The sequence below is a fragment of the Myxocyprinus asiaticus genome, chromosome 34, assembly GCF_019703515.2.
Source record: "Myxocyprinus asiaticus isolate MX2 ecotype Aquarium Trade chromosome 34, UBuf_Myxa_2, whole genome shotgun sequence".
Classification (NCBI taxonomy): domain Eukaryota; kingdom Metazoa; phylum Chordata; class Actinopteri; order Cypriniformes; family Catostomidae; genus Myxocyprinus; species Myxocyprinus asiaticus.
Genome location: NC_059377.1, coordinates 42,712,511 through 42,777,500, shown reverse-complemented (window position 1 = coordinate 42,777,500; position 64,990 = coordinate 42,712,511). Strand labels below are relative to the sequence as shown.

At 38.8% G+C, this 64,990-nt stretch overlaps 3 protein-coding genes and 1 non-coding gene across 4 annotated transcripts; 3 read left to right on the top strand and 1 right to left on the bottom strand.

The window, feature by feature from the left end:
* Positions 1 to 10,551: 10,551 nt before the first annotated feature.
* On the top strand, positions 10,552 to 18,224 carry LOC127424959 (nurim-like). Its single transcript, XM_051670539.1, has 4 exons — positions 10,552 to 10,739; positions 11,273 to 11,466; positions 14,282 to 14,458; positions 14,612 to 18,224. The coding sequence occupies exons 1-4, from the start codon at positions 10,589 to 10,591 to the stop codon at positions 14,915 to 14,917; spliced, it is 828 nt and encodes a 275-aa protein (XP_051526499.1). The 5' UTR covers positions 10,552 to 10,588; the 3' UTR covers positions 14,918 to 18,224.
* Positions 11,157 to 11,229, top strand: trnak-cuu (transfer RNA lysine (anticodon CUU)). Its single transcript has one exon. It is a non-coding gene; the product is annotated as a tRNA-Lys (tRNA).
* A 1,556-nt stretch (positions 18,225 to 19,780) lies between the features above and the next one.
* Positions 19,781 to 31,280, top strand: LOC127424958 (trichohyalin-like). The gene is made up of 3 exons (XM_051670537.1): positions 19,781 to 23,602; positions 29,575 to 29,818; positions 30,563 to 31,280. Exons 1-3 carry the CDS (start codon positions 19,859 to 19,861, stop codon positions 30,580 to 30,582), a joined length of 4,008 nt encoding a protein of 1,335 aa, XP_051526497.1. The 5' UTR covers positions 19,781 to 19,858; the 3' UTR covers positions 30,583 to 31,280.
* A 25,961-nt stretch (positions 31,281 to 57,241) lies between these two features.
* On the bottom strand, positions 57,242 to 62,457 carry LOC127425070 (eomesodermin-like). The gene is made up of 6 exons (XM_051670697.1): positions 61,576 to 62,457; positions 61,167 to 61,321; positions 60,181 to 60,302; positions 59,523 to 59,681; positions 59,375 to 59,436; positions 57,242 to 58,385 (listed from the first exon to the last, which is right to left on the bottom strand). Exons 1-6 carry the CDS (start codon positions 62,295 to 62,297, stop codon positions 57,608 to 57,610), a joined length of 1,998 nt encoding a protein of 665 aa, XP_051526657.1. The 5' UTR covers positions 62,298 to 62,457; the 3' UTR covers positions 57,242 to 57,607.
* Positions 62,458 to 64,990: the final 2,533 nt, after the last annotated feature.

Sequence of the window (64,990 nt, the reverse complement as noted above, 5' to 3'; positions counted from 1 at the left end):
TTTCTGTGATTTCTTGGGACAAAATGGGTCATTTAAAATATAACTTTTAGTCATAATTCAAGTCTTTTTTTTTTTATTACATTTGTGAGCCTAAACAGAAAATGATTAGACTTCTGTTTTGTTTACCCCTAGATGTCATTAATGTTCCTTTTATTAGGCTACTATGAAAATTGTAAAAATTTTATAATGACTCTAATTAATATACTAACACACACATAATACGCAATAAACTGTTAAGCACTGTATAGCTGATATGAGTGTAGTAATATTCACGTTAACACGTTATCTTGTATTACCATACATTTAAGAATGAATGGTTATTTGATTTATTTGTGTATACTGAAATTTTTTCCTATTTAGAAATATAAATTGAAATGATTTGATATCACGAGAAAAAGGCACCACCGACAGCAGTAAAAGTAAAACATAAATAAAAAAAAGAACATCAAAAACTGTCAGGGGTGCAATAACATGCAGTATTTTTACAAAGTTTAATTGCATAAGTTAAATTTAAATCTATATACATATTTACGTTTTGCAGGGAAATAAATATACAGTGCAAATTATGGTTACTCCAGGGATGCTTGTGCATTAGACGTTGGAAATGTCCCGCCCCCTTACTGAAATGGAAAATATTGATTAGCAGATATCCAATCGTTTCTGAAATGAATGTTCTGATTGGTGGATCTCACAGCTCCGTGCACGTTTAGAGAGAATCTCTGTACACTTTAAAATATATATACACACTATTCACTCAAGGGTGCTGCGGCATCACGTTATTAGATTGTAAAATTCCGGGTCAAAAGACTGCTCATTGTTCTGGCGGCCACACGTGTCATCACTTATTTCTGGTGAGCATACGACTACACTACTGTCCTGAAGCTCTTTCTCTGATTTTCTATCATTACCTCTACAAGGCACTGATCCTTCTTGTTTGAATGAGTCTTGTGACGGCGCAAGCGCTTGTCTGCTTGTGTCTTTCGGCATTTATGAATGTTAAGATGAGCGGAAGAAGAAATAGTTCCCATCCTGCACAAGTATGTGCTAATATAGCCTAATCCATTTTATTTCACTTTGAAGCTTATGATTATTGTTAGTGTCCAAATAATAATGTCCCTAGTTTAAATTTGTATTTTTTTAGAATCGATATTTTTGTGTGAGGATCGATATTTTTGATACAACATCAGTATCGGAAGTATCGATACTTTAGGATCGATCCACCAATCACTTGGGAAGCTGTAGGGGGTGGGTGCCATTTATTTTGTATATATCCATTTTCTCTTGTGTCTTGTTATTTGCGGAGTTGGATTTTCTTTTGTTAGGTAAATTAGTTTTTGTTTCTGCTCACCCCTGAAGTTGTTCTTCCATTTGTGGTGTTGTAAATTAAACTGGTAAAAAGATCATTTTCTGTGTCTCGAGTTTATGTTATGGCCTCACCCTAGATGGGGTTGTAACATAATTGGGGGCTCGTCCGGGATTCCAAAATAACAGTTTTTTAAATTTTATTTCTGAAGGACTTAGTCCTGTTTTTTTCACCAGTTTTGGGTGCTACTGCAGAGATTGAGGGTGAATCTCTGGAGACTCCCGCCATGGATTGTGGTGGTCTGCACCCTACACAGGGTGACCTATTGGTCGCTGTATGCCTCAAGGAATTGGAGTTAGAAGCAGGCAGGAGACTGAGAATGAAAACTTAAAAGCTTCAAGCATACAAACTGGAGTAAGACAGAATGCTCAAGCTGAAAGAGCTGGAGCTGCGTGATTTTGAAAAGGTGAGCTCTGTCCCTGTTCAAATGCCCTGGAAGTCGATGGTCGGATCTCCTGCTCCTCCTTTGCCTGTAAGTAGCTGTTCTCCTATACCTTTTCCCCGCATTGCACCCCGTAATCCTCAAAAGGAGGAGTTTGTTGTTGGTCAGCATATTAATATGGTGAGGGAGAGCAGGACATGACATCACTATTCCTAAACACCAAAGGGGACCACTCTGGACTACTTTGAATTATTTTTGTATATATTCATGCACTAGATTAAGAAGATTCAAAGTCATATTCCGGTAATTAATAATGACTTTAAAGCCTTTTCTAGTTTGACAATTGACAAAATTCGAACACCCCCTTTTCTCCCAATTTGGAATGCCCAATTTCCACTACTTAGTAGGTCCTCGTGGTGGCGCGGTTACTCACCTGAATCCGGGTAGCGGAGGACAAGTCTCAGTTGCCTCCGCTTCTAAGACCGTCAATCCGCGCATCTTATCACGTGACTCGTTGTGCATGACACCGCGGAGACTCACAGCATGTGGAGGCTCATGCTACTCTCCACGATCCACGCACAACTTACCACGCGCCCCATTGAGAGCGAGAACCACTAATCGTGACCACGAGGAGGTTACCCCATGTGACTCTACCCTCCCTAGCAACCGGCCTATTTGTTTGCTTAGGAGACCTGGCTGGAGTCACTCAGCACACCCTGGATTCAAACTCACGACTTCAGGGGTGATAGTCAGCGTCAGTACTCGCTGAGATACCCAGGCCCCAAATTCGAACAGTTCTTCATTCTGTGAAGAAACCTCCAGGCCTCGATGGATTATCCGTTGAGTTTCATGTTCATTAGTTAATTCAAAATCCTTTACTTTGTACTGTATGTATAATGAATTTATTAATCTGAAGGAAATGACAACATCAATGAAATTATCAATGGTATTATTTCCCTTATTCCCAAACCGGATAAAGATATTCTATTAATAGATAACTGGCGTCCAGCTATGCTCCTGACCATATTATAAAATATAGATTTTAGATGGAATAAGTATATTTAACTAGAAGTGTAATAATAAGCACATTCGCCAAATTTTCCAAAGTAAAAACCGTTCCTAGAGGTAAATTCCATTGGGCATCTTTAACTGAATGTATAGACTGTTAGAAAGCATGGTTGTTGCCTCATAAGGAATGTATTAAGACCAAAGAAATCCACTTTAAGATTTTGCATAAGATATAGCCTGTGAATCTTACTCTGTGTCTAAATATGCATATGTTGACAGCACCTGCTCATTTTGTGGATGTGAGGATGAAACGATGAAACACTCAGAAGCTTTGGTCTAATTTATATTCTCACATAGTTAAGCCCCCTGAAATGGCCCAATCCTTTAACTTAAAAGATATTATTTGCTACTATAAGAAGACTTCCAACGATTCAATGGAATATTTTGTTAATTTGTTTATTTTGTATGAATAAACAAGCGAAGGTTTCTGTGATGCCGTTTTGTGTGATGGATGAGAACTGATGCTGAGGTTTGACAAGGTCCTGATATGGCCACCGTACAGCAGATGTTGGTAAAATGTATTCTTGTTCAATAAAAATAAAAAAATACAAAATGTGAGAAATATCATTGGATTTTGTCCTAAACTTTATTCTAAGCACATGCTACTATATTTTGGACTATTATGAATGTAGAAGTCAGAAATTATTGTTTAAGTTGCAAACAGATCGCACACACACACACACACACACACACACACACACACAATTACAGTGAATGTGTGATTAAATGTGTACATGTGTCATTTATTTCTGCAAAAGTTCAACCTACATATTTAAGCTTCATACTCTGTTCAGTAGAGAGTAACAAAAATGGTCTTTTGGGTCAAAAATGACCTGGAACATGAAGACACTTCTTCTTTTTTTTTTCTCCAGAAATGTTATATCACTTTCTTCAATAAAATACAAATATTATATTTATGCATTTCTTTGGGGTATTTTGTGGTATTTTATTTTTATTTTATTTACCTCTAAATTACTCATTTTTAATATAAATATAAGCACATATATAAGCACGTTCTTTTCAATGGAGATCTTTTCAATCACACAACTTCACTTCAATAAAAATCCCTTTTTAGTAAACGCAAAGATCTGTAAAAACGTCTAAATATGTCATGCATTGAGTGGAAATAAATGACATTTATTGACTATGGCCAGTAGATGCTTCAGTGCTCCATGCATTGGCTGATCTCCAATGTTGAAACAAATTTCTAGATATTATCACAATTTATGCATTCAGTATATGTTTAGATATTAAAAAATCAAGTATTTGTACAATTGTAAAAAAAATTTTAATTTGAGTATTTATGTTAGTGTCAGATTTTGCAATAATTGAAGTTAGTAAGGTGGACAGCAATAATGAACAACAATGCGATAGTGAATAATGAACAACAATGATTTATTCAGAAAATGAGTAAGAAACTGCAGGAAAAACAAACAGGAAAAACAGTGAAAAATAAGAATAAACCTTGTGCCTTATGCATTCTTACACATTTGGCAGTGGACAGTAGCAGCATGTGCTTTGCAAATGAATTTCTTGCATTTGTCACAGACCATGCTGGTTTTGTTGTCGTTTGGGCCACAGAACTGATATCTTCTCCTCTTGGTGAGGGTAGCTGATGTGGAGGGGCCAGGTTCGTCTCCTGAAGAGAGATTTTGTGTTTGCATCAAAAAATATTTGAACAAAAATTCTCTGTTATAGTTTCACCCATTCATTTAGTTGTGAATGTGTGCGTGTTTGTGTGTTTGTGTGTGTGTGTGTATATGTCTGTTTGTGTGTACTGCATTGGGGATAGTCTCATCCCTTCATTTGTGTGTGTGTGTGTGTGTGTGTGTGTGTGTATGTCTGTTTGTGTGTACTGCATTGGGGATAGTCTCATCCCTTCATTTGTGTGTGTGTGTGTGTGTGTGTGTGTATGTCTGTTTGTGTGTACTGCATTGGGGATAGACTCATCCCTTCATCTGTGTGTGTGTGTGTGTGTATGTCTGTTTGTGTGTACTGCATTGGGGATAGTCTCATCCCTTCATTTGTGTGTGTGTGTGTGTGTGTGTGTGTATGTCTGTTTGTGTGTACTGCATTGGGGATAGTCTCATCCCTTCATTTGTGTGTGTGTGTGTGTGTATGTCTGTTTGTGTGTACTGCATTGGGGATAGTCTCATCCCTTCATTTGTGTGTGTGTGTGTGTGTGTGTGTGTATATGTCTGTTTGTGTGTACTGCATTGGGGATAGTCTCATCCCTTCATTTGTGTGTGTGTGTGTGTGTGTGTATATGTCTGTTTGTGTGTACTGCATTGGGGATAGTCTCATCCCTTCATTTGTGTGTGTGTGTGTGTGTGTATGTCTGTTTGTGTGTACTGCATTGGGGATAGTCTCATCCCGTCATTTGTGTGTGTGTGTGTGTATGTCTGTTTGTGTGTACTGCATTGGGGATAGTCTCATCCCTTCATTTGTGTGTGTGTGTGTTCTGGATTGTGACAGATTAATTTATTTTATTTTATTTGACAAATAAAAAAAAAAAAAAAAATGCTCTGTTTTATAGTCTCTCCCATTCATCGGGTCAAATTTGACCAGAACAGCTTTTTTGGTCAACCTTTTGATAAAACCACCAAGACTCATCGAATCTAGTACAAACATTTTTTATGTGTTCAGATGGCAAATGTAGGAAAATTCACCAAGTCTTGTACCACTCAGATGTAGGGAGCTATTTTTTATTTAAAAAACAATATCATTTCGGGTGAAAAATTAACAGAGGATTTAGGTTAAAAATCACATCTATGAATTTCTGCTTCCTATTCTGCTGAATTATGGTTGTTGCTGCTCTTAATAAAAAACACTTACCTACACTTACCCCCGTCAAAAGACTCGGCAACAGGTTTCAACATGTACTTTTTTTTGTTTTTGAATATACGTACATGATTGTGTGAGTAGTTACACTGACATATCCACATCTAAGCAGTTCTTTCCATGGAGCTTGACAATGAATTGCTGAACAGAATTGAAGATATTTTGTACAATTGAATATCTTTCTAAAATAAAACATTGTTTAAATAAAACATGACATTTGGTTTTCAGTTGTCATTTTCCATTGGCCTGGCTGCTCTTTGACCTCGCACAGTGAGCCTATCTACATCTGTACAATATTAAAGACATCCTCTTTAAAATCCTCTAAAATATCTACTTCTATCTACTCATGACATGAGGAATCAAATATTCTTTTGACATATAAGAGGTCACTGTACTATAAAAACATACCAAAAACGTCCTCTTTAATTCACCTTATGCACCAGAGAAATTAGCGCTCAGCCATCATAAAGATTTTGTCTTTGAACTTCCGGTGTAGCATTTTCTATATAAATATCTATGGTGTTGATGTCAAAGAGTAATTAGCAAGTGAAGTGGATTTACAGGTTATAGAGTTGTTAAAAGCTATCATGAGTATTTTAAAGTGTTCAGGGGATGATAAAACAACTGGAAGAAGAGGCGGGAGATTTTAAAACAAGAGTACTTCATTCATAAATACACAAGATCCTACCTTCACGCTGTGGATGTACTGATGTGCCCCCGATGTGCTCATGAAACTCCAAGAGACAACACAAAGTCATTAAAAATATCTCTGTACGACACCTCTGACCATCTTCTCATGTCATTCACCCATCACCCATCATATAATTAATGTGAGTAGATTTTTTAAATCTTAAAACGGGACGGGGGAGGAGTGCTACTGTATTCATACACACACATACATATGTGAAAGTGTACATTTTATTTTATATTCCATTCATAACTATTTTAATCACATTTAAGCCTTTTAAAAACATAGGGTGATAAGTACATTTTAAAAAGTACAAATGTAACTTTCTTTAATGTCATGAACTTGCATGTGTAGTAATACGAGCTGTCACTATTTGAAATTTCATGTCAACTACACATTTTAACAAGTTAAAACCTAAAAAAATAAGCAGAATTACATGTATTACAATTAAACGCTTGTATCATTAAAAAGTGCACACAAAAATGTGATCTGCCAGGTCCAATTTATATCTGAAGATGAACATTTACAGTGACAGAAAAAACACCTCATGTAGTAAAGGGGTGCAGTAGACTCACACCATCAACTCTTGGGGAAAAATACTTTCTATGCTCCCACAATCCATTTTGATCAACTCTACTCAGTAGCTTGAATACAATCCGGAAGTTAAAGGGGTCATGAAATGGAGAATTAAAATTTCCTTGATATTTGGACATATAAGAGGTAACTGTACTATAAAAACATACTGTACATTTCAGAACTCAAAACATGTTCCCCAGTCTAAAAAGAGCAATTATAGTGGCCACCCTGTTGAAACGTCTCATTTTGAAATCTGTCTGTTTGTGATGTCACGAAACATTGCTTATTTGTATTTACACATCCCACAACATGCATCATCGCACCCTTGGCCCCGCCCACTGGCGCACAGTTCAAGTCAAGAGAGCAGGCCTTGTGAGGCTAACTATTCCCAACATAACACCAAAGAGGGACCCATCGTGTCTATTTTTAATTATTTTGTATATGAACATGAACTACACTTTGACCACAAAAGACGCGATGTCAAGTTACAACTCTGCAATTCTCTCATTCAGCTGCTGCTGTCATGGATGCGTTCTTTCGCCCATCAGCGCCATTTTTAATTATTGGTGTATGTAAACATAGGACGTCTTTGACGATGGACGTCATGTACGATGGACGTTTTTGACCGTTTTGGTGTGTTTCCGGCGATGTGCACGTGCAGTGTGTGTGTGTGCGTCATTTCACAGTTCTCTGGACTATGATGTGTTTGTTTTTTGTTTTTTTCGCTCACATCAGCGTTGATTGTTTGTGAACCAATCATAATACGATTCAAGATTTGCGAAGGAACTGTTATTGAAGAATGGGGCAGTTAAAAACACTATTGGACCCGATCGCAAAACCGTAAGTAAAGTGTTTCATTCATGAATATTTCAAATGTCATGACTGTTTGATAGTTTACGGTGCCCTTTGTTAACAGTTGTGCTCGAGATGAACAGTTCAATATATTCAGATGCAATCTGTTGGATGTGCGTTATGTTTAAACCCTGAAATTTTGTTTTATAATGTTGAGGTTCATTCTCTTCCGATTGAGTTCACTGAATTTGAGGGGCTGCATGATGTTAGCCAATCAGAACAGAGGGCGTTTACTTTGAAGTTTTAAGGAGGCGCTTAGGCCAAAACCGAGCGTTTCAGACAGAGGGCCAAAAACAGGGTGGAAAATGATCATATATTACTAAATTGTGACTAGCGGTACAAGCACAACTTTTAAAAACACGTCTCATTCTGCTGCTGCTGCCAGTGACTGGGAGAAACACATGTTGTTCTGTGTGTAAACGAACATGGAAGATGTGAGATGTGAAGACCAGCGTCTCTGCTTTGGCCTGTTGAAGCCAGCTGAAGCACCCAACATCACCGTGGATTGTATTATGTTAACGTACTCAGAACATTTAATCGTGGATTGTATGTGTTTTCCGCTCATATCAGCGTAGACTGCTTGTGAAACAGTCACAATATGATTCAAGGTTTGCAAAGGAACAGTGAGTGTGACACTGATCTTATCGGCCAATAATGAAGCTACTTGGATGAGTGGTGAAAAGTCTAATCCAGGGGTGTCATGCACATATTTTGTTTTTTGAGGGGGCACTAAGGTCAGCCACCGCAACCCCCATAACATCCGCGGCAACAGAGGAACCATGTAAAACCAATTAATTCGTTTTTATTTGCTTAACACTGCACTTTCCCTTGGTGCTCGGACTTATGAATTGTATTCATAAAAGTATTCATAGACTTCTGCCACAGACGTTCCTTTTTACATGCAATAATCATTAAAAATCCACTTAAAAGCATCATGTCACACTTACTCTCTCTATTTTCTTCAGATGAGATTTCTGTGATGAAAGGCGATGAACTAATCCTGGACGTTCTCTAAACAGGTTTTCTGATCTGTATAAAGAGAGTGAGAGGCAAATATAATAGACATTTCATAAATTGCTTAAAGGAAAAAAAAAAAAAGTCAAACGAAACCGAAACTTACATTTTCTTTGGCTTCATTTTTGCCAAGACAGACTTCAAGGGTGAAGAAATACCCTTGGGAGTGAGGAATAAATGAGTAAAAGATGTTTGGTGCATTAGGCAGTTCTTGAGATCTATATACAGTTGTATATTGTTTTTATATTGTTTACAGAAAATTTTACCCAGAAAAGCTACAGAAACCTACATTTTACTTTGATAAGCTTTTGAGAAGTAATTTTCGACTTCATCTTCCCCAGGAAAAAGGATGTTCTTTGGTCTAATGAAGCACTTTATTAAATGATGGTTGGATATCATACATTTTCTCACACAGAAAAAAACAAAGATAAATTACATTCTCCTTCATTTGACTTCTATTGGAGAGTCCTCTGTCCCAGAGTCTGTGTGTCTTGCTTCATTGTAGTTATCTACAAAAAGAGGCCTGTCCCCATACAGTCCATTGTTTTGCACCGGTAACATGTCAGATTAATCAGTTTGACAGAACTCTGACATTACATGTGACATTATACAGTATGGCTATATGATATGCCAAGGTAAGATATTATTCTACATGTGTGGGACATGACATGTTTACTAATGAATACACAGATATATCGCTCGATTTGCCGACACAAACAGGTAAGATTGCACTAACCTGATGTGAATATTACAGCATGATGTCCATCCTTCTCCAGATTCTTCCTCATCTTTTATTGTCTTGACGAAATCTATTTTGTTTGGTGGACACATACAGTAAATTCATTTGTACATTATATTAAACTTTGTTTAATGCTTGTCATCTCATGTTGCTCCTGTTATTAGAAGTCCAATTACTCTCCATACCCAACTCAGATTTCCTGTTAGTCAATTTGCAATTACTTTCACTTCAGAGGAATTCAGATGTTTTGTGGCAACTGTTGCCTTTGTGTGCAGTGAAGCTCAAACAATCATATCCATTTGTGGTTTTGGTTATTATTCAGTTCAGCCGCAATCGTGCAATCTGTAAATGTCACCTATGTCATCTCTCTTTTTTTGTAACATAAACTTTATTAAATAAAAGGTGAATGTGTTACTAAGGGTTCTGCAGAAATAATGATTAACCCCCCCCCCCCCCCCCCCCACACACACACACACACACACACACACACACAAAAGAGGTCAGACCTGTTCTCACGTTTTCATAAATCGACAGGATGTAACCACATTTTTCATGCAATGAACAATCATGATTTCCTGACTGACTGCATTCCACTGCAACTAAAACCACAAAATGCAAAATAGAGTTAAAAATAACAAACCGACTAACACTATAACACTAAAAGATTTATCCTTCCAGACCCTTCTGATGCTAAGTCACAGTTAACAAGTTGATACGTTATTATCATTATCAAAACAAGACATAATAAAACATGAATGAGAGTTAAAATCGTATTTTGTTTAATAGAAAATGGGCTATTTTTTGCAATGTGCATTTTAAAACAAAAAAATTGATTTGTAAATCCCATTTATTATTGCACAGAGATACTTGTAGTATTTACTTCATGTCGGGATAGGCGGTATTTGTCGCCACCTGGTGGTCATGTCAGGTTAAGCGGTATTTGTCGCCACCTGGTGGTCATGTCAGGTTAAGCGGTATTTGTCTCCACCTGGTGGTCATGTCGGGTTACTGCAGCCACGCCTATCGGAAGCTTCCGCCCATCAGTTTGAAGTTACAAACATTATCATGGCGTCGGTGACTTTTCGCGACTGTTTTCTCTGTGTTTCAGCTTTGATAAACTTCATATTTGTCTTCGTGACCGGTGCAGACTTTGTTCGCTTCGTATCGTTTCGTGCCATCTATCACAACCTGAGCGGGGACGCGCATCTGTGTCGAGGTGAGCGAGCATAATTGAATCAAACAAAATAAACAGTGTTGATACAATAAGCTATTATTTTTTTTAAAACCGACCTACTAATTTTTTAAACAGTGTGCACATAGTCAGCGGTATGTAAATGAATTTAAATAAGCAGATTTTAGTTAGCTTTATATGAAATCGTAGTTAATTCAACTTTTGTGTTCAACTTGCTGCATGTACAAGCTTCTGGTTTTATTTAACATCACTCGATTATGGAATTTAATGCAATATCGAGCAACAGGCAGTGTTGTTTTTGCATGTGCATGACAATTAATAGTTATACTGAATTGTAAAGGTATTAAAGTTTTTGACAGCCTAAATGTAGAAACAGCATTTACTTTTGTATAGACAACTTCGTCTGACGTCATCACGGAACGTGTGAGTGAAGCGCGTGTTGCCCGGCTAGCTCAGTCGGTAGAGCATGAGACTCTTAATCTCAGGGTCGTGGGTTCGAGCCCCACGTTGGGCGGTTGATTTTTTAATTATTTTTATTTCTCTCTGTCTGTTCTCAGAGTCAAGTTCTTGGTCTGTGGCTCTGCGGGATGGTGTAGTGTTAAAGTCTGTCGCTGTGGATATTTTGCTCCTGGTTCTCTTCAGCGTTCAGCACAGTCTGTTGGCATGGGCTCCTGTTAAGAGAGCTTGTCAGAATGTTTTGGGTGTTTTATCCAGGACTGTGTACTGCTTCACCACTGCCACAGTACTGCAGGTAACTCTATTGTCTCTATATGTTCGAAATGGAATATACTATGTACTGTGTTCACTGTTTTAAGCATGTGAAACTGGATGCAGTATGCAACAATATACATTTTGCAATAATGTTTTTATTCTACTTTGCACATATTTTATTTTACTATATGGCTTATGTCACTGTACTGTTGATGTATGGTAAAGATCATGTTATAAATGTGTGTGGTATTTCGACTCTTGTTTTTAATTCATGTTTTAGTTCAGTATATATATATATATATATATATATATATATATACATAAAATTAATAAATATTATATAATTATTAATTTCACTAAACTAAGATGATATATATAAATTAAGAGACCTCTGCAAAATGATCAGTTTCTCTGGATTTACTATATATAGGTGTGTGTTTGATTAAAATGTACATTTTAGTTTTATTCTATAAACTACTGATTAGGGGATCACCTGAACCAAATCTTATTTAACGTGGAAAAGTATAAAAACCATTGCTGTGGTCATCACTATCCTCTTGCAATAGGACCAGCTGGTTGGCAAAAACAGTGCTAGTTAAAAAGGCTCCTGGGGCAGCGCTGAAGTCGTGCAAAACTAGAAAAAAGCCCTTCATCAATGAGAAGCAAAGAAGAGCCAGAATGAGGTTTGCAAAAGACCATAAGGATTGGACCGTAGAGGACTGGAGTAAGGTCATCTCTGATGAGTCCAATTTTCAGCTTTGCCCAACACATTGTCAACTAGTGATTAGACGGAGTCCTGGACAGGCCTACAAGCCACAGTCTCTCGCATCCACTGTGAAATTTGGTGGAGGATCGGTGATGATCTGGGGGTGCTTCAGCAAGGCTGGAATCGGGCAGATTCATCTTTGTGAAGGATGCATGAATCAAGCCATGTACAAGGTTATCCTGTAAGAAAACTTGCTTCCTTCTGCTCTGACAATGTTCCCCAACTCTGAGGATTGGTTTTTCCAGCAGGACAATGCTCCATGCCACACAGACAGGTCAATCAAGGTGTGGATGGAGGAGCGCCGGATCAAGACCCTGTCATGGCCAGCCCAATCTCCAGACCTAAACCCCATTGAAAACCTCTGGAATGTGATCAAGAGGAAGATGGATGGCCACAAGCCATCAAACAAAGCCGAGATGCTTGAATTTTTGCGCCAGGAGTGGCATAAAGTCACCCAACAGCAATGTGAAAGACTGGTAGAGAGCATGCCAAGACACATGAAAGCTGTGACTGAAAATCAGGATTATTCCAGCAAATATTGATTTCTGAACTCTAAGTCAAAACATTAGTATTGTGATGTTTATAAATGAATATGAACTTGTTTTCTTTGCATTATTCGAGGTCTGAAAACACTGCATCTTTTTTGTTATTTTGACCAGTTGTCATTTTCTGCAAATAAATAATCTAAATAACAATATTTTTATTTGGAATTTGGGAGAAATATTGTCAGTACTTTATAGAACAAAACAAAAATGTTCATTTTACTCAAACACATAACTATAAATAGTAAATCCAGAGAAACTGATCATTTTGAAGTAGTCTCTTAATTTTTTCCAGAGCTCGCTCGCTCTCTCTCTCTCTCTCTCTCTCTCTCTCTCTCTCTCTCTCTCTCTCTATATATATACACACACCGATCAGCCACAACATTAAAACCACCTGCCTAATAATGTGTAGGTCCCCCTCGTGCTGCCAAAACAGCACCAACCCGCATCTCAGAACAGCATTCAGAGATGATATTCTTCTCAGCACAATTGTACAGAGCGGTTATCTGAGTTACCGTAGACTTTATCAGTTCAAACCAGTCTGGCCATTCTCTGTTGACCTCTCTCATCAACAAGGTGTTTCCGTCTGCAGAACTGCCGCTCACTGGATGTTTTTTGTTTTTAGCACCATTCTGAGTAAATTCTAGAGACTGTTGTGTGTGTGAAAATCTCAGAAATACTCAAACCCGCCCATCTGGCACCAACAATCATGCTACGCTCCAAATCACTGAGATCACATTTTTCCCCATTCTGATGGTTGATGTGAACATTAGCTGAAGCTCCTGACCCGTATCTGCATGATTTTATGCACTGCAGCCACACGATTGGCTGATTAGATAATCGCATGGGTGATTGTTGGTGCCAGACGGGCTGGTTTGAGTGTTATTTGGCAGGCGGTTTTAATGTTGTGGCTGATCAGTGTGTGTGTGTGTGTGTGTGTGTGTGTGTGTGATATATATATATATATATATATATATATATATATATATATATATATATATATATATATAATTTTATTTTAGAGAAATATTCTAGTAAGTTAAAATATAAGAGGCATAATTAACCATAAATAATAATGTAATTATTTATGTCTTGTTGTGTTGGACTAATGACATTTTCTTGTGTGACTTTGTTGAGTTTCTTTGTATTGCATTTCAGTAAATTGCACTTCCTATAATAACAATTAAATCTCCTTCAAATTCTAATTCCAACTCATAAATTGAAAAGGAGCCAATTCTAAATTTTGACCAACCCTGCTGTACAGTATGAAAATCTTAAGAAGTTATCTAGTTATCCAAAGATGACTTTTTAAGATTACTTAAATATTATATCTGTGATTCTCTTTTCTGGAGCTGGAAGATAATGCATTTCATTGCCTGTAAATACTGCTGCATGTTTGTGCATTTGATAAACTTCGGCTCGACTTACTCTGTAAATGGTAGTTTGACATTCTGACCATAACCTCCTACAATTCAATTATAACTCATAATTGTGATATAAATTAAGTAAAATATCTTCCCCTAACTGTAATTTTGTTCTTTGTTTAGATATTGATGCGCTGTTGGCAGCCAGTAACCAGTGCCCCTTGTCTGTGGTCAGTGCAAAGTGCACCGTGGGACATCTGGTTCCCCCTCATTTGTTTTATCTTACACTTCCTGTGCTGGGCCATAATCTGCAGTATCCTGCTCATATTCGACTATCCTGAATTATTAGGCATCAAACAGGTACTGCAAATCTACATTTGTCATCTCAAGCACTGTTATTTGCTGCATCTGACGTAGAACTTTATAATTCACATTCCTCAACTTTTAATATTTATTTCTGTCCTTTTACACTTTTAAAAATGCAATCTTTTTTCTCCATTTGTTCTGTCTCAGGTGTATTATGATATTTTGGGTCTAGGTGACCCGCTGTCTCTTAAGTCTCCTCGCGCCCAGCGGCTTTTCTCTCACCTGAGGCATCCGGTCTGCGTGGAGCTGCTCATGGTTCTTTGGGTTCTTCCCACCTTTCCGTTGGACCGGCTCTTGCTGGCTGTTTACCTGTCCGTTTACCTGGTGCTCGCGCACTCTCTGGACACTCAAGATTGCACGTATCTCAACCGACAGCTCCAGACCAAGCTGCAACTCTTCTCTTCACCACTAGTGGGCAGTCAAACCAATAATAACATCCAGAAGCAAGACTGAGTAAACAAGAGAAGTTTATTAGAAATAATGTTATTAGATTACTGGAAGAGATTTTCATGTTTTGTTTTACAACATAAATTACACAAAAGGCGAATTCCAATAGAAAGTGAACATCCCTATGCCCTACTCACTCTGAAGGACAGAGCTCTGGATGTGGGCACTTTGAAGGGAGCATGGCATTACTATATGAATGTACCCTTCACTAACCACAAGGATGTTCGTTTTCATGCTAGACAAATCGGTAAGCCATTGTAGTCCTTGTGTAGCAACTTGTTAGCAACTTACGTTTAAAAGGGTCATGAAGTATTTTAGTAATATATGATAATTTTCCACCCCGTTTTTGGCCCTCTGTCTGAAACGCTCGGTTTTGGCCTAAGCACCTCCTTAAAACTTCAATGTAAACGCCCACTGTTCTGATTGGCTAACATCATGCAGCCCCATAAATTTAGCAAACTCAATCGGAAGAAAATGAACCTCAACATTATAAAACAAAATTTCAGGGTTTACACATAACGCACATCCAACAGATTGCATCTGAATATATTGAACTGTTCATCTCAAGCACAACTGTTAACAAAGGGCACCATAAACTATCAAACAGTCATGACATTTGAAATATTCATGAAAGAAACACTTTACTTGTTTTTAACTGCGCTGTCCTTCAATAACAATTCCTTTGCAAAGCTTGAATCGTATTATGTCTGTTCACAAGCAATCCAAACGAACACATCATTGTCCAAAGAACAGTGAAATGACGCACAAACGCACTGAGGTGCACATTGGCGGAAAGACACCGAAACGGTCAAAGACGTCCATCGTACATGACGTCCATCGTCAAAGACGTCCTATGTTTACATACACCAACTATTAAAAATGGTGCTGATGGGTGAAAGAACGTGTCCATGACAGCAGCAGCTGAATGACAGAATTGCTTCTCCCTTTCAGAGTTGTAACTTGACATCGCATCTTTTAAAACCGGCGAGGTGCATGGCAGCGGTCAAAGTGTAGTTCATGTTCATATACAAAATTATTAAAAATAGACCAGATGGGTCCCTCTTTGGTGTTATGTTAGGAATAGTTAGCCACACAAGGCCTGCTCTCTTGACTTGAACTGTGCACCTGTGGGCGGGGCCAAGGGTGCGATGACGCATGTTGTGGGATGTGTAAATACAAATAAGCAATGTTTCGTGACGTCACGAACAGACAGATTTCAAAATGAGACGTTTCAGCAGGGTGGCCACTATAATTGCTCTTTTTAGACTGGGGAACATGTTTTGAGTTCTGAAATTTACAGTATGTTTTTATAGTACAGTTACCTCTTATATGTCAAGGAAAATTTAATTCTCCATTTCATGACCCCTTTAAGGTATGACGGTGTAATTTATGTTTAGGAACAAAAAAATGAAAGTTTCTTTTAAGTAATTTTAATTACAAACCTTTTACTCAGAAATTGAAAACCACTTTTCTAAAAATCCATTCGAGGTTCTCGAGCAACCCTTTGTAAATTAAGCCTAAAGAAGATCAAAACTAATGAAAGAAGGAGACCATTTCTTGCTAAAATAATTGCATACTTTAAGGGCTGCACATGCAAAAAAAAAATGCTTCATTTTTTCCTATTTGTACAAGTTTAACTCAGGGACTAATTATTACGTTGGCATGCTCTGGGCACGGATACCTCGCACCATGCCTATGTAACTGGTCCTGCTTGACCCGCTCCGAGTGGGATTCGAACCGGCGTCAGCTGGCATGGGAGACGGGTGCACTAACGAGGTGGCTAAAGGCTATGGCCTGTAGCGTCAGTCACTAGTGTGCCTCTTGAAGCCAGGGGAGTGAAGTTTACATACCGAACAGCTATCACGAACCAGCTGGCTCCTGTTACACATACACATTGGGACACGTCCTCATTTCAAGTGTATATTAAATGTCACAAAACCAACCAGCATATTTTCTAAAAGCACTCTTAATTACACAAATATTTGAATTATAATTTGCCAAGTAATACAACAACTGCCAAAGCAATCATGTGACAAAGTGTTCGACATTGTCTGAAAGAATAACTAGTTGTAAAATTAAAAACATAAAACACTGTTCTAGTAAATATGAAAAGCGTCTGCAGCTCATCAGTGCCCCCTGCTGGTTTGGGGCCTTGTGCATATGTCTGGCAGGTGCCATTCTGTTAAAGCAAAATAGTTAGGTTTTATCTTTTTAATTGTTTATTTTCATAAGATCTATCATGTATTGTTAGTGTGCTGAAGAAGAGCTGATGCATTTTGGCCACAGGTGAGGAGCACAGGTAAAAGGTCATGAGATTAATCGCTCTAGCAACTGTTTAGCCCTGACCTTACTCATTAAGAAAGGGCAAAACACACGCATACATGCTACATGCACACGCATGCCACAAACAAACCAATGAGCTGTCAGTTTAATACAAATAAAAAAATGAAAGATTGGAGGGTTTTTATTTTATTGGCAGCATAATGCTTTATGATTTTATTATAAGGATAGTTTAATTTTCCTTTAAGTAGAAATATATGAATAAATAAAATGCATTTCTTTCGTGGAACACAAAAAGAGATGAATGTTAGTCACTGTTCACTTTCATTGTATAGTGAACATTCTGCCTAAACATCTAATTTTGTGTTCCACTGAAGAAAAAAAGGCATGCAGCTTTGGAACAACATAAGGGTGAGTAAATGATGACATATTTTTTTTTTTTTTATCTATGAAGCGGGTTTACTTGCTTGGGGTACTAAACCAAAATCCAGTAAGTGCCAATAACATAAATGCCAGTGCTTTTAGCATCACATGAGAGGTCAGCAACTATATGCAGCACATTTCTGTAAATGGGGTATATGCGTGTTACATATTTAGGTAAGTCTGGGTGACAAACATCCTGTGCACTTCATTATGTGTCATAACACTGGAAAACATGCATTTCATTTTGTATTTGAACTTGTATATCGACATTGGTCAGTAAAATTGAATTTTTTTTTTAAAGAGTTGTAAAGAAACAGTTAAATAATTGCACTGTTATTAGAGCGATTACATTTTTTTTCTGTATCATGTTGTGTATTTTAAGAGTTTGTCACGCCATCTCTGCCTTTTAAAAAGCCACTAGTATCACATTGTAAATGTTAATTAAATAAAATACTGAGACATTTTAAATGTATGTATTGTTGTTTTAAATTTTTTTTAAATGTATTTTCCAGCAAGTAGTTGATAAATAACGTCTATGAATGTTTTATTTTATTAAAATAAAAAATGTTACATTTTATGTATAAGGAAAAAAAATATATGTTTAAGCATCTTTTAGATTTTTGCAGTTCTCTTTAATGGCCTTGCAGTGTGACAAATAAATCATTTAAAGAACAAAATTCCATTTAATTATTAAATTGATTTCGTAAGTGGAGTCTTTTTATTATTTATTATATTATATTATATACTGATAATGATAACCTGTGATGATTTGATGGGATTTCTGTTAAAAGTGATTGATCAGTCAGAAGTGTTTGAACTGTAATGTTGTGCTGGTACTTGTTAATTCCTGCGAGTCCGTCACCTCGCGTAACTCTGCCGTTAACGTCTCTGGTTTTCGGGGATGGATGTAGAGGAGGAGGAGGAGGAGGAGGTGGGTGGCAGACGGCAGTCTTAGTTAAACATCTTTTCTTGGCCAATATGGTGCGTGTGCCTGTGATTCTCCTGCTAGAGTTTAATGTTATTATGGGATTACAGTCCTGCACCACTAAAGCTGGTAACATTTACTTTAGCCACGCTCCGATTCACTGGACCGAAATATGAATAAACAAAAGATTGTTGCTGTAAATGAAGTGTTAGGAAGGTTGCTGCTTCTCTCTTGCAGGGATTGATGGAATTGCCGGGACTTTTATTGCCTCTTATTGGAGTTTCACAGATGGAAAAGATGAACATAGATCGAGTGGAAACAAGGAAAACTTTATTCCAGTGAATCGGGAATCAAGACTTCTAGCTTAATCTTATCAGAAGCTGTAATATATCTGGGGGGGTTGGTAAGAAAAATTATTTATTATTATTTCTTAATTATTGTCTGTTTAGAACCACCATATCAAAGTAAATTAATAGACATCATACTGCAGAGAGGAGTTCATAACAGTGGATCTTGGCCCCAAAAGCTTGTCTCAGTTTATGGGGCAGGAATGAATTTATTTTAGTAAACTCCTCTTTGTAATTAATTCAAGAAATATTTTGTATTTGACAGGAACTCTTAAAAATGTCTAAATGTCATTACATTAGATAATACAAAAGATCAAAGCAAGTGTTATCTATGCTCAAATGCTGCTCTATGTATCTTTTCTCAGAACTAACTTCACTTTTCTGAGCCATTTTTGCTCATCCAGTGACTTCTTATCAACTGTCTTGGTGATTTTTATTGGATGTATAAAGTCAGTTACCCTCAAGTTCAAACAGGTGTCCTAGCAGAGTAACCACAAATTAATTAATACAATAAACTGATATTAATCTCTGTAAAGCTGCTTTGAAGATATTTGTACTATATGTATATGTATACTGACTTAGTTCAGCATGTTAACTATGGATTTGACAATCACAAAGTGTCCACATTTTTTTGCCTATATTTTAAATGCTTTATCAAACTTGCTTGAAATGTGTGTTTTTGCTATCTTTAAAATAAATGGTGTTTGCTTTGATATTTTGTTATCTAATGCAATTAAATTTACAATATACATTTTGTTTCTTAAGTATCCAAATATTTCTTGGGGCCTGTTTTATCTGTTTATGAGTTTGAGACAGCATGTGTATCTCAAAGAAAAGAAAATGGGGCTCCTTTTTGTTTAAGTAATCCAAGCAAATGTACTGTTTTTTGAACAGGCCTCCCAGATGTCCCTGAAGGAAAACACAACTTTTTGATCAACAAAACAGCACTGTTTCATCGAGTACAGCATAGTGATGTCCCTATCCGCCCTACCGGAATGGAAGCTGCTTCTGCTGGAGCGAAAGCGAAGAGAGGAAGGCGAGAAAGAGAGAAGAGAGAGAGAGGAGGAGGAGAGGTTGGCAAGCATGCCTGCCTGGAAGCGAGAGATCATCCAAAGAAGGAGGGTGAAGCAGGATGAAGGTAGAGAGAGAGACAGAGACAGAGAGGGAGGAAAATATACACCAGATGTCCTGGGCATCACTGAGGACATAGTGACCGAGCAGATCTACAATAAGCTTACATCTCATCTCCAGACTGACTCTGGGTCTAAAGCACAAAATCAGGTATCAAAAGAAACCATCAGCCCCATCCGACACAACCCCTTCATCCGCTCTGAGAACAGTTGGAGGAGAGACAACAGGAGAGAAGTAATCAGAGATGCAGAAACTGATTATAAAAAGGCAGATAATAACATGGGGAGAGAAAGAAATAGAGAAATAGAGAAAGAAGGAGGTAGATGTCAGGAGAAGGAGTTTTGGAGAGGACAAGAAAGAGAGATGTGGGTAGAAAATAGAGGAAATAAAAGTGAAGGAAGAGAAAGAGACAGAAATATTGTGAGAGAACGGGTAAAAGAATGCAGAGAGGTAAATGGTAGCACGTCTCTCTTTCCTGCAGTCACAGGTCTTTGTACAATCAATGCAGACAACATTATTATCATTGAGAAAGACCAAAATGGTAAGGAAAGACTGGATAAAAGGGAGAACGCTAGAGAAAAGGAGGCACAGGAGGAAGAGAAAAGGATGAGGATGGATTTGAGGGAGTTTCTGGCTGGTGGAGGAAGCGTGACAGAGATTAGGGCATCAGAAGTTCTAATTATTAAACCCCCCATTACAGAGGGGAAACCAGGAGAAGAGATTGCTGTGGTGCAAGAGAGAGGGATCAGCAAAGAATGTTTAGTAGGGAGCAAAAGAGACAGAGTGAGACAGAGCATGTGGAGAAAAGAGATAGATCAAGTTCCAGCTTGTGAGACCTTGACGTCAAAGACAGTCATGCAAAGAGTAGAGAGAATCCCGAACTACAAGAATAGAGGAGCTGCAGAGTGTAGTGGTCGGGTCAGTCAGCTTCTTAGTAAATTCGGCGAACACCCCAAACCCCCAATGAGGTCCAAGAGCACGGACTGCTTTAACCGGCCTGGCAAGAACCGGGCCAGATACAGCACAGGAGACCTGTTTGTACAAGTGGAGCAGAGTAAAGAGGAAGAGGGCACAAGGCCTACGTTCAGAGGTGTTCCCAAACGTTCCTTTAGCTTCTCTGACCGTGTAGTGTGCCACCAGGGGAACGGAGAATGTGAGGAGGACATAGAGTATAAGGTGGTGGAGAGGATGTACTCTGACCGCAAGGTTAAACCACACGTGATGGTTTCGGGCACCAACCAGTCAGGGAGTGAACCAAAGGTCACAAGGCGATGGGGGCGGCCCAAATATGGTGAACAGGAGGTGTTGCATGATAAAACACAGAAAGAGAGGAATGACTCTGTTTGTGGAGAGATGGAGGTACGGATGTCAAGTGTAGACAGACAAGAGGATTTCAAAGTGGCCTCCATCAAAATCCCTGAAGGCATCACATTCGCTCGTCGAATTCCTATCAAACAGGACAGGAGGGAAAGCAGCTTAGAAAGAGAGAGCAAGAGAGTGAGAGAGGAGAATGAAAGTGAGATACAGAGATACAAGAGGAAAGAGAATGAGAGAGAGACAGTGGAAAGACATACATACATAGAATTTCAAACTGAAGCAAAAGCAAAATCCAAGAGGAAGTGGGATCAGGAGGACATAACTGTGGCCTTAGAACAATCCCACGGTAAATATATTCCACTCGCAGATGACAGCATGGATTACAACACAACAATAGATTACTCTATAGACACCCGAAGCCAAGGAGTCCCCACTCTCTCTGTAGATTCCTGTCTGCTGTCTGCAGCTTATTGTGGACAAAGACAAGCCTCAGCCCAAGCCGCCCTCTCCCAGCACACAGAGGATCTGCTCTGTAAAATAGAAAGTGTCCAGATGGATAGAGAGCTCAAGAGGTCAGGGCAGATGTCACATGGAGAAACAGATATGATCTCTGGTGAAATAAATGAACATCTGAACACTTCTCACACTCAAAAAGAGCATCAACTGTATCAGAAAGTACCAGAACAAGCCACTGAGGAAAGTCATTTTACCTCCCAGACCCCTCAACAGGTTCAGAGCAAATCCTGCACACAGGAGGAAGTCACCATTCCCAGAACAGTGTTTTATGGAATCGATATATCACCAGAGAGGAGAAGGACAATTCTCCCCACAGATAATGTACAGATTGCTGGTGAAGGAGGAGTGGAGAGGAGAGGGAGCTGGAAGGCTGGCCCATCTTTGACCCGAGTGGAGTCTCTGAGAGAGAGAATCCGGCAGCGAGAGGAGAAGAGGCAAAAAAGTAGAGAGACAGAGGAAAGAGAGAAGATGGAGGCCAAAGTGATGGATGACAGAGAAAAGGACAGGGCAGTAGTAGAACAAACTATGAGAGAAGTGGCACAGTATCAACAGGAAAAAAACACATTGCAGACTCTCAAACATTTTGAAGTCACACAGGAAGTTAGCATGGCAAAGTCAAGCCCTCAACTTCCTGTTCCTGTTTCTCGGTCGATCTTGCAATCAGCCTCGACAGAAAGAGAAGTCAGGGAGATCTCCAGAGACGTATCTGAAACAGGGAGAGAGACAGCACACCATGTAGAGAGTGGAACATTTGGCATTTGGAGAAGACCGGACACTGACAGAGCATACGAAAGAGAGAGAGAGGAAGAGCTGTTAGAAGAAAACTATCTTCCTCCCTCTCCCTCTCCCTCCCCACCTCTTTCAGACTCACTAGACGTCATGAGTCGGATCTATAACCTCAAAACGGTGGGCTCTAGGACTGCGGTGTGTATCGGTGAAAGGGCCGCTGATATTCCAACACACAGTGGTAAGATACAGGGGCAATACAACCCCATCAGACACGCTTCATCTCCGGACGTTCTGCCAGAAACTGCCAAACTGTGGAATCATGGGATGATTAGAGATGGTGACACAACTGAGACAGTGGATTCGACAGGTGTTCAGATGGTACAGCATCAGGTAGAACGGCTGCAGCTTAAGGAACAGGAAGCAGAATGTGGTTCCCACAACATCAGAAAGGCACAGTCCAGCATTCAGAGTAGTCTGGCTACAGAACAGGAGGTAAGGATGCCCGAAGGTCAGAAGAGACCAGACATTCTCAGAGAGATGCAAATATCACAAACAACTACAAGCCCAAGATTTCCACAAGCCCAACAGAAAATCCAGAGGTCGCATCCCAAATCTGAGCAGCTCAGGACATTCACAGTCAAAGCCCAGAACACCCAATCAACAGAGATCTCTCCAAAGCCCTCAGAACAAGGCAACAACTTTCCATCATCCTCTTCTCCCTGCACCCCATCTCCATCCCCATCTCCACCTCTCTTTTCCATCAGGAGTGCCTCAGGTGGACCAGGAAAGAGAGGAACTACCATCACAATCACCCCCAGGAGACCTGGAGGAGCATCCCCTTCTGGAGGGACCCCCTTTCCCTCCAGAGCAGCACCTCAGGGCCCAGCACCCACACCAGCCTCAAGTGGTACCATGGAAGCAGGAAAAAAGAGGTATCCCACAGCGGAAGAGATTGAGGTGATCGGAGGGTACCAGAACCTTGAGCGGTCATGCTTGGTAAAGAGCAGAGGGACACTGAAAGCTGTGAGTAAATAGATCTGGGTTTGCTTGACATTTACAATGAAATGCTGTGCTGATAATATCAGGGTAATGCAAAACTGTGCAGAACATGCTACGATTAGACCCTGAGATATTTATTATTTAAATATTTTGGGTTATGGGTTATTGGGGATCCCACTTTGTAACATGACAATGACCCAAGACAGGAATCAAAGTGAGTGATCTTTCATTAGCTGGGTTAAAACATCTCTGTAGCCTTTGATTGTGACCAAAGCAGTTACTCAGCTTTAAGCCTGGATTAGGCTTATCTGTCACGCCATCACAGATCACAGCTGAAGACACAGTCACTCAGCCTAAGTTTACACATTCAACTGCAGCAAAAGACCAGCATCAGAAAATGCTTTTGCAAAATAGGTGCCTTCATAATCATCATTAATCATTAATCTACTGCAGAACACGTCATACACAAACTATTCCTAAAATCTGTAAAATGGCTGACTTCCTTTTCATTTCTACTAAAACAAAGCCATTATTAATGTTAAGACACTATTTTCTGTAAATTTCCTTTCAAACAATCTGTTAGCACTATACAAATAAAAATGACTTGACTGGCTCCTGACCAGGCTGAATGTCTATGAATAGACTGAGGTTAATCTATTCCAGTCGTGCCTTCTCCTATACCTTTCACCCTGACACTGTGCCATCTGAGCTAGACACAGGTTTGTTTAGAATGACCCAGGGCAGCAAATGATGTATTAAGTCTACAATAGAAAGTTAATTAAACCAGTTTGATTTGACCTTGATAGAAAATAACTACAGAGCATAATTGTACAAGTGTATAGAATAAATATACAACTGCAAATCTCTATATAATTGTCACATTTAGTTTAATAAGTTAATGTTAGCCACCAAGGGTTAACTACCATCGAGTTTAGGGTTACGTAGGCCAAGTGGTTAAAGCGATGAACTACATCATGATGGGTGTTGTAGCTCAGTGGCTTAAGCTTAGGGCTAGGTAATTAGTTACTGGTTCAAGCCCCATAAGGAGCAAGCTGTAAGCTATCACTATTGTGTCCTTGAGCAAGAAATTTACCCTAGGTTTACTGTAAGTTCATTTTTACATTTATATAGTATTATTATACTTTTTTCTCATCTCAGTTTGGTCACAAGCCATTTATGATGGCAGCTGATTAAGCAGCAAGTATCATTGGCATTGATCTGACACCCCTTGAGCCCGGAAACCACAAACATAAGCACCTTCCTCTGCCTGGTGTGCACTCACACTGCCACATGCTTGGCTTCCCCTGACTGTCTTTGTCTGCAGTTAACCCCTTCTGATGCAGAATAAACTGACGCATGCAATCCTGGAAACTTTTACTTCTGGCAAACTCTGTATCACAACTTTCAGCAGAGTTTGCCATTTTAAATATGTTTGTAAGAGATATTTAATTGTGCTGTAATATTTCAGTGTGTGATTTTATGACAGCGCTTGTTTTCATCAAACAAAGCTTTTTGGAATAAGTGGGACATGGCAAACACAAACTAATCAGCAGAGCAGAAAGAGAGACAAAGAGGGAATTAGCTAATTTGGCAGGGTTCTCCCAGGAACAGAAGAATAACCTTTCAGTGTAGTTTGGTTTTCACAGTGTTATAATAGAGCAGTATCTATGCATTGTGGCAATTAGCATGAGCACATACAGCAACTTCTGCTATCATTTGGAGTCAGCTATACATGCAGTGAACACAATGATGAAAGTGGATAAACCTGGACCACAAGCATTTGTGATTATATATGTTTAAGAAGTCTCATGACAGCTCTTTGGCTACTTCCTCCTCAGTGCTGTCTCACTTCCTGTAGCACAAACAGAAGAAAAGGCATTAATCTAACAGCAGACTAACCCTATTTTGTCAGTTTATCAAAATCAACTAATTCTAGCATACCACGTGACTGACAATATCACATGTTAATCTATTTTGTTCAGGAAGGACCAAGTTTGAACAGTTCTACTTTACTGGCCCATAGTAGCTTCTCTACAGTGTTTGTGTGTATGGGTTTCTTTGCTTCATTACCCTAGTTTACATTTGACCTCATCTGATATTCCTCTTCATAATTTCACACGTTAACTGAGTTTGATAGAGAGTTTTATGTTCTGTAACTGTAGAACTCGTAGAGTCCTGCAATAATTTTTACTGATGGAATATAAGCTCATTAAGGGCTGTTTTTTAGATTTATAGTCTGATGATCAGAGATTTTCTTAAAGGGCTCCAGTTGTGGATCTTAAAGAACAGTTAAAACAAAAATGAAAATTCTGTTGATCCAAACCCATTCGATTTTCTTTCTTCTGTAGACCACTAAAGAATATATTTTGAAACTGTCCAAGCTCTTTTTCAAACAACAGAAGACAGTGAAACTCCAAAAAGCACCATAAAAATGTTCTATACTAAACATTGCACCAGGATTGATGATGTCAAATCATACATGACATGTGAGGTTTGAATATGAATAAGATTTCAGAGCTACAGGGAGTAACTTAAATTGTGGTCTGTTCCTTACGCAAAGCTATTGCATGGCTTGGCACATAGTGCACAAGCACAGACCGTTTATATGATTCTTTTATAGCTTTTTATCCTTGTCAGACTTGACAGACACTGGTCACTGTCTACTTTTGTTTTTCCTTTTGTGCTTTACAGAAGAAAGAAAGTCAGGTGAGTTTGGAGGAATAAAAGGGTGAGTAAATGATGACATAATTTCCATGTTTGAGTGAACTATCCCATTCAACAGCCTCAGAGATGTATAAAACACAAATTGAGTTATAGGAGAACAGACTCCTGTGGTGTGTTGCCTGTGGCCAGTTTGACGTCATTCCTGATGGATTGCCTTCACTGGCTCCTAATCTCTCAGTGGGGGGTCATTCTACACTTTCCTAATTTAAACCTTAAGCCACTACCACCCCCCCGTTCAGAGCTGAGCATGTTTGTGCTTAGCAGATTCTGGTTAGGCTTGCTGTTTCCAAGCTGAATTGGCTTCTTCTTTGACTCATAAATCAACCCCTCTGAACCCACTGTTCTTAGACTTGATTTTTGTTTCTCGCATTTCTCAGTTTGACTCTGTATCTCACTCTTTGTATTGTACTCTCACTCTTATGTACTTAATTCTTGTTTAAGTACTCTTCTACATTTAACTCTTCTGTATTGGACTCTTCTGTATCTCACTCTTCTGTATTGGACTCTTCTGTATCTCACTCTTCTACATTTGACCCTTCTGTATCTCACTCTTCTACATTTGACCCTTCTGTATCTCACTCTTCTACATTTGACCCTTCCGTATCTCACTCTTCTACATTTGACCCTTCTGTATCTCACTCTTCTACATTTTACTCTTTTGTATCTCACTCTTCTACATTTGACCCTTCTGTATCTCACTCTTCTACATTTTACTCTTTTGTATCTCACTCTTCTACATTTGACCCTTCTGTATCTCACTCTTCACATTTGACGCTTCAGTATCTCACTCTTCTACACTTGACCCTTCTGTATATCATTATTCTGTATTTGACTCTTCCGTATCCCACTCTTCTATATTTTACTCTTTTGTATCTGATACTTCTATATCTCACTTTTCAACATTTGACGCTTCCGTATCTCACTCTTCTACATTTGAATCTTCTGTATCTCACTCTTCTACATTTTACCCTTCTGTATCTCACTCTTCTACATTTGACCCTTCCGTATCTCACTCTTCTACATTTGACCCTTCTGTATCTCACTCTTCTACATTTGACCCTTCTGTATCTCACTCTTCTATATTTGACACTTCTGTATCTCACTCTTCTACATTTGACCCTTCTGTATCTCACTCTTCTACATTTGACCCTTCCGTATCTCACTCTTCTACATTTGACCCTTCTGTATCTCACTCTTCTATATTTGACCCTTCTGTATCTCACTCTTCTACACTTGACCCTTCTGTATCTCACTCTTATACATTTTACTCTTCTGTATCTCACTCTTCTACATTTGACTCTTCTGTATTTCACTCTTCTACACTTGACCCTTCTGTATCTCACTCTTCTACATTTGACTCTTCTGTATCTCACTCTTCTACATTTGAATCTTCCATATTTCACTCTTCTGCATTTTAAGCTTCTGTATCTCACTCTTCTACATTTGACCCTTCTGTATCTCACTCTTCTACATTTGACCCTTCCGTATCTCACTCTTCTACATTTGACTCTTCAGTATCTCACTCTTCTACATTTGACCCTTCTGTATCTCACTCTTCTACACTTGACCCTTCTGTATCTCACTCTTCTACATTTGACCCTTCTGTATCTCACTCTTCTACATTTGACGCTTCCGTATCTCACTCTTCTACATTTGAATCTTCTGTATCTCACTCTTCTACATTTGACCCTTCTGTATCTCACTCTTCTACATTTGACTCTTCTGTATCTCACTCTTCTACATTTGACTCTTCTGTATCTCACTCTTCTGCATTTTAAGCTTCTGTATCTCACTCTTCTACATTTGACCCTTCTGTATCTCACTCTTCTACATTTGACCCTTCCGTATCTCACTCTTCTACATTTGACTCTTCAGTATCTCACTCTTCTACATTTGACCCTTCTGTATCTCACTCTTCTACACTTGACCCTTCTGTATCTCACTCTTCTACATTTGACCCTTCTGTATCTCACTCTTCTACATTTGACGCTTCCGTATCTCACTCTTCTACATTTGAATCTTCTGTATCTCACTCTTCTACATTTGACCCTGCTGTATCTCACTCTTCTACATTTGACCCTTCTGTATCTCACTCTTCTACATTTGACTCTTCTGTATCTCACTCTTCTACATTTGACCCTTCCGTATCTCACTCTTCTACATTTGAATCTTCTGTATCTCACTCTTCTACATTTGACCCTTCTGTATCTCACTCTTCTACATTTGACCCTTCCGTATCTCACTCTTCTACATTTGACCCTTCTGTATCTCACTCTTCTACATTTGACCCTTCTGTATCTCACTCTTCTACATTTGAATCTTCCGTATCTCACTCTTCTACATTTGACCCTTCTGTATCTCACTCTTCTACATTTGACCCTTCTGTATCTCACTCTTCTACATTTGACTCTTCTGTATCTCACTCTTCTACACTTGACCCTTCTGTATATCATTATTCTGTATTTGACTCTTCCGTATCCCACTCTTCTATATTTTACTCTTTTGTATCTCACTCTTCTACATTTGACCCTTCCGTATCCCACTCTTCTATATTTTACTCTTTTGTATCTGATACTTCTATATCTCACTTTTCAACATTTGACTTCCATATTTGATTCATCTGTATCTCACTCTTTTATACATGACTTCTATATTTAACTATTTTTTTTACCTCACTCATCTATGTTTTACTCTTGTTAAAGTGGTGATGGCGTAGTGGGCTAAAGCACATAACTTGTAATCAGAAGGTTGCTGGTTCAATCTCCACAGCCACCACCATTGTGTCCTTGAGCAAGGCACTTAACTCCAGGTTGCTCCAGGGGGATTGTCCCTGTAATAAGTGCACTGTAAGTCGCTTTGGATAACAGCGTCTGCCAAATGTAAAATGTAAATGCTTTTGACACTTTCATACCACACTTGTCTATGTTTGACCCTTCTGTTTATCTCGCTCCTGTACCACTGACACAACTGGCTTTAGTAAAATGTAAGTCTCATGTTTTTTGCACTTCATTGGGTGGCATGTGTTGTTGTGGGTGGGCATGTTCTCATGTTTGCACATACACAGCTTGTTGTCTGTCTGAGAACTTTCAGACTAGATGAAAATATAATTTCATTTCTGTATCTGAAATTGCTGAGGTGTGACTTGAAATGTGATTGAAACATCATCTTGGAAAACACTTTTAGAGATTTTGTGGCATGAGATGTTGTAATGTTTTAATGTATCTTTACATATTATGCTTTATCTGTAACTCCCTTTTCTTTCTCTGTTTCAGGTGAAGGTGTGTTTTGATGACACTCAGCTGGAGAAAGTTTGTGAGTACCCTTCAGAGGACTGTGTGCTTGCATCCCTCCCCTGCTCTCCTCATCCAGGGCCAGAAGACAGGAGGGAGGAGGGGGGGTGTGAGGTGGAGCAGGAGGCCGAGGGACAGGAGGAAGATGATGATGAGGAGATTGGAGCGTTTGTATCCCGCACTGGCATGAGTGTGTGCACAGGGAGGGTTCGATTCCTAAAAGTTGGTCAGTTCCTTCTCGATTACATCATCAAAATAATAAGTAAACAATCTCTACAGAAAACAAACAATAAGAAACAGTGAATTAACTAATTTTAATTTAAAAGTAATGAAGCCATGGGTTTGGAATCTGATTTATGTCCATAGCTATATTTTTCATCAAGTCAGACAACAGGAAATGGAGCATAAATAACATTCTTTCTAACTGTTCTTGAAACATTGCACTAGGAGACTAACTGGTCTGGGTGAAATTAAATAATGTAGTGTAAGCGTGTGTGTTTTGCTGACAATAAGGTTTTGGTTATTGTGATTAGGTGTTACTGTTGTTCTGAAGTAATGTGTAAAAGGATAGTTGACGTGACATGTCACATCAGTGTCCTGTGACATGCTATACTTTAACAACATTTGTCAAATTCTTGTGTAATTATTATAATACATGCAGTATTATTATGACTTCATATAAATTGGGAGACTTCATGGAATAATTGTGCTTTTAAAAATCAATTTGTCACACCACAGCACTATTTACATGAACTGCAAAAAAGCTAAAAGCTGAATAAAATGGTGAAAAACTTACACAGTAACACAGTTACAGAAACTAAAACACACACTTTCCCTTTTGCACAATTTATACATTCGATTTAAAAAAAATAATAATCACAATATCATTCTTCTTGGATAATTTTGAGTGTGCCTACATCCATGATTTTGTTCTTTTTAGTAACGTTATTTATGCCTCTTTCTTTTTCAGATGAATCCTGTAAACGTTAGCCATCTGTCTGCATGATGAACAATGGTAACATTTAATTTTTGAATTGTTACAGGTTTTAAATGTATTTTGTTCTATACCTGTACAGAAGCTTTAAGTAATGATAGAGTTGTTGATTTTTTTTATTTTTATTAGTCCTGCTTTTCTTGTCAGAAAATAAAAGACTTTACAATTAATTATTTTAAAAGCATTTTTATTTTGTTCACAATCAGAGAAAATGTTCTAAAAATAAACTTTGATTTTATGCTGATTGTATGTTAATGTGTGCCGTACAGCCTGATGAGTGCTGATTCACAGAGAGATGTCCTCAGGCCCTATATGATGGTTTGCACAATTTACAGAGTTTTACAAATAATAATATCCTAATATCCTCTATGGTCTGAGGCTTTGTGCTCAGAGTATATTTTCACAATAACTGGAAATGGTGGGTTTATGTTATATTATATTTTCTGTATTACATTTGAGGGGCTTTTTTATTATTTATAAATGAAAATATAACACTTGAGTGCTCAACTGAGATGTTGCTCTATCGTTGCCTCTAGTAATTGGTGTAAAGGCAAGAACTCAATTGTTCCTTATGGTCAGACTGAGCCATATTTCAAATATCTCTGTGTTTATTTTATTTTGAGCTGAGGTAAATGATTATGTCAGTTGTGGAAGAATGATTTTGGATTAATAAAAGATGAAATATTTTGAGGGAGTCGTGTTATGAATGTGCTTTGGTATAAAAAATTGATCTTTTTAAATAATGAATGTTACATGATTTGATTGTTGTTTTGAGCCTGCTGGTTATTAACAGTAAGGACGAGTGATTGTTCACTGCAAAGCTCTGAAACACTGATGAGACATTGTTTTTGCTCACATTGGTACTTTAGGTTGCAAATGAGTTTTCAGGTAAAGTGTTGCATGTGGCACATAGCCTACCGTGAAGGTATGTTCCCTTTCAAGAAAGTACTGTGGCAGTAGTATTCTTCAGTGATCAGATGGTAACAGTGGCGTAGCCAAATGTGGACTTAATTTGACACAGGCCCACCCAGAATATTAGACATTATTCTTTGACTTCAAATATATATTTATAAAATAGTTTTAAAATGCATAAATTCTGATTTCTAAAAGTGTGAAAGAATTTTTTGAATGCACCGCTTCTCTGTTGTTAAGGACATTTTGGTAAAAAAAATTTGGGTGAAAACTGGCCCATCCATTTTTATTGAGGCCCACCCAAATGTAACTTTCTGGCTATGCCCTTGGATGGTTATGCCATGGTACATTGGTATATAAACCATGGTACTGAATATTTGCTATATTAATTCATGTCGTAGACTACCATGGCACTTCGTAATGTTACCGTCACCTCTCGTGCCTTTCCCGCTCATTATCATTTTCTTTCAAAAAGCACAGCAAACCTATCCATCCTTCCTGTAACGATATTAGATACATTATAGACTTGGGATGACCAAACGACACAAACATATTCATACATTAACTTATTAAGATGTCCAGCTAATGGAAGCTAATCATCACTGACAGGCTGCAGCCTAAAGAAATGTGAGGTCATTTAAATTGTGCTTCAGAATTCCATCAGAAAAGACTATTAAAAGTAGCTAGTTTACAAACAAGTTTTAAATGTAAATGATTACGTTTAATCCACAGCATTTGACTGCCTACCTACCTGTAGACTTCACTCGCAGTCAGTGCATCATAGTCCAATGTAAACCACCACCTGTACGTAAAGATATGAAACGAATGAAGTTAATTCCCCATACCAAAACCTTACGCCAATTACAAAAAAGCCAGATTTGCATGCACACTAATACACTGATTACTCTCTAAATAAGCTTTTTTTTCTTTTCTTCCCAATTTGGAATGCCCAATTCCCAATGCGCTCCCAAGTCCTTGTGGTAGCGTAGTGAATCGCCTCAATCTGGGTGGCAGAGGACAAATCTCAGTTGCCTCTGCGTCTGAGACCATCAACCTGCGCATCTTATCACGTGACTTGTTGAGCACGTTACCACGGAGACGTAGCGTATGTGGAGGCTTCATTCTATTCTCTGCAGCATCCATGCACAACACACTACGCACCTCACTGAGAGCAAGAACCACATTATGGCGACCACAAGGAGGTTACCCCATGTGACTCTACCCTCCCTAGCAACCGGGCCAATTTGGTTGCTTAGGAGACCTGACTGGAGTCACTCAGTGTGCCCTGGGATTCAAACTCGCCACTCCAGGGGTGATAGTCAGCATCAATACTCACTGAGCTACCCAGGCCCCAAAAGTGCAGTTTTAACATGATACCATAACATGATATTTGGACACGTGGGTCATTCTACAAAAATGTCCAAATTTCTGCCCCCAGCCTTTAGGCTACAGAAAGTTATATTTAGCCATAATTTATTTGCATACTTATAATATGTTCTTTGAACAATTACACCTACAGTAGTTGAGCCATGAATTAGGCAATATTTGATTTAATCAATTATATTCAATTCCAAGTACCATAAAAGTGTTTATCCCCATGGTCATGTAGGTTCAGGGCCCTATTTTGAGTTTAAAAATACATTTATCTCCAATTTTAAATGTAATACCTCAATATCACATTTATTACATCCAAACACATATTAAATGACAATGGCATAAGTTTTTTTAATATTATTATTATTTTTAATTTTTAGATTTTAGTGGTTTCCTAGTGTCGTTTTGTTATTTTATTTTAAACACTCAAAGCCAGTTGTTCAATATCTTTTTCTAAATGTCAGTGATAATCTTTGGTTTTAAAACAAATACTCTATTTCTAATATTGTCTTCATTGTGTCACTGGTGTTACCAGACTGTTAACACTGACTGTTGCTTCATTCAAGAGTGAGAATATTAAGGATTGTATTATTCTCTTTTTATGACTGTCTTTCAAATATATTTATTTTTTTATAACAAAGATATGATGGTGCAAATGAGGAAATGCCCCACAATCACACTTTTCACAAACCTGACTTAAATAAAAGCTAAATCTCTTTTAAAAAGATATTTATTTATTTATTTATTTATTTTGCATTATAATAATCCTTCTGTGCAGAATATATGTAGAAATAACATTTCTAAAATGAAATTATTGTTCCAAAAAATACAAAGTAACATCAGTGCCAAAAAAAGATGGCACAAGCTTTCTTTAAATCTATATATATATATATATATATATATATATATATATATATATATATATATATATATATATATATAAAATTATTATTATTATTTTTGACATTTATGTGGATTTATACAGCCATGGAGCAACCCAAAAATTGTAGCAAGTTGAAATGTTTAAAAATAAAATATATTTTCAGACATTTTGTTACCCCAAAAGTGGACATTCCTGTAGAATGACCCACATAATATGGTAATATCGAGGTATTCTTTAAAGTACCTTGTAGTGTAAATACCCTTATGCCTATATATGAAAATGGCAGGCTAATCATTCAGTAGTGCCATTGTAATGCCAATACCATATACCTCACTTTACCATGGATCTGCCACATTATATGTGTAATTAAGAGGGGTATGCTACAACTTAATTTTTGAGTTGTTTATGTTGTTTAAAATTATATAAAAAAGTTTTGCTATATGTATATTTAAAAAAAAATATACTTGTGAGGGGTTTACTGGTCTAAATCAGTTACTCATAAAGACCACAAGATGACAGCAGAAGTCAGAGATTAATTCGACTCAGTGAAAACAGCATTCATAATCCTGATGCCAAACAGCCTTGGTCTCTTCTACCATTACAGAATGTAAAATACCATCTGAAAAGAACTAGGCAAATTAAGTCATGTTGCCATTAGTCTGTAGCAATCTACATCCACTTTATACTGATATTATGATTTATTATTCACTTTCAACAGCTCTAGTGTACTCTACCTGTAGTGGGTAATAGGGGAGTAAATATTTACTTTATTTAATTATGATTAATGTTTGCGTAATGATGATGCAATGTATCTGGATATCTTGACAAAACAATACACCAAGTCTTACATTCACGGCCTTGAGTATTTGTGAATGCATACATTGAGTATTATTAAAGTAGCCTAATTATAATCGATTATTATTAGATTCCATAATTGATGCATTGAATTTTCAGACTCATGCATAATGGATTTTTACACCCGTAGTAATTATATATTGCTGTGTGTTTGAACAGCAGTGACGCATTAGTTGAGCAATGTATTTGCATGTTTCACAGGTTTTTGGTTTTGTTTTCTTGGCTTTCGTCTCGTCATTTGAGGCCTATCTTTGCTCCCTGTCATAATTTTCACTAATGTGAGTTGTGCTTTTTTCTTCTTTATTTTAAGTCACTTTGGTATGAAACATCTGCGGAGAACATAATCATTAATAACGTATTTTGTTATATGGACTAAGGCGAATCCCATCCAGTCATCAGATTGTCATTTGTCTCATTCTGAAGGATGTTTGTGTTTCCTTTGTCAAAGCTGCATGTTTGTTTCTTGTGGCTGAATGTGTTTAACACCTGTACAGAAGATGAGATCTAAGTAAGTCTTTCTTAAAATGACAGCACATCTCTCTGTCTTTATAGTCATGTGCACTGTAAGATGTAAGATGTGGCATTCTCACTGTACAGGGGTTCAGTCTCGAAATAGTTATTTTCCCAAAAGACAAGTCACACCACAGAACACGGATAGCACAGACACTCGCACAAGTTAATTACACCTCGAATGTAGTTCTGTTCAAATTCTTTAACACACACTGGGCAACGGAGGTGTGTGTGTGTGTACTGGGTCGTTAGATCCAGAAATTGCATTGCTTTACCTGAGCGCAACCTTTTACAATGACACTCAAGTTGTGAAAGATTTACTGGAACATGAACACTTTAATGACAGTCAACTGTTCTGACCCATATGTTATTGCTTGGTTATTGCCTTACCGTAGAAATGGACAAAACAAAAAGGAGATCTCTTTTAATATCTTGACTGTTTTTCCTAGACAGCAATGATATTAGATTTAGAGCGAATGGAGACTTTTGCTTGTATCTCCTCATTCTCAGATGTTTCTCCTGAGAAAAAGACTCCAGTAATTTCACATGTGTCTCCACTAGAGTTTCAGAAGAGCACTACTGGGTAAGTTACTGCATAAGAGATCTCAAACTTTGCTCAATAAGAATTAAGGAATATTAGGAGAAATATATGAGACAAAGTTAATAAATGAAACATGACTATGAACTTTATTTTGTCTCCTCAGTAATATTTTCCTCTGGGTGAACTAAATTCAATATTTTATTGATTATGTATCATGCAGAACTGTTGGTAGAAAAAGGTCTACTGTAAAAAAAAAAAAAGAAAGAAAATATAAAACATTGTTGAGCAAATCAAGGCAACTTGAGGCAGCATCTCAACAACTGTCTTAATAGTTTTCCTTTGCATAATGTGAATTTGTTTGTTCACTAAATGCAAAAATTCTTGTTGAGAGAACTATTAATTACTTGTTCAGCCAACTATGAATTCACGATATGAGAACTTTCATTTTGTCAAAATTTTTTTACATGAAGTTATCACAATCTGTTCCTATAAAGACAGGTATGTCTTAAAAGGCAGTGCAGTACGTATAATTGTTTACACAGACACACATTAGACCTCAAGTCTTAACACACAAACCTCAATAACAGTGGCAATCAATAAACCTCATTAAGTTAAAAGATGAGTTCTTAACATCACCACACAACAACTGACTAACAGTGGCACAAAAAACAACAATAACAGCCTAAATAAAGTCAATAAGAGTAAATAAATAAGCCTATGACTCATAACTGCATAATTTATTCATGTTGCAATGCACGCTTGGAACTCGCAAATCCGTAAAATTGTTTAACATGAATTTGTTCATTTAACATTTGGTGGAATATCTTTGGTCTAAAATGTGTTTTTATGTAGCAAGTAATTCACATATCATAATATCTGTGTCTAAAAATCCCCCTAAGCTGCATAAAATGCAATACAATTTTATACAATGTGTAGCAGACTGTTATTCTATGAACATGTGCTAGAAGGGCGACTTTCGCAGTTGCGCAACATCTTCACATTTACATTCACATGCGTCTCTTGCGTTTACATTCGCTCCTTCCGCAACCTTCGATGTGGGAGAATAGGGTGCCAGACGTCGCAAATAGGGCCCCCCTGGGAGTCTGGGGCCCCCGGGCTTAAAGCCTGTGCATTATTGCGACCCTGATGAGAAGAAATGTTTTAATAATCTCAAATATTTTCCAGAGATTCTGAAAGAGTGGGTGGGTAGGTGGCATTGGCGTGATTTACGGGTTGGGACGTGTCCCTACCACTTTTTGCATTTGCCAATTTTGTCCCCACCACTTTTTGAAATAGCATTCGTCAGGTAAGTGTCTAAAGCAGAAGAAACATCTCCAGTTCTTGAGCAAGAGTTTCCATTTCGTTTGTGTGTGTTATAATAAATGGCGATCCAGCGCTGTTCTGCAGCACATGCTTTTGTCCAGTTAAATCGAAAAGCAAAATGCAAACAGATGCGCTCATGATGTACAGTCCATCCACTGGTGTACAGATGCAATCTTTGTTCATTGGAATAAAAAGTAATATTAGGGTGGATTAGAACCCTGAACTCCTTGTACTAGAGGCAAAAACTTTACCATAACACCAATCAGTCATTCTAACTGATTCGTCTATTTATCCACTGACTAACAAAATCCAAATATTGACAGTGTTAGATGTTCCCACCACTTTTAAAAACAAAGTGACACCCATGGTTGGTGGTCATTGCTCAGAGCTGGTAACTGGAAAGTTGCTCTCTCAATCACCTCAAGGAGTGAGCCATTACCATTATGTTCTTGATAAAGACATTTAACCCCAGGTTGCTCCAGGGAAACTGACCCCATAATAAATTCAAGGTGCTGGTGACATCACATGAAGGTCAGAGAACCAAGTTGCACTGTCTCTGATTGTGTAGTAATAAAGATTATTTTCTATTCCATGAACATGAAATAAAAACTTGCTCCACCTCTGAAACAACTTTCCTTTTGGGCTGATGTCACCAATCCTCTTAATCTTCCCTATTCTGGTATGTAACTTTTCATGAGCCAATTAATTTATGATGGATAAAATCAAGTCTGGCTTACTGTTTTGCTCACTGAATATCCTGTTTCACTCAGAAATACAAGTATGCAAGATTACAGAAGTACAATAAGTTGTAAATGCCTCATTGATTAAGCATTATAAGTGAGAAGTCCATTGTCATTCAGCAGACATATATATATATATATATATATATATAAAAGTTTTAGGCACTTAAGATGTTTTACAATAGGAAAAATACATTTTAGACTCCCAAACATTACTTTTGCAAATAGAAAAGATTAGAATAGAAGAACAGGGAGCCCTGCAACAGATGGCATGGCCCCCACAAAGCCCCCCACTAAACAACCTGTCTGTCTGAGATAATATATAGAGACAGAAGCAACTGAGACAGCGTAAATAGATTGAAGAACTGTGGTGAATTCTCCAAGAAGCTTGAAACATCATATCTGCCAACAACCAAGAAAAACTGTGTCCAGGTGTACCTAGGAGAATTGGTGCTGTTTTAAAGGCAAAGGTGGTCACACCGAATATTGATTCAGCTTTTTATGTTTACTGGACTTTATATGACTTTAAGTGATAAATGAAAACTATTTCTTTCATTATTTTTGAAGACATCCTCACTATGCAACATTTTTAACAAGTGCCTAAACCATTTGCACAGTACTGTGTATATAAAAACAGGTTGAGTAACTTAAGGTTTAGTGTCTTGCTCATCAGTACATCGGTGATAGGTTATAGGTAAGTCCACTAGCCCAGACCTTTAACCAGTATTGTACACCATCCTGTACTCAAAAACTCTGTAGCTGTGATCTGCACTTTTCCTCCAGTGGAAAGAGGACACTTATTATAAGAAAGTGAAACTAATATGGGCTTCTGTGGTGAACATTCAGCAGAAAAGATTAAGAACTTTTTTTTTTTACAAAAGTTTAAGAGTGAACTTGAAAATGTTAAGTAAATTCTACATTTGTAAAACATGTAAAAATGAATGCATTAAGTTAATATTATTCATGATTGTTTGTGATCTTTATGATGTGTCATCATGTATCAGTCCTAAAGTAGAAAACCTTGTCATACTTATTTGCTAACTTCAGTAAATTTCATAAGTAAATGAAATGAGTACATTTTACTTAACTTTTCGAATCCCAGCTTGAATAATGAATGAGCTTGCATGGTTTCACTGTTTGTACGTTTATTCACGCCGTTTTATTGTTGATTTTGTTGTTACGTTCTTGTAACTTCTTATTTGTGAAATCTGAAGTTCATTTTCTTCTCAAAATTACCTGTTCATAATCAAAAAAATATCTGTTGATTGTTTACCGTCAAGTTTTGAGGTCTGTGTTCTTTTCCGGTATAGAGGTTAATGTGCACTGTCACACTGAGCTGTGGTGCTCATGCAGGCAAAGTGAGTTCGAGTTGAGCTTGCTTCATCTCCCCTTCCTTTCCCCCTCCTTATTTCCTGTTTTGTTTCACCTCTTCTTGGAATAAAAAAAGTATATAAAAAGCCAAATGAAGAAGATCTCTAAACCTCACTGCATATTTTGCAGAACTGTTGAATGTAGACTTTTATAAAGGTGCTATAAAGCAGGGCCGTAGCTAGTGGGGTGAAAAGTGGTAACGATTCTAGGGGCCCAAATGTCCAGGGGGACCCACAACAAATTCAATACTGTATTATTTTAATAGGAAAGGGGCCCAGAGCAATATATAGTCAGGGGGCCCAGAATTTCCTGCTATGGCCCTGCTCATAAGTGCTAAGCTGTGTCTTGAAGCTCTGACACAAGTACAGATTTGGCATCTGTAAGTGATCTGTCTGCTGTCACTACAAAAAAATGTTTTATGGAGCATCTCTAAAGCAAAGTCAATGTACCTGAGAAGCAAATTACATAATATATTAAGACATGTTTTATGTTTTTGTGGGGTTTTGATTAATGTGGGGAGAGCCACAGGGGGCAAAGGTGCCTTGAATTGTTCCTGGCAGGCAGTAGAGGCCCTAACCTTGACCCCAACCATAATCCTAACCATAGAGTCTAAAAAGCCTGCCAGGAACAACTCAGGGCACCTTTCTCACATCGTGACAAATGTCGCAAAAGTGTCCCAGATTTGGCATCTGTAAGTGATCTGTCTGCTGTCACTACAAATATATATACCTGTATATATATATATATATATATATATATATATATATATATATATATATATATATATATATATATATATTTTTTTTTTTTTTTTTAAGTAAACTTTTAAAATATTGAAGCATCTTTGAAACTAAATTATACAATATATTAAGACTTGTTTTTAAGAATATTTTATGTATTTTTGTAGAGTTTTGTATTACAGTATGTTTACCTATTTTTTTCACATCCCATGGGCAAATTACGTTTAGATGTCTTTTTTTAATTTAATTTAATTTTTCTCCCCTTTTCTCCCAATTTAGAATGCCCAATTCTCACTACTTAGTAGGTCCTTGTGGTAGCACAGTTACTCACCTCAATCTGGGTGGCAGAGGACAAGTCTCAGTTGCCTCCACTTCTGAGGCCGACAATCCACGCATCTTATCACGTGACTTGTTGTGCATGACACCGTGGAGACTCACAGCATGTGGAGGCTCATGCTACTCTCCGCAATCCACACACAATTTACCACACACCCCATTGAGAGTGAGAACCATTAATCACAACCACAAGGAGTTTACCCCATGTGACTCTACCCTCCCTAGCAACCAGGCCAATTTGGTTGCTTAGGAGACCTGGCTGGAGTCACTCAGCATGCCCTGGATTTGAACTCGCAACTCCAGGTGTGATAGTCAGCGTCAATACTCGCTGAGCTACCCAGGCCTCCCCGTTTAGTTGTCTTTAAAGTAATAACCAACAGTTCAGTAAAACTCTCTGAATTTTGTGTTTTTGACTGAATTCAACCTCTGTCAGAACTGGGGCCAACAGGGTCAAGAGTTCAACTCTAGATGGGCCACCATCTGCTCCCAATGACATTTGATCGCACTGTGAGCATTATGTTATGAATATTTCACACTTAAACATTTTAAAATGCATAGCAATTGCATTTCTATAAAATAACAAAATCACCAGTGACCATAATATTTACAAAAGTATACTGAAGATAAAACTTGACATCTTATTCAAAATTGCAGTCTTCCGCAGTAAAATATAATATGATTTTGAATTTGTGAAGTATATACACATTTTAAGTGAATGTCATGAATTATCAAGATTCCAAACATTCTCGTAATAACGAATGTGTTCAGTCACATTTAAAGGTCTCTTTGATAATTATGATGACAGCTAATCATTTATACATATATTTATTTATATAAGCTAAAGAATCATCTGTAGTTCGAGCACACCTGAACAGTGGAGAGCTCATATTTTACATTCAGCGCTGTGTGTTATTCAGGTTAGAGGTTATCGAGTGTGTTGCATTTGTTCCCCAGGTGACGGAGAGATAGCATCCTTTGTTCCCTTGGGTGTTGGAGGGATGGAGGGATGTTGTTTTTCTTTTTTTTCCAGGGGTTTGGTGCTCTACAGGGACAGCCTAAATCTGTCGAACGCTCCTCAAAGTGCCAGTGCATTGATTTTAGCCACAGCGACTTTCCAGCCCACCGGCTACGGACTCTCCTAAAGAACACACTCCCTGTACGCACACACACGCATGTCCTCGCACACTTCACTGGAACATGTTTGCGGTCATTTAGGATGCTTTAGTGCTGCCGTGTGTCTGCTGTTGTCTCAGGGGAGAGCCACAGGGGGGCACTGGTACTGAATGACGCCCACCGACCTGCCATCTTGTACAAATGTCATCCATTGTACAAAGGTGCCTGGAATTGTACCTGGCAGGCAGTAGGGGCCCTAACCCTGACCCCAACCATAATCCTAACCATAGAGCCTGTACAGCCAAGTGTACACTACACAACTTGCAGTCCCGTTTATCGGCATGCTGCTGTGAACACATCAGGACTGTAGTGTATCAACTACACGACCATTTGTCCCCGACTGAGACCGTGTGTACACCTGGTATTAAAATGAGTTTTAGGCTGATCCGATCACAAATGTTCAAGCGAGACATCGTTACACCTGGTTGTCTCTTTTAACCACTTGTGTTCGGATTTCGAGGAGTGAGTCTTTGATTTCATGAGGACATACATCAATCATTACATCTGTGTTTTACTGAATGATAATAAAGTGCTAAAAATTGGCATTGGTTTCTCTTAATATTCCCAAAAATATCTTCGCAGACCAGTCGCAGACTCAAAACATCAAAGGAGACGAGCTTGAGTCGTGTAGTGCCCACTAGGCATAAGGCTGAGTAGCCTGCCAGGAACATCTTGGGGCACCACTCTCTCATCGTAATGAATGTCGCGAAAGTGTCCTGTTCTTCTAAATCTGTACTGGGCTGCTTTTCCCAAAAGCATTGTAAGCTTAAGTAGATTGTAGAAACAATTGGCGCCAACGGTCTCTACGATCAACTTAAGTTAGCAATGCTTTTGGGAAACGCAGCCCTGGTGTGTTCTGCCTCATGCAGATGTTTTCAGCGAATGGGTTGCAGGTCTGTGCTAAACAATGCTAAATGCGAATAATACAGTGAATATGGGACGCTTGAACATTTGGATTGTTTTGCCGCAAAATACATGACAATAAATGGGGTACACCAAAAATATGGGGGACATCCTGGCTAATATGATTGGCAGCAATGTAATTAACCATCAGGTTAGGGAAGGTTACTTTTAAAAATTATTCCACTACAGATTACAGAATACATGCTGTAAAATGTAATTTGTAACGTATTCCGTTAGATCTGTGTTGTGTCTGGATTCAGCCACTTCAGTTGGTTTGGTTTTATTTACTTGGTGGCTGAGTCCAGGCACTTGTGTTCTGTCTTGTGTTATGTGATTTCATGTTTTGTCTGGTCTGTGTCCTGTGTGGAGAATACATGGCTTGTCTTCTGGTTTTGTCATATGCTCTCTTGTATTGTTGTTTTCTAGCATGAGTGCATGTTGCTCTTGTGCCACTCTGGCAATTGCACTCATGTCTATTGTTTTTGTAAGTGTCAGGATGAGTGCATGTTGCTCTCATGTCATTCTGACGGCATGCACTCATGTTGTTTGTGAATGTTGTTTGTGTGTGGTGTTGTTTTGATTTCTCAATGCCACGCACTCCTCTGTCTTGAGTGATGCCCTGGCCCCTCGTTTGCCCTGTTGTCTTGTTATTAGTTCCACCTGCCTCCCTTGTTACCCTCCTCGTTTGCACCCTTATTTAATCTCCCTTTGTGCTCTGTCTGGCGCCAGTTCATTGTATTTACTCTGTGGATGCGTCTCCCTGTCAGGTGTCTGTTGGTCGTGTTTCCCGGTGTTGTGGATATCCTGACACTCCTCGATGTGGCTCAGGGCTTGCATTATGGTGAGGCTGCCCTGATATATCTCTTCCTGTATGGACTGGATGAGCCATTGGATTGGGAGTTCTATCAGGAAGACTCGCAGACTTGAGTGAAATTTAAGATGACATTTATTTGATGAATATAAAACTGAAATGTAATGTCTGTAATGTTACAATGAAATGTAAGCCCCGCCTGGCGGTCCGAAGTAGTTGTACTCGGAACTGTCATATCCTGCCGGAGATAGGAGGCAGGGGCGAGGAGCCTACCCCCCGTGCAGGACGGGACTCAACTGGTGGTGGTGGGGTGGTGGAGGTTGCCATGTTAGCACACTGAAACAGCAATGTGACAGATTGTGAGCAGACTTATAAAGCAATGGCTTACATGTGATTGGCTAGGAGTTACCTAGCTAAATGGTGCGATGTGCTTACATTTATGGGGAGACCTGGAGACTTGGTCCTTCTGGGAGGTGGTCGATTACGTCTTTGAGATCATGAAGGAAAGGTTCATACTTGGGCTGTGGGAACCCAACTTCGATGCTTCCACCACCCAGCCCTTGCCAGCTCCTCAACCTTTGTCGATCCCGTTGCCGCCAGCCAGGAGGCAGCGGTCAAGCCTGCTACCGCCCACCAAGAGGTGGTGGCCGTCCCCGCTGCCACTCGCCAGGAGGCGACGGTCCTTCCCGTTGACCTCTTCCCAGTGGCCATTACCCTGCCTGCCCTGCCTGGTGTTTTTGTCGCCCAGTTCGACTCCGCTCCTATCCCGGAGCCTCTGCTGGACCTCATCCCTGACCTGAGGCTGTCTGACCTCATCCCTACCCTGAGCCTGCCAGACCTCATCCCTGACCTGAGGCTGCCTGACCTCATCCCTACCCTGAGCCTGCTGGACCTCATCCCTGACCTGAGGCTGCCTGACCCCTTCCCTACCATGAGGGTGCTGCCTCCCAGGCCACCGGACTCTGCCCCCTCCCTCAGGATTCCTCCCTGGCTGCCAGATCCCGCCCCCTACCTTGACCCTCCCTTGAAGCCTCTTCCCTGGTCACCTGACCCCACCCCTTTCCTAAAACCTCCCCCGTGGTCTGTCCCACTGGCTCCATCCTGAACAGCATTTGCCTGCAAAAGCCGTCGCAATGTGAGTTACCCCAGGAAGAGATCCTCCAGTCGCAGCGGAAAGTAAGGGGCCGTGGAGAAAGTGCAAATATCCTTTTTTTTTTTTTTTTTTGTAATAGCTTGGTGTGTGACCTGCATGTCCAATATAAACCTTATTTTTGTAATAGCTTTTTTCTTAAAGGACATAGGGACACGAAACCAACGTCATTCAATAGAGGAGGACAGTGCACAACTTTCACAACCATTCGTTTAACCCCTAATGGTTGAATAGGGAACTGCATGTCCAAAATCACCTTTATTTTTATAATATATTTTTTGTTGAAGGAGATAGAGGCACAAAACCAATGTTATATATCTAAAAGGTGACTGGCTCTTTTACCTGAAGGTGGAACTTCCGTTCTACATCTGTTGACCTTTGGGCGTTCCAATTTCTCCCATTCATTTTAATAGAAGTGACTCTTAAATGACTCTAAAGAGTCTCTGGGCTTGCAAACCACACAAACCTAAACACCTCCTAAAGCAGAGAGCATTATATATATTCACTTCCTGATAACTATTGTGAAGCAGAGGCTGCAGCAAGAAGACGCTTCTTTATCCCTTGCCTGTACATGTGTCTGAAATTGTGGCATGTCAGCACTTTAAAATATGCCAAAAATATACAAAATTAACAAAAAGCTAAATCTAAAAATTTTGTTTAATGAATGTCTTATCAAATGATCCTCTGGAAAGCACTCTCCAAAAACTTGCCTATATTTCAGATTTACGCATTTCAATTTCATAACAAAACTCTATCCATTTATCAACCTAAATAATGTTTAAGACAACTTCACTTATATCCATTAACAAAACACAGCAAAAGGAAATAAACTGCTGTACTCACAATTAGAACAACAGAACGCACCGAGTGCTGGTGTTAAAACTCTTGTCTTGAGGACCGCATCTCTCCACTTATGTATGCACTTTTTGGTTACATCATTTACATCATTCATTCATCCTTATCCTAGGTAAAATCCTTTTCTTAAATCCATTTCCTTCTTTTAGCCTTTGAGCCTCGGAGCTCTGACTGAATGACATATTGCAGAAAAAAAATTCTAATTAGAAAAAAAAAAGAGCAGTTAATTGCTAAAACTAAAAACTAAAATGACCACTCTACAGTAATAAAGCTCTAATAAGCTAAAACAAATGACAGTACATCATTATTTTAGGACTTAAAGGTCAGTCAAACTGGACAATTGCAACTACTTTGAAAGTATCTTCACGTGCAGTCGCCTAATCCATAAAGTGCTGTTATTAAGCTCTCATGAGGACCGCCACAGGAAAGTAATATCCTGAGTTAAACCTGCTGCAGAGGATAAGCTCATTAGACTTACCTGCCTCAGAAATATGAAATTAAATGGGACTGCAGCAAAAATAAATGTTTCAGAGTTAAGAAAATGACTGCATGAATAAGGCTTTCATGGTCGAATTGAAGCAAACAAACCACTACCAAAAAGGACAACAATAATAAGAAGACTTCATTAGGCACAGAAATAAAAGCAATGACATTAGACCAGTGGAAATCTGTACTCTGGTCAGATGAGTCCAAAGGTCAAAGATGTTTTAGGATCCAACCACCTTGTGTTAGTGAGAAGCAAAGTAGGTGAAGGTATGATCTCTGTATGTGTGGTTCACAACTTAAAGCATGGAGTAGGAGGTGTGATGACGTGAGGGTGATTTTCTGTTGACGTGGTCTGTGAATATATTTAAAATTCAAGGCACACTAGACCAGTGAGGCTACCACAGCATTATGCAGCAATACGCCATCACATCTAGTTTGTGCTTATAGAGGGTCTATAATTTCTTTTTCAACAAGACAATGATACAAAACACGACTCTAGACTGTGTAAAGGCTAACTGAGTGTAAGGAGAGTGAAGGAGGGCTGCATTAGATGACTCTACAATCACCTGACCTCCACCTAATTTGTGATGGTTTGGGATGAGTTGTACCGCAAAAATGACAGAATAACAAGACTGTGCAACACGATAATCATGGCAATGGATGGCTACTCAGAAGAATTAAAAATATAAAATATGTTTGGATGTCTTTCAAAGGTCACTTTTTGCTACTAGTGTACAATGTAGAAAATATTAAAAATAAATATAAAACCTTGAATGATTATTATTGTCCAAACCTTTGACTGGTACTGTAGTATTATTAACTCCACCATACTGTATGCAAAAGATATCAGTCATTTGAAATGCTCACTGTCCTCCTATTACAAAAAGAAGGTTAATTTTGGGCAAGCAGTTCCCTATTCAACCACTAGGAGTAAAACGAAAGGTTGTGAAAGTTGCGCACTGTCCTCGTCTATTGAATGACATTGGTTTCATGTCTCTAACTCCTTCAACAAAAAGCTTTTACAAAAAGAATATTAATTTTGGGCGTGCAGTTCCCTATTCAACCACTAGGGGTAAAACGAAAGGTTGTGAAAGTTGCGCACTGTCCTTGTCTATTGAATGACGTTGGTTTCGTGTCTCTATCTCCTTCAAGAAAAAGGTATTGCAAAAAGAAAGGTGAATTTGGACATACAGTTCCCTATTCAACCACTAGGGGTAACTTACTTTCCGCTGCGACTGGAGGAACTCTTCCTGAGGTAACTCACATTGCGACAGCTTTTGCAGGTAAATGCTCTAATATCGAGTGAAAATAATGAAAACAAGCTTGAAGAATATTGTTAGCTTTCCATGTTTTACAGTAATACTATTTTGGAAAATATTTTCTAAGCCGTTTAAGAGTTATCGCCGTTTATCACCGAATGTGTCTGGAATATCAAAATCAAAACTATCTTAACCTCGCTCGTTTTATCAGACTCACGTTACTACGCAAAGCCATTTCTAACTGAAAATGTTGACTATATTGAGACAAAATCAAATATGCTACATATAAGGGATATTTAAACTAATATGATGGATTGAATAGACCATGATGGAAATTGAACAACTCAGTCCGTTACATTTTGTAGTGCAACCTCTGTGTGTTACCTGTAAAGCTGGCACTTGTGTTTCAATGGCAAAAAAGTCAGAAAATACAGTGAAGAACACAAGTGAGGGGAGAAGTCTCAATTCACCTATTATCCATACTAAATATAATGTGAAAAGAACAACACGTCAGCTCAAGGAGAGTTTGATCTTGACTTTAGGGAAGTAGGCTACACCTGGACACAGCAGGAGGACTGAAAAGAGTGAAGTGTAGTAGAATAAAAATATATTTCTAATGGTATCTGATCTTTTCTGTTTTTATGTTCAGTTTAATTTTATGGACATTATTCAATGTTTTAATATTACCATTTATTAAATGTATTAAACACATTAAATGTATTTAATAAATTACATTACCCCCCCCCCCCAAAAAAAAGAAAATATAATAATCATATATAATTATAACTAAACCTCTCTCTCCACAACCCCTCCCCGAGAGTCCCCCCCAAAACACCAAATACCTGCCCCACTTGCTATCTAACAAATCTCAAACCCCCAGCCCTCTGCTCGACATCTCCTCAAAAGCCGCCACCCTCCCCATCTCCGCACACCACTCCGGAAATGAGGGAGCCCCATCTAACTAAAATAATCTGCCTGCCAATCATAATACTGGTCAGGACCCAATTTTTTATGTGTTTGTCCCCCAAATTTATGACCGCCCCATTGCCCAGAATTCAGAGTCTGGAGCAAAATGAAATTCGAGTGCCCAAAACATCACATATGAAACTCTGAACCTTCAACCAAAATTCTTGGATCTTAACAGACCCCCAAAAAATGTGGGTTGTGTCTCCATCTTCTGATTAGCATCGCCAGCAGGTGGGTGTGTCTTAAGACCAAGCCTATACAATCTAGAGGTTTCCAATAGAATCTACAGGTGCATCTCAATAAATTAGAATGTCGTGGAAAAGTTCATTTATTTCAGTAATTCAACTCAAATTGTGAAACTCGTGTATTAAATAAATTCAGTGCACACAGACTGAAGTAGTTTAAGTCTTTGGTTCTTTTAATTGTGATGATTTTGGCTCACATTTAACAAAAACCCACCAATTCACTATCTCAAAAAATTAGAATACATCATAAGACCAATAAAAAAAACATTTTTAGTGAATTGTTGGCCTTCTGGAAAGTATGTTCATTTACTGTATATGTATAGGTAGGGGCTCCTTTTGCTTTAATTACTGCCTCAATTCGGCGTGGCATGGAGGTGATCAGTTTGTGGCACTGCTGAGGTGGTATGGAAGCCCAGGTTTCTTTGACAGTGGCCTTCAGCTCATCTGCATTTTTTGGTCTCTTGTTTCTCATTTTCCTCTTGACAATACCCCATAGAGAATCTATGGGGTTCAGGTCTGGTGAGTTTGCTGGCCAGTCAAGCACACCAACACCATGGTCATTTAACCAACTTTTGGTGCTTTTGGCAGTGTGGGCAGGTGCCAAATCCTGCTGGAAAATGAAATCAGCATCTTTAAAAAGCTGGTCAGCAGAAGGAAGCATGAAGTGCTCCACAATTTCTTGGTAAACGGGTGCAATGACTTTGGTTTTCAAAAAACACAATGGACCAACACCAGCAGATGACATTGCACCCCAAATCATCACAGACTGTGGAAACTTAACACTGGACTTCAAGCAACTTGGGCTATGAGCTTTTCCACCCTTCCTCCAGACTCTAGGACCTTGGTTTCCAAATGAAATACAAAACTTGCTCTCATCTGAAAAGAGGACTTTGGACCACTGGGCAACAGTCCAGTTTTTCTTCTCCTTAGCCCAGGTAAGATGCCTCTGATGTTGTCTGTGGTTCAGGAGTGGCTTAACAAGAGGAAAACGACAACTGTAGCCAAATTCCGATCGAATCGATTTTGCTTGACAATCCTCATAAGGCTGCGGTTCTCTCGGTTGGTTGTGCATCTTTTTCTTCCACACTTTTTCCTTCCACTCAACTTTCTGTTAACATGCTTGGATACAGCACTCTGTGAACAGCCAGCTTCTTTGGCAATGAATGTTTGTGGCTTACCCTCCTTGTGAAGGGTGTCAATGATTGTCTTCTGGACAACTGTCAGATCAGCAGTCTTCCCCATGATTGTGTAGCCTAGTGAACCAAACTGAGAGACCATTTTGAAGGCTCAGGAAACCTTTGCAGGTGTTTTGAGTTGATTAGCTGATTGGCATGTCACCATATTCTAATTTTTTGAGATAGTGAATTGGTGGGTTTTTGTTAAATGTGAGCCAAAATCATCACAATTAAAAGAACCAAAGACTTAAACTACTTCAGTCTGTGTGCACTGAATTTATTTAATACACGAGTTTCACAATTTGAGTTGAATTACTGAAATAAATGAACTTTTCCACAACATTCTAATTTATTGAGATGCACCTGTATGTAAAATCTTGAATTGTATCAGACGCACCCTTGCATCTCTAGATGCACACTTTTTTTTTAGAATCCTAGCCAACACTCCCTCCTCCAATACCAAATTAAAATATTTTTTCCCATAATCTCTTAAGAGAAGTTGAATTTCCAAGCTTTCACTTTCTTTAGTCTATGTTTGAGTGGAGGGGAAAAATCAACAAATATCTGAAATGTCAACAGAACGCAATAAGAAGTGTGTTGAAGGACAGTTTTGTCTTCATACACCTAAAGCATTTACTTTCATTCTGAAACCACTTTGAAGTCTGTTCAGCAGGAAACTAATCATTACATGTGAATATGAAATGTAACAGAGGTGTTTTTGTTGCATTTATATTGACAAATATTTTTTTTAGTTGTGAAGGTTAAAAAAAGCTTAAAATATTGATGTTGAGTTTACGGTCAAAATTTTTATTCAGATTCATTCGGACTCAACTCGGACTCGGCCTGTTTTGGACTCGGTCTTGAGTCCGATTCTGCCCCTTTTGGACTCGGACTCGACTCAGACTCGATTGTTTAAAGACTCGGACTTGACTTGGACTAGACTAAGGTGGACTCCAACCCAACACTTGTATTTAGTCAATATTTGATTTAAAGGACATTTTTTGTTTGTTTACTTTTGGATGCCAGACAAATCTGCACTGTGTTGGGTCTCCATTTAATGTCCGATGTAAAATCTAGGTCCTAAACCAGTTGAGAGCCACTGGTATACAGTGTGTGTCATGCAAAATGTATGTGCGTCAGTGCTCAGTGTGTGTGTTCTGGTTGGTCTCCAGCGGTAGACCCTGGTCTCTCCCAGGACGGCGAGGGGTGTCTGAAATCAATTCAGTGTTAAGTGCAGGTCTGAGCAGGGGACAGTTTCAGGCCCCAGTGCTGTTACTCATGCACTACTGACCCAGAGCTTACACACACACACGCTCAGCCACCACACAGACCAATGCAGGATATAGCCGGACAGTCTGTGAGATCACGGCCCAACACAACAGATCTGTATAAAATCAGACTGATCTGAAAACAAACTGATCCAAAAACAGACTGATCTGAATGCACTCTGATCTCTCTTTCTCTGCATTTAGCCATTCTGTGTTATATAGGACTGTTTAACTGCAGGATTTATTGTTTGTGGGTCTTAAAGGTGGACTAAGTAATTTCTTCCACAAAGTTTGACAGTTACAGGTGCCATGAGCAGCTTCTGTTTCTTTTAGAATAGCATAAATAGGACGTAGCCACTACCTGACAGATATCAGTAAAAGAGGTATTGTCAGATATCACACCTGTCTCTGAGACAGCACTAGGCTCACATACTCAACTAGCCAATCATAAACACTCTCTTCCTGTGTATCTCAAGGAGGTCTAATTTATTACCCATTAGCATTCACATTTAAACGCTGCCATTTTTGCTTTTGGACACCAGTTCCTGATACAGTTTTTTTGCAACTTGGTCACATACACTGCCTGGCCAAAAAGAAGTCGCAGTTTGGATTTAAATAAGCAGATATTTAAGAGCCTATGATTGGATCATTACTGCAGTGATTAATATGTTTCAGATGGCAACAATTCTTTTAACCCTAACTGATGCAGTGTGTAGCTTCTCATTTCTTATACAAGCATGTCGGAAGATGGATCCCATAGTTGTGGAAAAGATGTTAATGTGTTTCAGAAGGGGCAAATTATTGTCCTGCATCAAGCAAAGAAAACAACTAAGGAGATTGCTGAAATCACTGGAATTGGGTTAAGAACTGTCCAACGCATTATTAAAACCTGGAAGGATAGTGGTGGACCGTCACCTTGCGGAAGAAATGTGGTCGGAAAAAATTCTTGAATGATCGTGATCGGAGATCTCTAAAACGCTTGGTGAACACACACCATAAAAAATCGACAGTTGAATTCACGGCTGTGTTTAATAGTGAAAGTAAGAGCATTTCCGCACGCACAATGTGACGAGAACTTACAGGAATGGGACTAAACAAGAAAGCCACTTGTTAGTGAGGCTAATCGGAAAAAACGACTTCAATTTGCTAGGGAGCATAAAGATTGGACTGTGGAGCAATGGAAAAAGGTCATGTGGTCTGATGAGTCCAGATTTACCCTATTCCAAAGCGATGGGCGCGTCAGGGTAAGAAGGGAAGCGCATGATGCACCCGTCATGCATAGTGCCCACTGTACAAGCCTCTGGAGGCAGTGTTATGATCTGGGGTTGCTTGAACTGGTCAGGTCGAGGCTCAGCAACGTTATGCAGCAATGAATACCTGAATCTACTGAATGACCAGGTTATCCCATCAATGGATTTTCCCTTCCCTGACGGCACGGGCAAATTCCAGGACGACAATGCCCAGATTCATGGGGCTCAAATTGTGAAAGAGTTGTTCAGGGAGCATGAGGAATATTTTTCAGACATGACACTACAGGTCCTGACCTTAACCCCATTGAAAGTCTTTGGGACGTGCTGGAGAGACTTTACGGAGTGGTTCGACTCTCCCATCATCAATACAAGATCTCGGCCAAAAATTAATGCAACTCTGGATGGAAATAAATGTTGTGACGTTGCATAAGTTTGTTGAAACAATTTGTTGAATAAAATGACACTTATTTTTCGCCCTGTTCCTTACACAATGCTATCTTATGACATCTAAGCACATGTACTATAGTGCATGACTCATTTTAACACTTGCATTACATAATCAAATACATTTACAAGCTTGTTCAAGTGTGATTAAATTGCACAGTAGCTCAACTGTGTGATGTAAAGGACCAGGGTATAAGTCCTTAGGGGCAGTGGTAGCTCAGTGGTTAAGGCTCTGGGTTACTGATCAAAAGGTTGGGGGTTCAAGATGCCACTGTTGGGCCCTTGAGCAGGGCCCTTGAGCAAGGCCCTTGACCCTATCTGCTCCAGGGGTGCTGTATCATGGCTGACCCTGCACTCTGACCCCAGCCTAGCTGGGATATGTGAAAAAAAAAAGAATTTCACTGTATATATGCAAATGTGTGATAAATAAAATTATTATTATGAAGAGCACGCAAGTCGACACATGAGCCAGAAGTGTCATAGAAGCAGCACAAAATAACATGGTTGTGTTTTTCATCTCACATTTATCTTTTAGGACACTATCGGTTAGGTTTAGGTTTAATTTTATTTATTTTTTTTACCCCCTTTTCTCCCAATTTGGAATGCCCAATTCCCACTACTTAGTAGGTCCTCGTGGTGGCGCGGTTACTCACCTCAATCCGGGTGGCGGAGGACAAGTCTCAGTTGCCTCTGCTTCTGAGACCGTCAATCCACGCATCTTATCACGTGACTCGTTGTGCATGACACTGCGGAGATTCACATCATGTGGAGGCTCATGCTACTCTCCGTGATCCACGCACAACTCACCACGCGCCCCATTGAAAGCGAGAACCCCTAATCGCGACCACAAGGAGCTTACCCCATGTGACTCTACCCTCCCTAGCAACCGGGCCAATTTGGTTGCTTAGGAGACCTGGCTGAAATCACTCAGCACACCCTGGATTCATGACCCCAGGGGTGGTAGTCAGCGTCAAAACTCGCTGAGCTACCCAGGCCCCCTGGTTTAAGGTTTTGTTGATTTAAAACTTGAGAGAGATTGCATTTAAAAAGCTCATCTGTTTGGGAGAAAATTTTACTGGTTTTTAGCACCACACATTTGACATTTCACCTTGAAAGCGCCATGTTATATCATCTTTGCCTGCACAATGGTGTAGTTACAACATCTACCAGCAGGGGCTAACTGGGTCATGCTAACTGGCCAAACCTTGACCTCTTGAATAATTCTATAAATTCACAAGACTTTTATGACATCATGTATTTTATGACACAGACTTTCATTTATTTGACTAATATTTCTCCAGTTAATAAACAAGTGCAAATGACCTGCTGTTTTCATGATGTCGAGATGTTCCAAACTTGTTCAAAGCACTTTTATGTTTTGTATGAAAGCGGTTTGGAGTGAATCTGGATCACTTCCTCTTTGGAAATCCCTTCAGGTGTCTGATGGCTCAGGATCAGAGCTATCGTGTTTTTCTCTCCTCGTTTACATGCTGTGAGTCTCGGCATGCAGAGCGCAGGTGAAGTGTCTATTGATTATTGTTGCTCCTGCATTAATGCATGTTGGTATTGCAGTCGATTGACTTGTAACAGTGCAGTTCCTGTCCTCCCAAAGCTCGGGTTCATGTGTGCATGTGATCCATTAGCTAAACGACATGATCAGACATCCTCAAGGACTATTCATGAGGAATTCCCTCTCAAAGCACAAGGAGACTGGGTTAAGACCTTCGTTTAGAGGTGGGGAATTCAGTGTGTTTCAGCAGATTGCATCATGTAGTAAATTTAAATTCTGGCTGTGCATGGCACATTTCAATAAACATGATTTGTGGGGAAGGACATGTAAACTGTGTGACTGTTTAAAGGTGATCATACAAGATGGGTACAGTGGCCAAGAAAATTTGTCATCTGATATTAGGCCATTGTGAGATTATCCTATCCGCCGATAACCATATACACACTTGTCTGATTAACAGAAGTGTGTTAATTCCAAAATCTACCAACAGCTTTGTTAACTAATAATGCACATTTATTATTTCTGTGTAACTGTGTTAAATAAGTGTTGATTCAACTTTAGTCTTATTTGCCAATTGCCATCATTAAATTGTTCCCATATGTCAACTAGTAGAGCGTGGAGCTTGCAACATCAGTGTATGGGAAGTACACATACTAATTAAGGTATAGGCTACTACTGCAGAATAAAAGTCTGGCAAATGCATAAAATGATAAATCAACATCAGTTAGCATTATATCGGTTTGTCAGCATGTGTGATGATGTGTATTACTGACTGACATTATCAGGGTAAGATCTGTGAAAAACAAACTCATAAAACTCTCTAAATAAACGGCCATAGATTCCTACTTTAAAATCCCAGAAACGAATACACTGATCTGAAGAACCTTTAATGAAACATCAAGAGCTTGAGCTTCAGCTGCTAAGAAAAGTCCCATTTAAAAAGGCCTGAATTGAGGCTTCACTCATTTCGGGAAATAAGTCGGCGGAGCAGATGCTCGTCAGCGGCAGGAGTTCGTGCACGCTGCGGGGCGATGCGGTCTGGGATTCGCTGACACGGGTGATGATGGAGCTCAGAAAATTTTTAGCCCCGCTACCCCCATCAGTACCCCCGCCCGGGGCAGATCAGCTCCGCACCATCAGGAGCTCCGCGTGACCACGTCATTAGAAGGTGTTAATTGGAGTTAGTCGGAGTCTTCGCTTTCTGTCAAGAAGTCTGACAACAGAATTCATTAGAATTAAAAATACCGGGGCATTGAAATGAATTCAAGAGGGATTCACTGATGAGGAAAGATGAGCTGACAGACAGAGCGCGTGCACAGAGGCTCCTCTTCTCATTAAAAGATGCCAAATATGGGCCCCATAATCTCCGTGCATCTTGCTTAGGAAGTTTATCAGCACGACCTACGTATCAAATGTGATTCGTAATATTCACACTTATATTTTGCTGCTTATTCCGGAAAAAGACAGCTGGAAGGAAGTCAGCTGCAACCGGATAAAGAAAACTGCGCGTGAACAAAAATGCTAGTCTTCATTTATTATTATTAAAGGAATATTCCTGGTTCAATACAAGTTGAGCTCAATCGACAGCACGTGTGGCATAATATTGATTACCACAAAGTTAATTTAGACTCGTCCCTCCTTTTCTTTAAAAAAGCACAAATGTGTGTTCCAGTGAGACATTTACAATGGAAGTCAATGGAGGTCAGTCTGTAAACGTTAAAATACTCACTGTTTCAAAACGTAAACCATAGCCAATGCGTGTTAATAAGATTTTAGTGAGATAAAATGCTTACTAACATTTTCTTTGTAAAGTTCTTAGCAATATTACAACTTCATTGTTAGGTGACATAACGCTGTAAACCCTGTAATCCCGGTAAACGACAATCTAAACAACTTTACGGCTCAAATATTACACAATTTTTAACATTATAAATAATGTAAGGGCTTTTATAAAATTATAAGCTTCACATTTCTGCCTTTAAACCCCTTCAAAAATTGGCCCCATTGACTTCCATTGTAAGTGCCTCACTGGAACATGGATTTGTGCTTTTTTATTTGTTTGTTTATTTATTTATTTATTTTTAAAGAAGGGATGGGTCATAATCATTTTTGTGGTAATTGACATTTTGACACAAATGCTGTCGGCTGATCTAAACTTGCATTTCACATCTGAAATATTACTTAAATATTTATACTTATACAGATATCCATATCTAGAACCTTTATATACCGCAAGGATCTTTGTTTTGGGGTTTAAGATTCATTTATTGACTCGCAATACACTCTTGTTTATTTTGCTCAGCAGAGCTCTGCTTTTTGTTCCTAGTGCATGAGTCAACAACACTGAACCCCAACACAAAATCTATTTCAGAATTAAAGGGTTCTTTAGGAAGATACAATTCTAAATGTAACTATGATTTTCATTAAAAATTCTTTTTTTTTTTTTTTTGTTTTTTTTTTTTTTTAAGTGGGGTCGTGTTCTTCGTGGAACCTGGGTTATTTAGCACCAAAAAGTGCAGTTGTTATAATCTGTTTAGAAAGTGCAATTAGAATCATGCATTTTTCTTATAAGGCTGTATTTTTTTCCCCTTGGAAACAAGTGTTGATCTGTTGAGCTATAATGAACGTTAGATTGTGCGATCGTTTTTCTCCTAAAACAGATCTAAATGTGTTGAGCAAGGCTTTAAGAGGAAAAGATATTCGTGTCCCTTTCATTTAAAGGCGGACAAAATGTTGGCCATAAAAACTCTTTAAGAGCGCAAATAGAGGAACTGCGCTCACAGTGTTAAACTTTCTATGTTATATTCACCCTGAGTTCTCTGCATGATCCAAAATAACTCCGAGGGAAAAGCTGTTGAAAATACATGCGAAGCGCTGGACAAAAACTCCTGCTCGAGAGAATGAATACAAAAATAATAATACAAAAAAGAAATGCCCGCGTGCAAATAAAGAAACACCGGTGGGGCATTTGTGGTTGATATGAACTGAAGATCCCTCACTATGTTTCTTCAGAACAGAAAACAGAATTAACAATGACATATTTGGTTTAATGTGGCATTGAAAGCAAATTATTCTGTTTTTTCGATTAAAATTGATTGTTTTGAAAATATTATTCGTAATATATATATATATATATATATATATATATATATATATAATTAAAAACAACACTGGTCTAATCTTCATTTTATTATATGAATTGTGGGCAATTCTTCAATTGTTTTTCAGCGCAAGACTGCAAATTATTATTAAAATCAATAAACGCGATTTGTTTTTTGTCGGATTCACAAATTATTCACTCGTTTCTGCGCAAAATTAGCGTTAAATTTTACCAAAAAATGATTTGCGAAATTTAAATGTTAGAAATGTAACGTTTAAAACATGATCTAGTGAGCAATTGTTCACCATTAACGAATTTAATCCAATTTATTAAGGGTTTGTTTTCCAATTCGTACAATTACACGTTAGAATTCCGTTAAATAGATAAAAAGATGGGCTATCTAAAAGATGCAAATAAAAACTGCATATTTTTACAAGAAAAAAAATACTGGGCGAAGATGCAATAAAAGACAAAATTATGAAAAGCACATTTTATTCCACCTTTCATAACAGTGCCATGAGAACATTTGTACAAGATACATCACAATCTAAAGTGCACAAATACTGTACAACAGAGGGATCTTAAATAAAAGAAATTCACATTGCGCTTCATATAAAAATAAGATTAAAAGCAGAGTTAAGGGCATGCTTTAAGAATAAAAGTAAAAATCCCCCCAAAATTAATCGTATTTCACAAATTAGCGCAAATGAACAAGCACAACTGGGGGCACAAAGCTTTGGCACTTGCAGATTAAAAGGTTAAAAACACAACATGGGCATATTGAGAGACAAACCAAATGAGAGAGAGAGAACTGATAAACGATCTGAGTGAAAAGCAGTTCTTAAGGGCTTGTATAGAAGGCGTAATAACCCATTGCTTTATGGCTCTCTTTGTTGTACTCCTCAGAGCTCAAGTCCTCACACTTTATAGTGGGTGAAGCGTCTGTACTGGAAACTCCAGGTGAGACACGCCTCCTCTTACATGGCATGGAGTATCCGCTGGCGTCCCCAGAGTCTACCACCTTCAGGACCGGTGGAGTCTCCATCCAGGGGCCAGCACCACCGGTCGCAGGGGTCACTGTGGAGCTGTCGTCCTGTAGCTTGTCTTTAGAGGACAGCAGATCGTCGGTGTACGCCGGAGGGCTCGGCCGGGGCGACCAAGGCAGGCCTGTGGTCATCTTCCTCTGATATGAACTTCTGCTGCTCCAACCGGCTGCCATCGAAGCGAAGGCCGAGTCGGGGTAGTAGCCCAATGCGTGCGGGCTCTGTAGGGGCAAGGGCTTGATGCCGTAGGGCAAGAGGCTAGAGGCCGAGTAGTCACTGTCATAAGACAGGTCCAGTTTGGTGGACACTCCGCCTTGCTGGACGGGCCCCACGAACCAGCGCTGAGCCGAAGCAGAGCTTGCAGCAGAGTCTTCGCTTTGAGGGGACAGCAGGCCGTTGGTCTGTGGCACGGCACGTTCACTGCCGTAGAAACGGTGGTTTTGTGGCAGGTTGTTTACAAACTGATCTTGGAAAAAGGGCTGCATTGCATAGCGGGCACCGGGTACAATCTGGTGTGACCGCGGAGAATCAGTAGGAGAGGGAGTCAGTCTGTCGCTCTCAGGAGCGGTGTACATCCTAAGAGGGAAACGACAGAAAAAGAGAAAGACAAATGAAAATAGACTGTTAAAAAAGGATGTTTGTGTCCATTTTGTCATTATGATTATTTTGAAAGAATTTATTAAACATTGCATTGTAGAATAGATGATTTATGGGAGATTTGGAAATTGTAGTACATTAAAAAAAATATATACACTGTCTGTATATTGTATTATGTAAATGTCTGGAATATTGAATGTTTTCAAACTCTGAAAGGGAAATCTGGACTTTGCGGGTTAAGTGTGCAAATTTGTGCTTATGAATATAACATTTAGCTGGCAAAAAGAGGTTTAAGGGATATTCCGGGTTTAATGAAAGTTAAGCTCAATTGACAGCATTTGTGGCATAATGTTGATTACCACAAAATCTCTCTCTCTCTCTCTCTCTCATATATATAATTTTTTTTTTTTTTTGCAGTATGGCACCTACAATGGAAGTGAATGAGTCCAGTCCATAAAAATTAAAATAAACACTGTTCCACAAGTATAGCCACAAGATGAAAACATTATACGTGTTAACATGATTATAGTGTGATAAAAGTTCTGTTGTGTATGATTTTATTGTGATAAAAATGACTTGTAGGGTTAACAGCGTTGAGCCGTCATGCCAAGTTATAATGTTGGATATAACTTTACACACACAAGGTTAGTAAGTGATTTTATCACTAGAATCATGTTAACATGCATATTGTTTACGTTTAGTGGCTATACTTTGTAACATTTCTGGACTGGCCCCATTTACTTCTATTGCAGGTGCTTTATTGTAACTGCAAGTTTTTTTTGTTTTATATAAACGAGGGACATGTCAAAAATATTTTTTTGTGGTAATAAATATTATGCCACAAATGCTGTTGATTGAGCTCAACTTGTATCAAACTATAAATTCAAGACCCTTATCTTTTGTATAATAGAATAAAATAATAGTCTTGACATTAATAATGTTTCCCCGGTTGTTTGGAAGACACTTACGAATCATAATTATCTCTGAAGCCTTTGGCAAAGGGGTTGTGGTCGATCTTGAGTTGTGTGATCTGCAAATAAACACAAACATGAGGAGTTCAGAAGCGCCACAAAAGCAGAAGTGGCTACATGGAGTTGTGGCAGAATTTGTGCTTACGTCCGTGTTCTGATAAGCTGTTACAGCGATGAACTGGTTTTCAGGGAAAGTGAAGGTCTGTGTTTTAGCGTCACTGCTCATGTCCTCAACTCCATCCTCTGTCACCTCCACGATGTGCAGCCGTGGCTGGTACTTATGCAGGGACTGCAGGACGATCATCTATTTTAAAACAACAAATGGCATTAGTGTTTGTGCAGAGTTCATGGCCAGCGCTTGCAGTTAGACGCACAGAGGTGTTAAAGCCACACTGAAGACATCTCACGCCCAACCCCCACACACTAAGATGCATTCGTTTTTTGCAACATTTAGGGTACTGAAATATCAGACCTCTACAGTAACATTTAACAGTTCTGGTTATTCATTTATTTTTGGTGGTACTCTGAAAACAGCATGCTTAAGCTTTCAAAAATGTAAGAAACACTCCAACATTAACATATCAGCTTGAAGCTTTTCTTTGACATATATATATATATATATATATATATATATATATATATTTAAAGCACCATTTATTCTTAGTCTGACTGGTGTGACTTTACATTCAGATTTTCATTAATTAAATGTTCAATATTAACTTCAGTTTGTTGGCAGCATATTGTTTGTTTGCATGAGTATTGTTGTTGAATCACCTGAGAGTGTACTGTTGTTATTTGTTTACCTGAGTATTGTTGTTGTTTGCTCCCTTGTTGTTGGTCAGCTTCAGTTTGCCGAATGATATTTCCTGCCTCATCCAGTGTGCGCCTGTGTTTGGTGATTCTGGGTGAACATAAACCTTGTTTCCTATACAGCAAAATAATAAGACATGCACAGAATATTTATGTTTATTATTTTGTTAAATTAAAATCAGCCTAAACACAACCTTCCCAAAAAAACAAGGCATTTGTAAATAGAACTTTTGCATTGAAAATATCCCTCATGAAAAACTGATGTATGGTGACTAAGAACATTTTTATTTTAACAATTCTTATTCATATATATGAGAATAACACTTCCACCCCCGCGTGTACTGAAGTGTCATTCAGCTCATGAAAGATGCAGATCGCTCACGTTACGTGAAACTTCTTTCTTTTTTAAAACGTTGCAAACACTAAATGACAAGTTCTAATGAAGTTACAAAAATCAGCATTATAAAAAACAATCGTGCACCACGAAAACATATTCGGTTATGTATTTTAGCTTTGCATTGTCTGGAAAATGATTTGTCATAATAATCATGTTTGTCTCATTGGGATTAATCAAACATTTATAATGTATTATAGCAGAGCAGATTTTATTAATTCAAACAATTTGTCTACAAATACACAATCGAACGAAAATTGTAATATCACTCCAAAATAAATAAATAAATAAATAAATAAATAACAGGGTAGCCTATTTATTTTTATTTACAAACGTTGTGCTTTTCGATTATACAAGCTGCTTATTGTGTAGCTATTACATAAAAATGTTACAATATAATTTTTTGCCGGGAAAACAATTATTTCTCGAAAAAAGTAATCGAAAACTTTTCTTTTTTCTTTTTATGTTTTTACTGTGCAAGGCTGTCATGGTGTAGATATAACAATGTGTCATGTTGAGATGTTCTCAAATTATTTTGAGGACATCTTTATTTTTTATTTTATTTTTTTCCCCCCTTTTTCTCACCTTGCATGTTGTTGTCCGCTTTCCCGCAGGTGACCCATTTCCCGCCCTGAAATCTCCAGTGGTTCGGATCGGCCAGAACAATCTCCACAAACACATTATAATGCGCCGTCAGGTTCAGTCCAGTGATATTGAAACTCAGGAAGGGGAACATTCGCCTGCAAATGTCATGATTGAAAAACAAAAACAAAACAACACATAAAAATAAAAACAATTAGGACGGATTCGTTTTAACCATCCTGGGAAACTGAAGATGTTCCTTTTTCAAATACAGCTTGATCTTTTAATTTGCAACAAATAAAGTTTCACACGTATTGTGTTCTAAACTATTCTGAACATTTCCCTAAAAGACTAGTTACCCATTTTTGCTCATTTCCAGCACGTGAACTCTTGAAGATGATGCCCTCCTTACCTGCCCTGTTTGGTGATGATCATCTCAGTCTGATGGCGGTGAAATTTGAGCCAGAGCGGTCTGTTACACAGGTAAACCTGCGCCCTCGCCGCGGAGCCCGAGCCCGGGATGGGCATCGAGCTCAAACTGGACCCCGGTCCGGGATAGGACGGGTAGAGGCACCCAGGACCCTGTCCGAACTGATACCCGCTTCCAAACTGACTCCGACTGGCGCACACGGCGGATGAGAACCCGGCGGGTGGAAGAACCGACCCGTAATGCAGAGATGAAGAATACCGGGTCCCGTTAGAACCGCTGTACACCGAGCCGGACTGTCCGCCGTACGGGAAGAGAGAGCACGGATTGGTCACGTCAGAACTCGGTTGGGTTGAGGATATGAAATAACGATCAGTGCCCAGTTCATCAATGTTGTACCGACGGGCGCTGGAGAGGTCACTCTCCCCACCGATCACCGGAGAACTTTTTCTCCCGTCCGGTGCGGCCGCTGGCGCTTTAGTCCCGGTGAAGCTCTCACTCTCGCCCTCATCCAACAGTGCGTTGCCTCCACCGCTCAAGAACTTCTTGGCACCGGAACTCTGCTCGGATTCGACCCGTTCCATCTCCTGAAAGTCGAGTTGTGTTGAACCCGGGCTGTTGTTGGTGCTCTCTGAGGACGACGACAGGTTATAGAAGGTCTTGGGTAAGTTTACAGATGCACCAGGAAGGATGCTTTCTAACTGCATTCTTCAGTGCTCTGGTGAGGATCAATCAAAAGAAGGTCGAGATCAATAAGTAGCCTAGATCACACCAGGACGCTGACCCGAGCGCCCCTCACCTTGACCTCTGAAGAGACACCTCCGGATTTTCAGCAGTAATCTGTGAGTGACAGAACTGTTCAAGAGAGTTTAGCTGTAGATATATATGATCTAACTTGAGGGGGCGGAGCCTCTGCAATTCGTGTGCTTTCTCATTGGCTGGGATGTAACTAGCATAGTACAAATAATTCACATTTCTCCTTGGGGTTAAATAGCGTCCATTTTTATTTCAATTTAAGAGAACCAAACAATGGTTGTATAAAGGTATTTTATTTAGCCTGCATGCTATATATCTTAGAAATAAATGTTTTAATAGTGATTTACAGTCATAAGAGAACAATTATTTAGGCTTTAAAGAATCCAGAAGCCAAAACACTGATCTGAAGAACCTATAAATGTAACATCAAGAACTTTATTAATCCAAAGAACCATTAAGAAACACATATTGATTACTAAGAATGATTAAGGCAGCTTAATTTTTAAGAGTGCATTTGTTTTAATCAGAACAGTCCCATATCGCATTTCAAAATTCATTTTAATTAACGAGTGTTAATTCGAGATTGACTATGAACCCACAGAGGAGCTCGACACATATTAGATGCACTGAAAACAAAACAATTAACAAGTCCTCCAGACCTGATATATTTTATCGAAATATGCACGAGCTCGATTGAACTTGGCGACAATTAACAAACGATTAATAAAGGAATCTCCTCACCACAAAGTGTCAGAAGCGATTGCCATGAGTTTCTTGTGTATCGGGGGTAAAAGTTTAGCCCTCTCTTTGGGCCAGTGTGTTTGGGCTAATCACGCTGCACGTGCGCGGGGTATCAGGGGTAATTCTTCCTCCTCACGAGACAATTTCTTTCTCCTTCTCGAGGTTGGGCGTCCCAAGTGTACTTTTTTTCCCTCAATAAAACGCATAGACGAATTCATTCAAAAACTGAGTGCGATTATAACTTGTGGAATTACCCATTTTTCCCCTATAAAAGAAACATTGTGCATTTGACATGTTTAAGTGCCTAACCTATGTGTTCAACTGTGCATTTCTAATGGGAAGTCTATTTTAGCGTTCTATTTAGTTTGTAAACTCAAACTGCAGCAGATTGTTTTCAGCGCGTGCACGCGAGGAGGTGAGTGTGCGTGAGGCGCGCGCACGTCACCTGAGGGTCTCGAACACCCCGCACCTTTAATAACAAAACACGCCCTCATTAAAATAAATATATACATCCTTTAGCATAGTAGATTAATAAATAAATAATAACACATCATTTATATTTCGCCTATTTATATAATAACATCGACATATAAATACATAATTAAAATAGCAATAAATAATACAATATAATAATTAGACATTGAGAGGCATATCTTTCTGTAGCCTATATAATCCCTAAAAAAAAGCTTTTTATTTATTATTTTTTTTAAATGATGACGCTATTCTTCTGTATGTTATTGAGTTGACACTTTATAAAGCCTATAATCCTCGAGGCTTTTATAGAATAGCATGTTTTTGTGATCATACGTTGAAACATGAACACTGACTCATGCAACGTTTGCTGTGAAAACCTGTTACTTTAAAATAAGATGCTAAATTAAACTCTATTTATCAAAACGTCTGGACGATTTAAACCATGTTGAATACATTTTCAAATCGAGAGAGAGAGAGAGAGAGAAAAAAAAAAACACCCAGGTCAACAGATGGAAAAACAATTGAGCCCCAGTTCACCATAAGGTAATATCTGATTGTCTTGATCATCAGGCGGTGGTAATAAAAAAAAAAAAAAATAAAAAAAAAAAAAAGAGAAGGGCGGGGGCAAATCCCACCCCGGGCTCAGCCCCTTTCCAAGCGCAGGGAAACCGGCCAATTATTTTTCCGTGTGAAGGAACCGGTGATAGTGAAGGAAGAGACAGCCGGGCGGATACACACCGCATTATTAAAACCGCTCAGAAGCCCGGTGCATCACTGATACATCTGATAAACGAGAAAGAGAGACAAAAAGGGCTGTTTCACATTTAACATGAAGGTAAGACAGAGAGAAGTGCCGCTGCTGACCGGGTGTTACAGTGACCGGGTGGTGATAGTGGTCGGTTACCCGGAAAGGCTCTTTAATGAAAAAACCCCACCGGGTGTCCCTGCTTCATCAAACCCATGACTCTCTTTAGCTCGTCATTGTAATTAAAATTCTTCGATGACAGCCATGGCCTGGATGACAAATTAAAGAGTGATGATAAGACATTTAATAAGTCACAGGTTGCAACTTATTAGGGGGAAAAAATATACCATCACCGATTACTCTATTCACACTTAAAATGAGATACTACTGTCCTATTAACCTCCTTCCATTTGCTTTAAAAGAGAAAATAGAATATCCATAATAACAGAATTTCAGGATCACAATACAGGCCCAGAACTGGACCAACAGCTGCCACCCGGGCCTGCTGCTCTACTGGGTCAAAACATGTAACAGTTTCATCCTAAAATTGTACCTGTTGCTCAAATGGTAGAAAACGGAGCTGGCAACACCAAGGTTAGGGGTTTGATTCCAATGGTACACACCTACTGATAAAACCAATGAACTCATTTAAGAAGAAGAAGATAAAAAAAAAACGATCTACTT

Coding starts and splice junctions, on each gene's coding strand:
- LOC127424959 (XM_051670539.1), top strand. CDS start 10,589: ATGGCGTCGGTGACTTTTCGCGACTGTTTTCTCTGTGTTTCAGCTTTG. Junction 10,740..11,272: donor GGACGCGCATCTGTGTCGAG/GTGAGCGAGCAT, acceptor GTCTGTTCTCAG/AGTCAAGTTCTTGGTCTGTG. Junction 11,467..14,281: donor CCACTGCCACAGTACTGCAG/GTAACTCTATTG, acceptor TTCTTTGTTTAG/ATATTGATGCGCTGTTGGCA.
- LOC127424958 (XM_051670537.1), top strand. CDS start 19,859: ATGTCCCTATCCGCCCTACCGGAATGGAAGCTGCTTCTGCTGGAGCGA. Junction 23,603..29,574: donor GCAGAGGGACACTGAAAGCT/GTGAGTAAATAG, acceptor TCTCTGTTTCAG/GTGAAGGTGTGTTTTGATGA. Junction 29,819..30,562: donor GGTTCGATTCCTAAAAGTTG/GTCAGTTCCTTC, acceptor TTTCTTTTTCAG/ATGAATCCTGTAAACGTTAG.
- LOC127425070 (XM_051670697.1), bottom strand. CDS start 62,297: ATGCAGTTAGAAAGCATCCTTCCTGGTGCATCTGTAAACTTACCCAAG. Junction 61,322..61,575: donor ATCATCACCAAACAGGGCAG/GTAAGGAGGGCA, acceptor TGACATTTGCAG/GCGAATGTTCCCCTTCCTGA. Junction 60,303..61,166: donor AGCGGACAACAACATGCAAG/GTGAGAAAAAGG, acceptor TTTGCTGTATAG/GAAACAAGGTTTATGTTCAC.